The 71,657-nt window shown below is 43.6% G+C and overlaps 3 protein-coding genes and 1 pseudogene across 4 annotated transcripts; all 4 read left to right on the plus strand.

Moving 5' to 3' along the window:
• The first annotated feature begins 19,201 nt into the window (after nucleotides 1-19,201).
• Nucleotides 19,202-55,724, plus strand: LOC125931579 (melanoma-associated antigen B1-like). Of its 2 annotated transcripts, none has more exons than XM_049643646.1 (2): nucleotides 19,202-19,276; nucleotides 54,100-55,724. In XM_049643646.1, exon 2 carries the CDS (start codon nucleotides 54,145-54,147, stop codon nucleotides 55,171-55,173), a length of 1,029 nt encoding a protein of 342 aa, XP_049499603.1. In that variant the 5' UTR covers nucleotides 19,202-19,276; nucleotides 54,100-54,144; the 3' UTR covers nucleotides 55,174-55,724. The 2 variants fall into 2 exon arrangements, with proteins under 2 accessions (XP_049499603.1, XP_049499602.1); XM_049643645.1 differs by lacking the exon at nucleotides 19,202-19,276 and adding an exon at nucleotides 50,810-50,895.
• LOC125931578 (melanoma-associated antigen B2-like) lies at nucleotides 19,204-23,126 on the plus strand. The gene is made up of 2 exons (XM_049643644.1): nucleotides 19,204-19,276; nucleotides 21,156-23,126. Exon 2 carries the CDS (start codon nucleotides 21,217-21,219, stop codon nucleotides 22,249-22,251), a length of 1,035 nt encoding a protein of 344 aa, XP_049499601.1. The 5' UTR covers nucleotides 19,204-19,276; nucleotides 21,156-21,216; the 3' UTR covers nucleotides 22,252-23,126.
• Nucleotides 32,754-37,439, plus strand: MAGEB3 (MAGE family member B3). Its single transcript, XM_049643643.1, has 3 exons — nucleotides 32,754-32,985; nucleotides 35,034-35,111; nucleotides 35,623-37,439. Exon 3 carries the CDS (start codon nucleotides 35,652-35,654, stop codon nucleotides 36,726-36,728), a length of 1,077 nt encoding a protein of 358 aa, XP_049499600.1. The 5' UTR covers nucleotides 32,754-32,985; nucleotides 35,034-35,111; nucleotides 35,623-35,651; the 3' UTR covers nucleotides 36,729-37,439.
• LOC125931251 (melanoma-associated antigen B1-like) lies at nucleotides 44,827-45,991 on the plus strand (annotated as a pseudogene).
• Nucleotides 55,725-71,657: the final 15,933 nt, after the last annotated feature.

The raw sequence follows: 71,657 nt of genomic DNA on the forward strand, positions 1-71,657 counted from the left end.
GCTTTCTGGGCAAAAGCTTGTCTGACTTCGTCAATCCTTCTTTGCAGAAGAACTTCGAAATGTTCAAAAGAAACAGTGGTCTAACTTACCTAAGAAGTTACATTTGATCATCCCACTGGTGAAAGTGACCTGCTGTGAGTGTATTCCAATCTGCTAGGGTATCTCCCATAGAAGAGAGTTCAAAGTTGGTGGTGGTGGTGGTAGTAGTAGTAGTAGTAGTAGTAGTAGTAGTAGTAATAGACCCAAAAGTTGTACTGAGACTAAGTTATTTCAGAACAACTACTGTTCCCACAGGGGTTTGAAATACAATTAATACCTCTCTTCTAAGTATCTACTAAGCATATATTGAAGTGTGTATCTCATAAGCTGTAAAACGGCCGGTTGCTTTTTGCTAGTAGAAATATAATCGTACAAATGGAGGAGAATTACTCAGTGATAATATTCTCTATTGGCTTTTTGAGTAGAAACATAACATGTAATGTGTTTTACTAAAAGGGGCCTAAGAGATAATTTAGTCATGTCCTCATTTTGTAAAGAAGGAAGTGGTCTTCTGAGAGATTGTGGTATCTTTTCATGGTGACACAGCTGAGCTGGGAGAAGTGCAGCTGGGTCTCAGGACTCCTGGCTCCTACTGTATTCTTCTCCCTTTAAGAGTCACGGCAGTGAATTTGCGGGCTATTTCCTAAATTGGGGGTCCTTAACACTGGGATCTTTGGAAGGGATTCCTAGATCTTCTTGTAATTTCAGGTAAATTTCAGTGTGCATGTTCCCTCTGGGGGGGGGGGGGAGCATAGTTCTCAAAAGATTCAGAATAGCCCATACACCTTCTGCCCCAAAAAACGAGGTGTAAAAACTTCTAAACTAAATAAATACTTGTTTTCTCTTAATATAAAAATCATAGATAAATGTTTCAGTGGTGTGTCCTCCTTATTATTTCTCACACCTCTCCACACGGGAGATTAGTCTAGTTTCAGTTCTAGTTCACCCATCCATGGAGAAGGCAAAGTGCCATGGAGTGAAAAAAAAAAAAAATGATTGCATGCACCTTGAGCCTACATAATCGTTCTGTTAAGACATCTTCTTTTTTACATTTTTCCTATATATGTGGTGTCCATTTCCCTACCACTTATCCCACTGACCTCCCCCCTCCCCCCTTCCAACTTCTTCCTGAACTGTCAAAAGTCTAACTTATCAGTGTACCATGTCACAGTAAGGCAACTCTCTTAGGCGACTAAAGACCTCTTGGAAAAAAGAGTAAAGGGTTTTTTTGTTGTTGTTTGCTAGTTTTATTTCTCCATCTAATTTCCTTTGTTATATATTGTTCATTCTTATAGCATGGTTGCCTTTTTCCCCCCATAATTGTCTTTTCTCAGCTAGTATAACACTCTTCTACCTTCAGCTGGCTCTTTCGTCTCTCTCTTTTCCCACCTGTTAATTCCAGATATCCCAACATCTTGAGTTCTCAACCTTCTTCATATACATAATACATTATATACATTCTCTCAGGGGTTCATCCATTCTGAAAATTTACATGTGTTCTCTCTACCAAGGAATCCCAAATCTGCCTTTCCTGCCCCCTTTCCTAATATCTTATTTCCACCCAGTCAGATTTAAGCCCAGCTTATTAGATACTCTTCCATTAAATACGGACCATCTCCGTATATCCCCAAAGGCGTTGAATCTTCCGTCTGTGTTCTCTGTGTCTGACAGCAGCGCCAACTTTTCAGTCTCCAAATTTAAACATTCAGACTGTTTGCTGGCCTCCCATTCTTTTTCAGTGACAGCACCCAAGAACTGTTTGTTTTTTCTCACTGTATATCATTTACTTCCATTTGTCTCTTTAATAAACAAAGGGTTTTTATGGGGCACTTCGGTGGCTCAGTCGGTTGCATTGTCCGACTCTTGATTTCAGCTCAGGTCATGATCTCACGGTCACGACACTGAACGCTGCTTCAGTCTCTGCGCTGGGTGTGGAGCCTGCTTGGGGTTCTCTCTCTTTCTCCCTCTCCCCCTCTCAAAAAACAAAAACTAAAATAAACAAATGATTTTTGAGAGTCAACTAGGTGCCAGATGATTTTCTTGATGCCATGGGGGAAACAAGATGAATGAGACTCTGGTTTATCCCTCTAAGAAGTTGCTTTCTAACAGGGAGTGTGAAGAATATTTACAAATCGCCATGATGCGAGGCCTCGCTAGCGTTGGCAGTGGCCGTCCCTGGCTTCAGTATGCCTCAACTAAGCCTTTCCGTCAGTGGCCCTTGCCCAAATCCATACCCATGTATGGGGTTTATTTCAGATTTTTGCATTCTACATACCTTACTTTATTTTTATTTTTGACTCATGGTCCTTTCAAATTACATCATTTGATTTTTTTCTCTCTTCTGGGCCGGTGGTGTAGAAGGATATGACTCCGCAATCCTCCTGTTGATCCAGTGGAGTTTTTTGTGAACCGTGCCCTTTGACAGTCAGCATCAACCAGAGGAGAGCCTGGACATGGGCTTCCCTACTTGAGAAGCTGATTTTAATTAACTGGAGCTCCTTTTCTCCATCCCTCTTTGCCTCTGAAAAGCTGAGATCCTTTACTGCCTTAGCTTTGGCTGTGCTTCTCTCCCTGGGGAAGGTCTCTGTCTTTTCAACTTAGGCCGAGTTTGACCTTCTAGGCCTCATAAGGTACCTAAGTCACTTCTGAGTATCCTTCTCTTCCCACCTGAAACACTTTGGTATGCTACACACTGCGATAAAGTACTCCATACGCCCACATTAACAAAAGGGACATGACGGTGCAACGAACAAAAAACTGGGCCCCGTGTTAGGTAGTCCAGCGCAAGGAGGAAAACTGCCGAAACCGTAGCACCCATGCCCATGATTACTTGTTCTTTCAACATCCATAGTCTACTTCACGTATCGTAATTGAGTGCTCGGCTTGCCCAAATTCCTGTACTCCTGTCATGAATGTTTTATACGGCATCCCATCCTGTGTGTTAACTGCTGTGTCATGCAATTGAATGGAGAGAGGACAAGGAATCACTCATGCCTAGTTTTTGAGCTTTTGCCAATTCCAGGTCTCAGGCAAAAGGCTGCCAAACCAAGAACCTATTCTTAAAACCAGGCATATTTGTCTGTATTTCTTCTGCCATTAAGTAATCCACGAAAGCATCATTTTCACAATCTTTTTTTTAAACAAGAAATCCATTTTATTCAACTCCTCTAATATCTTGTGAGAAAACGGTCATTGAAACATGATTCTGTTTATTTTAGGCTAAGACTTTACAGATCATTTAAAAATATACAACAAGGGGCACCTGGGTGGCTTAGTCGGTTAGGCATCTGACTTCAGCTCAGGGCATGATCTCAATGGTTCGTGGGTTCCAGCCCCGCGTCGGGTTCTGTGCTGACAGCTCAGAGCCTGGAGCCCGCTTCAGATTCTGTGCCTCCCCTTCCCTCTTCCCCTCCCCAGCTTGTGCTCTGTCTCTCTCTCTCTCTCTCGCTCTCTCTCTTTCAAAAATAAACATTAAAAAAATTTTTTTTAATGAAAATATACAACAAACGAGAAGTAATAGCCACATTCTTGGTTGGATCTTGTTTTTAACCTGAAAGGTTATCAAGTTGACTAATGAAACAAAGGTGGTAAATATAATTATCTACCTTTGAAAGCACTCCTGGTCTGTGTGTTACTGATTTGCGATTTTATATTTTATATTCTGGGAAACCTTACCTTTTAGTTTTCTGTTTGGAAAACAGAATTTCACCATTCCTTCAAATATTTCTCTGACTGTTGTAGGGGCTTGATGTGGAGTTTAGGTCACTGAGAAGAATTATAAGGGTATAGTGACATCTACAGGTAGCATGTATATTGTTAAAAAGGATGTGATTATGATCAGCTGAGGAATGGACTGTTCTAACAAGCCTCTCTGCTTTACATTCATTCAAATATACCTTGCCTATGGTAATCAACAGCAGAGATTAGACCAGTCACGCTGGAAGGGCTGAGTTAAGAGATCTTGCTAAAATTAAAATTCCTGTAATAACGAGCTTTGCTTTTTTACCTTGTTTCTTATACATAGATTATCTTCATTTTTGAAATGTGAATAGCAGTTTGATTGGCATTTCATTTCGAAAAGCTGTGTAAGGCATACATATATACCTGGTAAAAGCAGTCACTGAAACCTCATGGAAATCACAGATAAAGAATATGCCAATTAAAAACTCACAAATTCATTTTTGGCTCTCGATGAGAAAGAGCCAAAATACAACCATTCTATTCCAGTAGTAACCAGTAGTAATAACTTAGGTTAGCAGTATGTCAGGAGGTATTCCTACATTCTCTTAATGACAGGACTGGAAAGAACAGAAGTGTGTGTTGGGGGTTGGGGTTGAATGATTCAACTATAATCAAATCAGGCTCATGAGCATCAGTTATTTTCCTGTCTGGGTAAAAAGAACAAATCAGGGAAAGGAAAATAAAGTTTAAGCTCCTTGTGGGGTGAGAATGTTAAAACTTTTGTATTTCTCATGGTGGCTAGATATACACAGTGAATGACTGACCAATTAGAAAAAAATTAAAAAGATGTAAATTTGCTTTACAGAACTCTTTAATATCTATGGATTTAGTAGAAAAGAATGAGAAGTTTCAGCATAATTGGGATTTAGCAGTCAAGCTGCTAAGACATATTTATCAGTATCCAGTTTGTGCAAAGTGTTACACAGACCTACTTAAAAGTGGAAAAATCCAGCTGCTTAATTAATTCTTTCTACTCCTTCATGTCTTCCTTTCCCTGTATGTTTCTGCTTCCAGTATTAACATCAAAGAGAGATACCTTAAGAAGGTATCTTTTCCCCAACAATTTCAAGTGATTTTCCATTTCTGTGCCGTTGTTTTGTAATGTAGAATATCTTTTCTTTGTCTGATACATAAGTCCTACCCAGCCCAAGTGTCCTGTCCTCTAAGTCTTTCCTGGGTGAGTCAAATAGAGTTTTTCTTCCTTTTTGAATTCTCACAACACTCTCTTATGTCACCTGTCATCTTTTACCTTCTTGATATTAAAAATATTTAGGGGCGCCTGGGTGGCTTAGTTGGTTGGGCATCCAACTTTGGCCCAGGTCATGATCTCACAGTTCGTGGGTTTAAGCCCCGCGTCGGGGTCTGTGCTGACAGCTCAGAGCCTGGAGCCTGCTTCAGATTCTGTATCTCCCTCTCTCTGCCCCTCCCGCGCTCATGCTCTGTCTTTCTGTCTCTCTATCAGAAATAAACATTAAAAAACTATGTAGCTATATTAGCTCTCCTGAAGTATCTGAGGGCAGAGAGAATTCTGGAAAATTTTATTTATGTGCCCTGTATACTTTGGGTGCTCAGTAAATGCTTGTTGAATGAAGTCAAAGATTCACCCCATGGAAATTGAACAACAGTTCAAGAATTAGAGAATAAGATTTACAAAGATGAGTTCTCAAGGTCATTAGTTCTTGTTTTAAGGAGTCCATTTTATTTCTAAAGACCTGCTCTTTTGACATAAATTAAAATGGTAAACACAGTGTAGGATTTCACCTGTGTGCATATCTGAGAAGGAGGAATAGGGTTAAACAGATAGGGATGATTGCAGAAAGAGGGAAGCAGTGGAAAAATCTGAATTCCCTCCTTTGGGCATGGGGAAAATGTATGAATTTCCAGTGATCCCTGCCAAGATTACCTGGCTAGAGCAATTTTGCTAATAGCCCAATCAGGGAGGCTGGCTCCTAGCTGAGACACCTCATCAGCAAGAGCCTGGAGGATGTTCTGCTACATGGGGGCCTGTACTGTCCAGGGAACAGCATATTAGAGAGGCTCCTCGGAGACCTATGAAGAATTCTATGTGTGTCCCATGAAAAGATGAGTAATTTGGGCACTGCCACACAGATTGCCTCTTAAGCCTGTCGATACTACAGAAGCAAGAATAGCCTCAGAGAGGTTAAGCTTCAGAGAGAGAGGAAAGCATTGTCTCACAGCCAGACCCTGCCCGCACCATCCAGCTCAGATCCAGCAGTCAGGACTGCCACTCAAACCTGACCTGAGGATAAGGAAAAAAAGATGAAGTTTAAAACAAGTTTGAAATCAATGCTTTAATTTGAACTAAATTTTAATAGCCAAAAGTAGCCACAAAGCTATGGAATCTTCAGAAGATCATATTGCAGTACTGGAAAGGGAAATACAACAATGCATGAGAGAAGACAGTAATGGGAAACACTGTAGTCACTTTATCTTTCGATACCAGCAAACTAGGACTTCTCCATAAACCAAGTTACATTACTCAACAAAGGATTGGCGCTGTCTCCTAGGGCTGCCATAACAAAATACCAAAGACTGGGTGGGTTAAAGACCAGAAATTGATTTCCTTACACTTGTAGAGGCTAGAAAGTCCAAGATCAAGGTTCTAGTAGGGTTCAGTTTCTGCTGAGAGATGTTAGGACTTTCTGAGTCCCCACATGGTGAAGAGAAAGAGGGAAAGGGAGAGGGCAAGGGGGAAGGAAAAAACGGATCTTTGGTATTTCTTCCTCTTTTATAAGGACACCAGTTCTGTCAGATGAGAGTTCCACCCTTATGACCTCATTTGACCTTAATTACCTTTCTCGAGGATTTATCTCCAGTATAGTCACCTGGGGGTTAGGATTTCAACATATGAATGTTAGGCACAGTTCAGCTCATAGTTAGGACCCGTTGACATGTGGCACACCCGTTTCAAGATATGACAGGATGGAGAAAAGCAGGCTAGAAAATAACTTTCTGTTCTGTGCCAAGGTCAGAGCACTGCAATTTCAAATGGAAGCAAGAACTCTGAGGCCTTCATTAGGTCTTGATTATGAGCAGAAGCCCACAACTAGAACCAGAATAGCAGAAAACTTTACATTGAAACTGATGAATTGCTGCAGGCTCAGTGTCGACAAGCTTGAGAGTTCAAAACTCCCAGGGGGCCCAATGTTAGGAGCACCCCCACCCCAATCCTTTCCTGTGTTTTGCCTTCAGGAGCCCCATCAAGTTGTCAGTATAAAGATCAGAGAAAAATCCCTTCATACTTTAGGGAGAGGAAGGGGGGAAGTAACACTTTAGAAACACCCGCAGAGTCCTCTGTTCTCCTTAAGTAGACCTTTCCTCAAGGGGAATTACTTTACGAGAGCACTGTCAACTAGAGTTTTACCAAAGCCTAAGTGACATGGGGGAAGAGTACTCAACCCAGCTCTCTCTAGCCTTCCATATGGTGGAAGGGAAATACCCGCTTAGGCTCACTGAAAGACTAAGAACTCAGGGTTCCTGGGTGGCTTACCGACTTCGGCTCAGGTCACTATCTCATGGTTCATGGGTTCGAGCCCCACATCAGGCTTTATGCTGTCAGCGCAGGGCCCGCTTTGGATTCTGTTTCCCTCTCCCTGTGCCCCTCCCCCACCCACACTCTCTCAAAAATAAACATTAAAAAACAAGACTAAGACCTAGCCGTAGAACTATAGAATGCTCCCCCTCCCCCACACCTTACCACCACGTCAGTAGGGCTCATGTATAATAAAGGAGATAACAGTTAAAAGAACTGGATGCCCTCAGACCCTATTTAAGAAGTTGCTAGGAAAACTCAAAGGCAATAGGGGGAGAAAAAACAAGGACACTAAAGGAAATTACAGCCTCTGACACCGCAATTACAGCAAGCAGTAAACATAGTCTAAGTACCAGGCAGATAAACCTAAAACTCTCACTATCTCAGTTCCTTTTATCTGGTATATCATGTTTGGCTTTCAGCAAAAAGACTGTAAGGCATTCTAAAAGGCAAAGAAGCACAATCTGAATGGACAAAGTAGCATCAGAATTAGAGTCATATATAACAAAGATTGTGTAATTATCAGACTGGGAATTTAAAATAATTATGATTAATATTCTGAGGACTATCATAGAAAAAGTGAACAACATGCAAGAAAACATAGGTAATATAAGCAGGGGGATGTAAACTCTAAGAAAGAATTAAAAGAAAATTCTAGAAATCAGAAACACGGACAGAAATGAAAAATGTCTTTCACGGATTTATTTGTAGACTATACCCAGCCAAGGAAAGAAGCAATGAGCTTGAGGATATATCAGTAGAAACTTCCAAGACTGAAATACGAAGAGAAAAAAAGGATGAAAAAGACTGAACAGAGTATTCAAGAACGCTGGGACAATTACAGAAGGTGTAACATATATGTAATATCGCAGTCAGAAGTAGAGGAAGGAGAGGAATAGAAGTATGTGAAGCTTTAATGGCTGACAGTTTTCCAGAATTAAACACAGACACCAAACCATAGGTCCAGAAAGCTCAGAGCAGAAGCAGGATAAATATATTTTAAAAAAATCAACATGTAGGCATATCCAAACTGCATAAAATTCAAAAACAGAGAAAATCCCGAAGTAAGCCAGTGGAAGAAACTGCCTTCCCTGTAGAGGAACAAGGACAAGAATTAAGTTGTACTTCTCTTCAGAAACCATACAAGCAAAAACAGAATGAAATGAAATATTTAAAGTAATGAAAAAACCAACCACTATCCTAGAATTCCATATCTAGCAAAACTCCTTCAAAAGTAAAGGAGAAAAAAGACTTTCTCGGACAAACAAAAGTTGAGGAACTTTTCACCAGTTGACCTACTTGCAAGAAATGTTAGAAGTTCTTCAGACAGGAGGTAAATGATGGAGGTCAGAAACACACAAAGAAAGTGTTAGAGAAGGAATTAATACAAGTAAAATAGAGCCTTTTATTTTTCTTATTCTTAATTGATCTAGCATAATTTGTTCAAAATAATAATAGCAACAGTGTTTCCAATGAATGTAGTTTATAAGTGAAATGAATGATAGCTATGTAATAAGGGGTGGAAGAAGGAGTTGGGAATACTCTGTTGTAAGTTACATGCACTACCTGTGAAACCATATAATATTATTTGAATGTGGACTTAGATTTGTTGTAAATGTATATTTCAAACTTGAGGACGACTGCTAAAAAGGTTTTCTTTTTAAAGGTATAATTGATAAGCTAAGATAGCAGAGAAAATGGAGTCATGTAAAACAGTCAGAACCAGAGAAGACAGAAAAAGAGTGGAAGACAAAAACAGACACAAAAAAACCAGGGCAATGAATAGACAACAGTTACAAATACAGTAGATATTATTAATCCAGATATGTCAGTAATCACTTTCAATGTGAATGCTCCAAATAGACTAATTAAAAGAGACTTTAAGAGTGAATAAAAACAAGGCCAAACTAGATGCCTGCAAGAAACCCACATTAAACATAAAGACAGATGAATTTAATGTAAAAGGACAGAGAAAGATACATCTGGCAGGCACTCATCAAAAGAAGGGTGGAGTAGCTGTAGTAATTTTAGGCAAAGCAGCCTCATAGCAAGGAAGATGATCACTGACAAAGAGGTGCATTACATAATGATAAAAGGGTTGATTTTCTAATAAAACATGACAATCTTTAATGTGTACTTAATAAAAGAGCATCAAAATACATGAGACAGAAAGTGATAAATGCAGGGAAAAATAGATAAATCTCCTGTTATAACTGGAGACTTCAACACCTATCAGTGGTTGACAGATCCAGCAGGCAGAAAATCAGTAAGGACTTAGTTGAACTGAATAGTACCATCAATCAACTGGATCTAATTGACATTTATAGAACACTTGGTCCAACAGTGATAGAATATGCATTCCTCTCCAGCTCACATGAAACATTCACCAAGGTAGATCACATTCTGGGCCATAAAACACACTTTAACAAGTATGAAAGAATAGACACCATAAAAGTATGCTCTCAGACCACAATGGATTTAAAATAGAAATCAGTAATTGATAGCTGGGAAATCATAAGATATTTAGAGATTAAACAATACAATTCTAAATTACACATAAAGAACTCAAGAAAAATGAAAAATATGTTTAAATGAAAAAGAAAATCTGTCAAAATTAATGGGATGTGGCAAACCCACTGTTAGAGGGAAATTTGTAGCATTGAATGCATGTATTAGAAGATTGATCTAAAATCAATAATGTATATTCCACCTTAGGAAAACTAGAAAAAGGAGGACACATTAAATTCAAGGTGAGCAAGAAAAAAATACAGAATTAAAAGCAAAAAATCATTGACATTGGAAAAAAGGAGGGGTGCCTGGGTGAGCCAGTCAGTTACGTGTGTAACTTTGGCCCAGATCATGATCTCACAGCTTGTGAGTTCAAGCCCCACGTCGGGCTCTGTGCTGACAGTTCAGAGCCTGGAGCCTGCTTTGGATTCTGTGTCTCCCTCTCTCTCTGCCCCTCCCCTGTTCACACTCTGTCCCTCTCTTCTTCAAAAATAAATAAACATTAAAAAAAATTTTAATTATAAAAAAGGAAATCAATAGCAAAAAGTCAATGAAAACAAAACTTGGCACTTTGAAAATCTCAAAACTAAGTTGATAACTTAGATGAAATGGACCAATTCTTTGAAAGGCATATCTTCTAAAACCCATACAGGGAGAAATAATCTGAATAAGCCCATAACTGTTAAAGAAATTGAAACCAGTAATTCATAACTTTTTAAAGCAGAAAGCACCAGGCCCAAGTGGTTTCATTAGTGAATTTTACCAAGAATCTAAGGAACAAATCACACTAATTCTCTCCAATCTGTTCCAAAAAGTAGAAGTCAAATAGAAACCTCCTAACTCATTCTCGGAGGCCAGCATTACTCTAATACCCAAACAGGCAAAGAAATTACAAGAAAGAAAAACTACCAACCAATATGTCTCAGGATGATAGATGTGAAAATTCTCAGCAAAATATTTGCAAATCAAATCCAACAATGTATACAAAGGATTATATACCCCAACCAAATGTGATTTATTTCAGGGATGCAAGGTGTAGTTCCACCTATGACAATCAATTAATACAACCCCTTATATCAACAGGCTAAAGAAGAAAATAATAATATGATCATATCAATAGATATAGATATACATAAATATATATTATATATTATATTATATATCATATAATTATATATTGTATATTATATATAAATATATTTAATACATATAAATATATATCTCTATATATAAATATATATAGATATATATAAAATATATAGATATAGATATAGATATTCAGATAACTCTGAATATTCTGGATATTAAAGAAGAAGAATATATGGTCCTCCTCTTGGAAATTCATTTGACAGAGAAGAAAAATGCTTATTGAACAGTTAATCAACACCTGAAATGTGACCTTTATACAAGCTGTAGACCGACTTTCAACTGTAAGGCTACTTTCAGTTGTAAATCTAAGGCTATGAAGAATTCTAAGTATAGAAATGAAAAGAAGTTAATAAATACATGGAGAAGTCTTAAAAGGGAATGGAAAAAGAAAATTATATGTGACCTAAACTCTGTTTTTATTCTTACCTACAAAAAAAAAAAATTCAAAATACTAATGGTGCCTTAGCAAGGTCTCAAGTAACATTTTGAGCTGTTCTTATTTTATCCGTCCTGATACATTCTGGACAGTTTGAGGCCTATATTTGAATAGATGTCCACAGCCAGCTAAGAAAAATGCTCGTTACTGAAGGAATGACTCAGCAGTTGAAAATGATCAGCAAACATTTTCATAGAAGTTCGAAGGTATCGATGGACTTCAATTAGTATTTTTGTATTTAAATAGAAAACACTTTTTTTTATTTTCTGAAAAAGCCTTATTTTCCAAGAGTTTAACACTTTGTAATGAAGTGCTAGCAAGACATCAGTGTGGGTAAGAATGTGGTTCCAAATTTGGCTTCTCATCAGAATCACTGAGGCTTCTTTTTTTAAAAGCTGCATTACAACGTTCCTCTTGATTCTGGGGGGGGGGGGGGGGGGGTGCAGCGGGCCTGGAAATCTGTATTCTTCCTAAAGTCCCCAAGTGATTTTTCTTACCACGGGGAATGGAGCCCACTGCTTTTGAAGAACTCACGAGTTCTTTTGTCCATTGCTCTCCCTCAGCGAAAATAGACACAATTTACTACATGCATTCACTTTTCCCCTGCGTCATTTGTGGGCCTCTCTGCGGCATTATTGTGTACTCCAGATACATGAATGGACTCTGAATTTAACACGGATCTCCCCTGATTTAAATAGAGCTCTTTTAAGTTCACCAGCACTTAGTTATTAACTTATACTGTAATAGCTTTTGTACCTTTTGTTGACTGATGTTGTTCTGGATTTTAAGTACTTAGTGGTTTTTGTCATTAAAGAAAGATGGTCTTGGGGCACCTGTGTGGCTCAGTCGGTTGAGTGTCTGACTCTTGATTTCAGCTCAGGTCATGATCCCAGCACTGTGAGATGGGGCCCCATGTTGGGCTCCCTGCTGAGCATGGAGCCGGCTTAAGATTAATTTTCTCTCTCTCTGTCTCTGTCTCTCTGTGTCTCTGTCTCTCGCTACCCCACTCATGCACTCTGTTTCTCTCTCTCTCTCTCTCTCTCTCTCTCTCAACCTCAACAAAAGCAAAAGGAGATGGTCTTGATCACTCTTAGTGTGGAGTCCATTTTATTCTCCCCATAGTATACCTGTGTCATCTTCAGTCAGGAACTGGAAGCCAGGGAAATCTTAGTTCTACCGATGTGGACTTGGAAACACATTTGAGATAATTGAAGAACTTCAGGCCCCATCTCTCTGTCACAGACACTTGATCTAGACCTCTAGCTTTCAGTCACAAGTACCACATCAAATCCAACTCATTAAAGAAATACATAACATACGTAGGCCACCTGGTGATTGAATGTTTAGTAGACTGAAGTTTGGGGGAAAGTGTCATTCTCTGTTAGGTGTTGTCTGTCAATCACTGACAAGGCCTAAAGTTCACATCCTGATGGTGGATCTTTGTCTCCCTTTATTCCTGCTCTCTGAATATCCTATGCAGTTTTTAAGCTGTTTTCTCCCTGGGGTTCTTTTTTAAAGGAAAAATCATTGTCAACAGCGTAAGCAAAGCCCTGCGGTAATCAAAGCAGTATAGAGTCACTGGAGGAAGAAAAGTAGGGAGGAATCATTTAAAAAGCAGCATTCTTTTCTTGGGGCTGAGCTTCTTTACCCATCTGCAAACTGAAAAGAACTAACTGGGTGGTAGGATTCTGCCATTGTTCGCTAGGTGGTTGGGGTATGCCAAGCTGAGATTTGTTTTTCAGATCCTTCCACAGTTGCCTAAGAACAAGTAAGAAAATAGTTTGATAGCAGCAGATGTCCCCGAGTAGTGGAGATGATATTGTTATTGTTGTTTTCCCCCACGCCTTTGCTATTTTCCTACCTCTTGACGATGACCCTTTTAAAGATTACACGTTAATACTTTTAAATAGGCTTTCATAATAAAATGGACAAACCAGTTAGAAGGAACATAAGAGTGATTCTCTAAAACAAAACTGGCACTTCGAAAGTCTGGTAGTCTGGTTAAACCCACTTCAGCATTGATGAAGATGTTTTTATTTTGTTCTGGGTTTCTTGCTCTACAATAAAAGAGTGGTATGTGGTAGCACAGAATTATAAAACCTGAAGTCATCTTTCACTAGTGCTGGCTCCTCGAAGGGCATGTTTTCAACTGAAAAGATTTTTCGTAAAGCCCCACAGCCCTGCTCCAATTCCCTGATAAAGAATTTTATAATATAAAATCATACACCTGTCCACATATAGAGGGAAATACGTAAACACTAAAGTCTCATTGAAGAGCTGTTGCTAAAATATATGCCGGAGGCACAGGTTTTAGACATGGTTATATCTAATATCTTTATTAATTAGCCTGTATGTGACTAAACAGTACATTAATGACACTCATGAGTTTTGTTCCACTGGGAGTTGAAGGCACTAATGAATACTAAAATTACCCAGGAGATGCGATAAATATAGCTCTAAATATGTTACTCATATGCTATTTTTCGAATGTCACTTATCTTGAGCCACCACCTTGTGTCTCTTTTTTTTTTGAACATGCTTGAAATACAGGATTTAAGAAATTAACTAGGTCACATCAGTACACTTCGAATTACCTGTGTCCATTAAGTCCAAATCCCAAGATAAGGGCCGAATTTGTTTTCCATTTTTGCCTAGGAAATTGCTTTAGTTTGAAAATGTATTTGAACTGTAAAGAGGAAAGTGGATGTGTGTTTTGGGAGTACGCATCTAGACTTCTGCAGGCATCTCTGGGTCATTGCTCTGACCCCGTCTCCATTCCTTGCCTTGGTCTTTCTCAGATACATCTACCATATATGTCCTCTAAGGAGTGTGGCTTGCTCTGGTTTCAGAGCTAATCAGTATCAGAGTAGCGGAAAGAATATCAATAACCTCAGTCCCAGCATCCAGAGAGGCCCAGAATTACGTCTCTCGAAGGATGCGGTATCCAGTACCACTTGGATGCACTGTAGACGCTTGCGTAGCTTTCCACATTCCCACATTCCTATTCTGCTCACGCTGTGTAAAGCCACTTCATAAGATGGGATTTTCCCTTGTGGTTTCCAGACATTCCCATTCACCGCTGAGGCTGAACGTGTACCCTGTACTTAGGCCCGTTTTTGATGAGATCCCTTACAGGTGGCCGGCTCTAGCCGATTTCCCTCCTTGGAGGCTTGGGGGCCGGGGAAATGTGCATCCACTCTCCTTTTAGTAGCCCTAATACAGTATCGTTGCCTGGGAAACTGAGGGTGACCTATATTTAACGCAAACCTTAGACTGTGTCTGTCAGTGGTCAGGCATCTCAAGCAAGCTGTGAATGTGGTTAACTCTAGGTCCTGTTAACTCTAAGTTAAAATTCGGAAAAGTACCCGAAGAGCTCATATTTTGTGTCACTTACTGAGAGATGGCCGTGTGCTTTAGATATCATCCTTATAGGCACTAAAGCAGATTATTTTATTTTGAAAATGTCCCTGGCCTATATTCTTGCCCTACCCAAGGGCCGCTGCACTTTGACCAAAAACATCCAATAAAATAAGCTGAGGGTCTGCCAGGAGCATGATAGACAGCATCTCCAAAATATTCTTTGTTGAAATCTTGAGGTTCAATGTGAGGGAAAAAATGGTAGGAGGGCACATTTTCCACAGTCAAATATATTAAGAAAACTCATTATGCTATATTATCCCCCTTGGAGTTTCTCAGTACATACTGGTATATTGAGGGCTCTGGGAAGTCTTGCAGTGAAGACAAAACCAGAAACTAAAACCTACTCAACTTTGTAAAAGCCAGCTTACTCTAAAATGATTTCACTTTTTTTTTAGTGGCACCTAATATTACCTCACACGTCCTATTTTTGGCAGTGCCGATGGAAACACTCCTGCAGCACTGACCGGGAGGTATATTTGATTCCCTGGAACAGTGTCTCAGCAAGATGCGCAGGTGCAGGTGTGGTCTGCTGTTCCACCCTTCATTACTGTCACCGCCTCGGCAACAGGTCCCTTGCAGGCCCTCGAACTTGATTTTCTCTGAGTACAGTGATTTCGCAGAGGACCTCCCATATGAGTGGAGAAGAATAATATAACTCCAGAAGACAGGGACCTCAGGGTCCTGTCCCACCCATGCTGTGAGACCCGGGAGGTTCAGGCAGAATTGCAAAGGACCTTTATTTCCCCCTCAAGTAGTTTTGCCAGGTGTGTGTGTGTGTGCGCACGTGTGCGTGTGTATAAACAGTCCTATATTACTTTGTCTTGTGTTATTTTCTCCTCAGGGGACTCATGGAGGTGAGGTCCTTTGTCTGAAAGAAGTGATCCCAGTTTGGCAGAGGGAGGAAGTCCAGACTCTGCTAGGAGTCAAGGTAAGGAATCAGAATGAGTGGTGAGGAGACCACCCACTGCAGGAGGGAGGGGTCTTGCCATCAACTCTAGGAGGTCTCACGCAAGGACAGTGATGTGAGATGTCCCCTCGCTTCCCCATAAGGGTCTCAGAGAGGGCAAAGGCCTTGGTGTGAAGGGAGATGGCCGCAGGCAAGGACAGCCAGTGTCCTAGGAGTTGCCAGGAGTCGTGGTGAAGGCCCTGAGTGAGGCCTAGAATGGCGAACTGCCCTTAAAGTTACTTTGGGGTTGTGGGGAAACCAGAGAGAAATCCCCCAGAGAGGGGATGCAATGTGTCGTGTGCTCTTCTGTGACTGCGGGTAAAAGCAGTGTCCAAATTCTCTGTTTTAACCACATTGTCTCTGGGCAGTTTCTGAGACATAAAGGTGATTCTGTCGAGGTGAGATGTTAAGAAGCCACTAGGCACTCTTTGTACCTGGCCTGGATTGTCAGAGCCCACTCCATAAAAAGGGCATTCGGGGTGCCTGTGTGGCTCAGTCGGTTAAGCGCACGATTTCATCTTGGGTCACAATTTCACGGTTCTTGAGTTCGAACCGGTTCATCGTTCTTGAGCTCCTTGCTGTCAGCACAGGGCCCACTTCAGATCCTCTGTCTCCCTCTCTCTGTTTCTGTCTCCCTCTCTCTGTCTCACTGCCTCTCCCCCACTCATGCTCTCCCTTTCTGTCAAAAATAAATAAACATGAAAAAATATTTTTAGGGATGCCTGGGTGGGTCAGTAGGCTAAGTGTCTGACTTCGGCTCAGGTTGTGATCTTGCAGTCCATGAGTTCGAGCCCCACATCGGGCTCTGTGCAGACGGCTCAGAGCCTGGAGCCTGCTTTGGGTTCTGTGTCTCCCTCTGTCTCTGCTCCTCCTCCGCCCTCACTCTGTCTGTGTGTCTGTCTGTCTCCTTCTCTTTCTCTCAAAAATAAATAAAAACTGACAAAAAAAATTTAAGGCATTCAAATTAACTTATAGTGAGTTCTAGGTTTTTAGTGCAGGTTAAATTAATGAAAACAAGGGTGGTTTAGATGGAAGGGCCCCTGGGAGGGCAGAAAGTTATTGATCCTTGACGCACATTTTTGGAGCTTTGTGTTGCATCTAACTGGGGAACTATACCTTATACCTGTGTTGAATGATTTATCGTGTAATAGGGAAATATTACTTAGTTTTCCTTGCTAATCAACATTTTGGCTGATTTGATTTTATTTGTTCTAGAATGGTACATATTTGCTGACAGCTGCTGGATTAAAAAAAAAAATCCCAGCAGGGTGGGGTGGTATTATTAGGGTTCAAATTAATCATACTAATAAATACCATGTAGAATTGTCAGTAGGCCATGCACTGTGCCAGGCACTTCACACATACGAACTACAGTCCACCATCCTGTAAGACAGAGCTTATCCAACCCACTTCACAGATTCAGAGTCTGATGCTCTCCAAGGTTAGTCATGTGCCTGGATTCGCGCAGCTGTTAAGGGACAGGGTTGAAACTAGACCTCTAGTCTGGACTAGTCTAGAGTCCACACTGTTCTACTTCTACCCTGAGGTCCACCTTGTGTCTCTTAATTCGGTTTGCCCCTTTCTTCTTAAAAATGTATCTCAGGTGGCCAGAAGAAGGACTCTGTGCTCATACCACCCGGTTGGAATACATTCCCAGAGTAGTATGAATACCCAAGTAAATGAGAGGCATGAATAAAGAAAAGAATACATAGTGACAGGGGCGCCTGGGTGGCTCAGTCGGTTGAGTGTCCGACTTCGGCTCAGGTCATGATCTCACGGTCCGTGAGTTCCAGCCCCGCGTCGGGCTCTGTGCTGACGGCTCAGAGCCTGGAGCCTGTTTCAGATTCTGTGTCTCCCTCTCTCTCTGCCCCTCCCCCATTCATGCTCTGTCTCTCTCTGTCTCAAAAATAAATAAACGTTAAAAAAAATTAAAAAAAAAAATAGTGACAGCATGATCATCTATACATGAAGTTTCAGATGGCCTTAAAAGATGAGGGGCTTTCAAAGTCATCCTGGACAGCCCCTTCCCTGGAGAGTATAAATCTATATGAACAGGATGTACATGAGACTCAATCTTGCTGATGAAGAGAAGGAAAATAACAGCATATTTCACCCCTCACAGACCATCGCCTTCCTGGGACTGCTGTCACTCCCAGGACATGAACTGAGGTTTGCAGAGCGGAAACTGCTCACGGGCTGGCAAGGATGTGCCATTTCCCGGAAAGCCTTTAACCGAAGATGCCGGGGCCAAGAGGAATAGCCCGAGGTTAGAGGGCCTGAGAGACCAATACCCCAGAACGTGGGGGATCACAGTAGGCTGCCACCTGCTCTCAGACGTAGAGGCCTCAGACAGAGCTGGCAGGCTGAGCATACCCCTCACTTACTCTTCAGGCCACTCAAGGACTTAAGAATTTTGGCCCAAGACAGACAGTCCCAGGTCAGTAGAAGGAGGAGTCCCGGCCTATGGCAGGTACGGACATGAGGACCCCAAATGAGGAATGATGGAAGGACTCAGCCAGAACAGTGGGCTTCCATGAAGCCTGGGTTAGGTCCTCAACTGTAGGAAATCCAGAACAGCATGTCTGGATGTGGCTTATTCTGACTTCCACGCCAGAGGTCCCCAGGAGGTGAATACTTGGACTTCATGGGAGCAGCCTCAGTGCAACAAGGAGTTCCAAGACCGGTCAGGTGTCAGGGTGAGGACTCTGAATCAGAATGAGGGACTCACTCACCCCAGAACAGAATATCCCCACAAATGCCCCCAGTGCTGTCCTGGGATGCCCAGGACAGAATTGTGAGGTGGAAGAACCCCCTCATTCTCCCTGGAGTGTCTCATACAGGTGAGGATCTTGGGCTAGCGGGGACAGCCCTAGATGTGCAGAGAGAGAAAACCCAGGCCTTAGGAGTCATGGTAAGGACCCTGACTATTAGGCAGGGATCCTCCTACCAGCAGAGGCTGTCAAACAGATCTCCACCCTATTCTTAGCCCCGGGAGGCCCCAGAAGAGCTATCAGTTCTTCGTCAGCCCCAGTTTGGCCACAGGAGGAGTCCTGGCCTTGATTGAAGATGAGGACCCTGCGTCAGCTGATGAGGGAAAAACTCCCTTAGAAAAAGCTTCCCAGGGCCCTGTTCGTGCTTCCAGGCTTGTGCAGCCCAGGAAGGGGTAGCCACGCGCCGCGGGACCAGAGATTCCCCTCTGGCAAGTCAGGAGAGTGGAGCTTTGGAGGCCGGCAGGGGGCGGAGCCCCAGGCCCTGACGCACGTGGGGAGGACCCTGGGCCAGGACGCGCGGGGACCACCGAGTTCTCGGCGGCGGGGTCCTAGAGCGCCCCACCCCTGCTTTCGGCCCTCGGAGACCCCGGGCGGCCGCCGCCGAGGGCCGGATGCGGCTGCGCCGACTTCTTTTCGGGCCCGGACCTCAAGGCGCAGGGTGCGCGGCGTTTGTTCGGCGGCGGCGGGATTCCCGGGACCGGGCTGAAAGTGAGGTGAGGACGCCGAGTGGGACCCGAGGAGACGACTCCCCGCGCCCCCGTGACAGAGGGGACCCCTCCCCGCCATGGGCCCGTTTGGCCCCGGCTCCGGGCGGTCCCGGCGGAATGTGAGGCGGAATTCGGCCTAGAAGTTCTCAGAGACCAGGCCTCCGTCTCGGGAGTAGTCCCGATACTACCGAGGGAGGCGGTCCTAACTAGATTCAAGATGAGGGCCCCGAGTGCTAACGAGCGGACCTTGACCCAATAGAGGGGGCTACTCTGGGAAGCACCCCTGCACTCAGCTCTAGGAGGCTCCATGCCGGGTAGACAGATGCCGAGGGAGCTACGTTCTTCTCTAGCAGCTAAGGGGATTCAGGGTTATACCGACAGCTCGCATACTCAGCCTAGGAGGCCCGGGGCAGAGCTGGCAAGCTGAGGTACCCCCTCATTTTCTCTCGAGGTGGTGATCTCAGGGAAGTGACGGCCTGTATCTAATGGCATAGGCCCCATTCAGCGAAAGGATCCCAGTCCCTAAACAGGAATCAACGTTGTGATACTGAGTGATGATGGGGGAATCCCTCCAGGAAAGAAGGGGGCCGCATGAAGCCCAAACCTTGTTTTCACATTTGGGAAACTTGGGCATGGTGACATGATACATTACACTCACTTCTTCCCAGAACATCTCAGGGAAGTGAAGAACCAGGTTGAAGGGGGCAGCCTCAGGCCAGCAGAGGGAGGATATGGGGTCATGCCACGTGTCATGGTTCATGAGTTGGAGTCCTGCGTGCATCTCTGCACTCATGGCCCAGAGCCTGCTTGGATTCTTTCTCTCTGCCCCTCCCCCCTCCTTCTTCCTCACTCTTGCAAAAGCAATAAATAAAGTCCTGCCTAGTATTATCTCTGGGAGACCTCCAAGGTAGATGCCATATGAAGTGCTCATCAGTTTCCACTCCATGGTAACAGGAAAGTGAGAGTCTTGGTCCAAGGGGAGTGGTTCTAGATCAGCAGAGGCAGAAATCTTAGACCCTGTTGTGAGCCAGATTTAGACCTTGAGTTGGGATCCTATGGAGGACCACCTGCCATAGGACATCAACCTGCCTGCAGTAGCTTTTACTCTTGAGAGACCACGTTTGGTCAGTTAAGGTTGTCTTCGCTTCTTTCTCTTGGAACTTATGCCCTTAATATGAGGACTCTAGGGATCATCCAATCCTGAATAGAGGGGACATCAAAGCATCCATCTTAACCCTTTGATTTTAGCCCAAGAAGCCTCAGGGGAGAGCCTTCAGGTTGAGCATCCCCTGACTTCTTTATATCAGGTCTAAAGGAGGTGATATTCTTAGTCTGAAGGTTAAACCAAAGTTAACAAGGGAGAGTGGTTCTGAGCCTTTTAAGGAACCAAAGTGAAGACCTTAAATGAGGCTGAGGATCCCAGTGAACTCAGGACAGAACGGACCCTGCTGAGCTCTCAGCACTGGGCAGGGAAGTAGACTGAGGTGCCCCTTCACTTCCTTCTCCTGGGTCCCTGGGGGCTTTGTGATGTGAAATAACAGGTAGCAGAGGGAAGGGTGCCCCATCTCTGCCAAGACTTGATATGATAACACTAAAGATAAATGGAGAGGGCCCAACATGCCAGAACACAGAGGCCTCTACTGCAAACATCTGCTCTCACCTCAGTAAACCCGAGGCAGGGCTAGTAGGATGCAAATAAGACTCACTGTGAGGATTCTGTGGTTCTCTGTAAGATTCTTAGGGGATAGGATGACCAAGAGAACAGGAGCCTTTGTCGGGTCCTAGAGCAGTATCCTCAAGTATCCTGCCGAGGCCACCTTTGATAAATCCAAAGTGGAATCTACCTGTTGAAGGTGATAACATCATCTTATTCTCGCTTCTGCAGTTGCCCATATCACCTGTCCACTGGCTCACACCCTTGCCTGCTATCTCTGAGCCCAGCCATTATGCCTCGTGGTCAGAAGAGTAAGCTCCGTGCTCGTGAGAAACGCCGCCTTAACAGAGCCGAGACCCAAGGTCTTAAGAGTGCTCAGGCAACTACAGCAGAGGAAGAAGAGGCTACTCCTTCCTCCTCTCCTGTTCTTGGGGGTGCTTCCTCAAGCTCCCCTATTGCTGGCACTTCCCAGGAGCCTCAAAAAGCCCCAGCCACCACCAAGGCTGCTGCACGTGGTTCACGGCGAAGATCTAAGGCAGGTGCCAAGAGCCAGGTTGAGGAAAGTAAAAATTCCTCTCTGGCCTCAACTTCCACCGGGAAAGCTCAAAACGATCCTCTAACCAGGAAGGTGGGGATGTTGGTACAGTTTCTGCTGTATAAGTATAAATTGAAGGAGCCCATTAAGAAGATAGACATGATGAAGATCGTCCACAAAAGGAACAGGGAGCAGTTCGCTGAGATCCTCAGGAGAGCCACTGAGCGCATGGATCTGGTCTTTGGCCTCAAATTAAAGGAAGTCAAGCCTGGCAGTAACTCCTACACCCTCACCAGCAACCTAGACCTCACCGACGATGGCACTATGGATAATCTCTGGGGCTTTCCGAAGAATGGGCTTCTCATGCCTCTCCTGGGTGTCATCTTCTTGAATGGCAACTGCACCTCTGAGGAGCAGATCTGGGAATTCCTGAATATTTTGGGCGTCTATGATGGAAGGAGGCACTTCATCTTCGGGGAGCCCAGGAAGCTCATCACCCAAGATTTGGTGCAGGAAAAGTACCTGGAGTACCGCCAGGTGCCTGACAGCAATCCTCCACGCTATCAGTTCCTTTGGGGCCCCAGAGCCCATGCTGAAACCAGCAAGATGAAAGTCCTTGAGTTTTTGGCCAAGGTCCACAATACCGTCCCCAGTGCCTTCCTGCCCCATTATGAAGAGGCTCTGCGAGATGAGGAAGAGAGAGCCCAAGCCAGAGCTGCAACCAAGCATGCCTCTACTGCCAAGGCCACTGCATGTTCCCAGGCCACATCTGGCCACTCTTCTCCTCCCTAGAGAGGGCTGAGTCAGATTCTTCGCTTTGTCATGGGAAGGCCTGTTAAGTAGTGTTTGTCATGGGTGCAAATAATTTGTTGATTACCTTTTTTTAAATATATTCTTCAGGCACTGTTCCTTTCAATAGAAAGTTTATGTAGATTCAGAATATAAGTTTTTGGATGACACAGATCACACATTTATTGCTGTTTATCAGTTTTAGGTGTAAGAGTTTATTTTTTTGAAATATAGATCAGAAATTGTTAAATCACTTTTTGATCCAGAGCAAGATAAGATGGCTTTAAGATAGGATATCCTTGGAAATGTGAAAGAATTCCACACTAAAATACGTAGGATGAGAAGATAGATAGATAGATAGATAGATAGATAGATAACTAGATACATAGAAACCTAGATTCGTAGATAGATGGATAGGTACATAGGTATACAGATACATAGATTACATAGATACGCAGATAGGTACATTGATATAGTAACAATTGGTTAATTCTTTGTTTGCCTTACTCTATTCTTTTTCTAAATTTAAAAGACATATACCTGCATTTGTTTATGTTTGTTAAGAATGTTTGATAATATATGATCGTAATGAATCAAACCTCTTTATACATGTCTCTTATTTTACACAAACATTGAGCATCTGCTCTTGGGAAGTCTTCATCCTTGTACTGGGGGTGTTTAGTCAAAGAAGACCCAGCCCCTGCCCCTGCAATTATAGATTATAGGAGCAGCTGTCACTATGGAAGAAGGTGAGATAGTAGTACTCCATAAAGAACAAGGGAAGGGGTACCTGCGTGGCTCAGTCAGTTAAGCATTTGACTTCGGCTCAGGTCATGATCTTGCGGTTCGTGGGTTCGATCCCCACATTGGTCTCTGTGCTCACAGCTCAGAGCCTGGAGCCTGCTTTGGATTTCTGTGTCTCCCTCTCTCTCTGCCCCTCCCCCACTGGCTCTCTCTCTATCTCACGTGCTCGCTTGCTCTCTCTCAAAAATAAACATTTAAAAAAAAAGAACAAGTGAAAATCTTGGTAAAGAGGGGGCCGAGAGAACATACTACTTAGTTTTCATTCCTAAGCAGAATTTTGGCTGATGGGGAGGTTTTTCTTGGCCAGAGCACTGCATATTTTCTGACATGTCTTAGATGTAAAATGAAACAAAACAAAATTCAGCTGCACAGATGGTAATGTCTAAGGTCAAGATAATCATAGTAATACCTGCCATTCCCAAATGTCTCCGTATAGATGCTTTCTGTACATTATACCGTCCTAAAAGATAGGGTTTATCAAACTTACTTCACAGGGGAAGCCTGAGGCTCATAGAATTAGAGTTTGGCAGGGTGCCAAAAGGCATAGGGCTAGTAAATGACAAGGCTGGGCCTAGGCTCCTGGTCAGAATTACTACAGAGGCTACATTGTTTTACTCCTCGCACCCTGAGACACACCCTGTGTTTATTTCAGTTTTCTTTTCAGTACTTCAAAATTCGTCTCAGGTGCTAAAAAAGAATGGCCTTGTGTCCAAACTGCTGGACTGGAATATATAGCCAGAGCAAAAAGAATGCCAGAATAGTTGAGAGGGATAAATAAATAAAGGACACTATTAGGTGACAGTATGATTACATTTGCAATGCTAAATAATCTCAAAAGATCAGTGGCTCTCAAAATTAGCCTGGACAATCTCTTACCGGTAGAAAGGAAATCTAGCAGAACAGAAGTTACATGAGAATCTTCATCAGGCTGATAAACAGAAGGAATAGATCAATGTGTGTTTTCCCCTGACACCCCATCACCTGTCCTGGGACTCCTGCCTTGTGCTAGCGCTTGCCCATTTCACATCACTCCCAGGACAGAGTCGCATTCTCTGTGAGGATTGTAAAGCAGCAACTGCTCCAGGGTTTGCAGAGATGTGCAGTTTCCCAGGAAGCCTTAAATCCAAGAGACAGAAACCGAGGCAAGGGCCCCATGTAGGAGGACTGGGGAGACCACTGCCCCAGAATACAGGGAATGCCAGGGACTTCGGTCCCATCTGTTCTTGAACATACAAGGTCTCAGACACAGTTGTTAGACTGAGCATACCCTCCCTTATTCTGCAGGCTTTTCACTGGCGTAAAAACCTTGGTCTGAGACCCAAGTTCTCCTATCACTAGAGAAGGGGTATTGGTCTCTCATAGATGTAATGGAGATAAACCTGAATGAGGGTAGTGGAAGGACCTAGCCAGAACAGTAGGATCCCATAAAATCCTGTCCCACTGTCAGCTCTGTGAGACCAGAAGAGTCGTGGCTGCTTGTGGCTAACATTGATTTTTCAACTCCGGTCCCAGAAAGTTGAGACCTTTGTCTGATGGCTGTATCTTCAAATTAGCAGAGAGGGTGGGGTTCCAGGAAGGATACAGGGTCAGAGTGAAGATGCTGTGTGGGGACATGGGGGTCACCCCACCCACATCTGACAGGGCTGCACCTAACCCCTTCTCTGCTGCTAGCCTAGGAGGTACAGGCGAGAGCTGCCACGCTCACGTGCCCCCTACCTCCGCCTTCTGCCTGGAGGGAATCAAGGAAACGAGGGCCTTGGTTTTATAGGCTGGCTATTAAGTGGAATCCCAGCCGTGAGGGTGTCAAGGTGAGAGAACTCCGTATGAGGAATGGGGCAACCAACTACTCCATACCAGGTATATTATGACATACGAGAACAATAATAGTATTAAAATCAATGTGGAGCATGAATAAGGGGAAAAAAGATGATTTTTGCAGGCAATAGGATCATCTGCATATGTGATTTCAGATAACCTTAAAAGATCAGGGACTCAAAAAATCATTTGACTCAGGATCTTCCCTACAAAAAACAAATCTATGAGAACAGTGGTTACATGAGACCTTAAGCCTGTACAGGAAAGAGAAGGACAAGGACCCATTCTTTGCAAGGTTTGGAGTAGGGAAACTGCTCGAGAGTTTTCCGGGATGTGGCGTTTCCCAAGAAGCCCTTATTGGAAGTGACAAGGGCCTTTGGGAGGATACCCATGAGTCAGGACTGGGGAAAGGGGAAAGCAGCGTTCCAGAGTGTCGGCTGTTCCAGAGGGACCAGCCCCTGCCTTCTCTCAGGCCTAGAAGGCCCCAGGCAGAGCTGGCAGACCAAGAATCTCCTCACTTTTTCATCACACTTGTCAAGGATTTGAGACTTTAGTCTGAGGAAGACTATCTCAGGTCAGTAGAGAGAGTTGTCAGATACAAATGTGAGTTTTCTTAAAAGGAGCGAAGGAAGCATCTACCCGGAACACTGGTGCTCATAGAGTCCAGTTCCTGCCAGCAGCTCTTGGAGGTCCTTAATTCCATAGCATGATGAAGTATAAAGAGGCTTTGAGCGGCACCTGGGTGTCTGACTCTTCGTTTCAGCTCAGGTCATGATCCCACGGCTCGTGGGATTGAGACCCACGTCCAGCTCTGTGCTGACTGTGTGGAGTCTTCTTGGGATCCGATGTCTACGTTTCTGTCTGCCCCTCCTATGCATGCTCTTGGACATTCCCTCTTTCTCTCTGTCTCTGTCTCTGTCTCTGTCTCTCACACAAAGAAAGCAAGAAAGGGAAGGAAAAGAAAAGAAAGGGAAGGAGGGAGGGAGGGAGGGAGGAAGGAAGGAAGGAAGGAAGGAAGGAAGGAAGGAAAGAGGCTTTGAGAGGTGAGAAGAAGAGAACCTGCTGCCGTGGCCAAGGTGTGTGCCAGGGCCGTGAACCGGCAGTGCCTCCCACATATAGTGAAGTCTGGGGCGGGGAGATTGGTCATCTTGTGATGGAAATGAGAGGTCAGCATTTTAAGTAGTGAAGCACCTAAGTGGACGTGGAGGGGACACATTATAAGTCTTCTTTTTGTCCTTGCTTTGCTTGAGTGGGAGATTTATCTGTTTTTATCCTGGGGGTTCTTTTTGGCACTTTTAAAATACTGTTCCTTGTAATAGAAGGTTTATTTGATTTCAGTATCTGTGTTTATGAATAATATGTATCACACACATGTTGCTGTTGATCAGTAGAAGTATAAACGTTTTGGTATTTTATACAACAAATTAAAAAATCCTTGCCGCTCTTCTCTTGGTCCAGAGCAAGATAACTTGTCACATGAGCAGGGGTTGTCTTGCAAATGTGAATGAACCCTGTGGTAGAATTGTTGGGATCAAGAGATAAAAGAAAAGGTTTTGTCTGAGTGGCATCAGCAACATAGCAGAATCAGAATTTCCAGCCCTTATTCGCCCACAGAAGCACAGAACTGACAATAACATAAGTAATAAAATACCTTTATGAAAGGTCCAGAATCTAATTAATAAGTTGCAATACTATATGTGAGCATAAAACTGAGATCAGCTGCTCTTGAAATGGATAAGAAAAGTAATTAGACTTTACTGGCATCAGCCTCTCCCTCAAGTTGACACAATTTAGCCCTAAGAGAGATTGTGACTCCTCTCTGTGTTACGGGTAGGGGAGATTAGGGTGAAAATCCCATGTACCCAAAAAACTATTAAAGCTAATACATGTATTCAATTGCAGGATGTAAAGTCAACACACAAAAATCAGTTGTGTTTCTACACACTAACAAGAAACTATTGGAAAATAATTAAGAAAATTCTATTTAAAATAGTTGGGACGCCTGGGTGACTCAGTTGGTTGACTGGCCAGACTCCTGATTTTGGCTCAGGTTATGATCCCAGGGTTGTGGGATCAAGCCCTGCGGTGAGCTCCTTGCAGTGTGGATCCTATTTGAGATTCCCTCTCCTTCCCTCTCCCTCCCTCCCTCCCTCCCTCTCTCCCTCACTCACACACACACTCTCTAAAAATAAAAAAATAAATAAAAGTGTCAAAAATAAAATAGGAATAAATTTAACCAAGGAGGGGAAAGATCTATACACTGAAAACAGTGAGAGATTGATGGAAGAAATTGAAGAATAATAAATAAAAGGAAAAATATCCAATGTTCACTGATTGAAAGAATTAATATTTTTAAAAATATTCTTACTAGTCAAAATGATCTACAGATTCAGTGCAATACCTATCATAATTCCAATGGAAGTTTTCACAGAAATAGAAAAAAAGCCTGGAAATTCATCTGAAACCACAAGAAGCCCTGAATACTAAAGTAATGTTGAGAAAGAGGAACAGAGATGGAGGCATCACACTTCTTGAGTTTGAAATATATTGCAAAACCATATTCACCATAACGGTGTTATACTAGTATAAAAAACGGACACACAGACCAATGGAACAAAATAGAGCCCAGAAATAAACCCATGCATAAATTGTCAAGTGATCTTTGACAAGTCCACCAAAAAATACACGATCGGGAAAGGATAGTCTCTTCAGTAAATGGTGTTGGAAAAACTGAATATCCACATGCAAAAGAATTAAATTAGATGTTACTTACACTCAAAAATTAGTGAAAAATGGATTAAAGACTTAAAAATGAGATTGAAAGCCATAAAACTCCTAGAAAAAAAAAGCATAGGGGAAAAGCTCCTTGACCTTCATCTTGGCAAAGATTTTTTTGAATATGACAACAGAAACATAGGCAAGAAAAGTAAAAATGGTGAGCAAGTGGAACTACATCAAACTGAAAGGCATCTATACAGCAGTGGAAAAATGAAAAGGCAGTCTGTGGAGAGGGAGAAAGTATTAGCAAACCATGTATCTAAGGGACTAATATCCACATTATATAAGGAATTCATACAACTCAATAGCAAACAAATAACTGAATTTTAAAAATGAGTAAAGAACTTGAATATTTTTCTGAAGAAGACACACAAATGGCCAATAGGTATATGAAAGGTGCTCAACACCATTAATCCCCAGGGAAATGCAAATCAAAACCACGATATCACTTCATACTTGTTAGGATGGCTACTATTAAAAAGACAAAAAATAACAAGTGTTGGTGAGAGTAAGGAGAAAAGGGAGCCCTTGTGCTGTTGGTGGGAATGTAAATTGGTAGAGCCATTATGGAGAAACTGTTTGGAGTTTCCTTAGAAAAGTAAAATTAGAACTGCATGATTCAGCGATCCCACTTGTGAGTGTATACCCAAAGGAAATGAAACCAGTATCTTAAAGAGATACTTGCACTCCTATGTTCATTACACCATTATTCACAATATCAAAGATACGGAAACAACGCAAATGTCCATCAGTAGATAAAAGGATAAAGAAAATGTGGTGTACACATACAATGGAATATTATTTAGCCTTAAAAATGAAGGAAGTCCTATTACATGGGACAACATGGATGAATCTGGGGAACATTATTCTAAATGAAATAAATCAGTCACAGAAGGATAAATACTGCATGATTCTATTTGTATGAGTTATCCAAAATAGTCAAACACATAGAAACACAGAGTAGAATGGTGGTGGCCAGGGGTTGGGGAATAGGGAAAATAAGAAGTTGTTGAAGTGGTATAGTTTCAGTTGTGCAAGATGAATAGGTTCCAGAGAGAGATCTGCTGTAAAGCATTGTGCCTATATGTAACAATGCTTTATTGTTTGTACACTTACAGATATCATATATTTTCACTCATATGTGGATCTTGCTAAACTTTACAGAAGATCATGGGGGAAGGGGGAAAAAATAGTTAGAGGGAGGGAGGCAAACCATAAGAGACTCCTAAATACAGAGAACAAACTGAGGGTTGATGGGGGATGGGGGAGGGGCAAAGTGGGTGATGGGCAGGGAGGAGGGGCACTTATTGGGATGAGCACTGGGTGCTGTATGTAAGCCAATTTGGCAATAGATTATATTTAAAAGATTTTTTAAAAATTGTTAAGAGAGTAGTTCTCATATTGTGTTCGTAGCACACCAATTAAATTGTGTGTTGTCTTTCTGTCTCCCCAAGTAGAGAGTAAGCTGATTAAGTACAAGTATTTGGGAAAGACCTTGCTTTTACACCCTTGATGGGAATGTAAATTGGTGTAGCCATTATGGAGCAGTATGGTGGTTCCTCAAAAAATTAAAAATAGAGGTATCAAATGATCCAGCAATTCTATTTCTGTGTATATATCAAAAGGAATTAAAATCAGGATCTTGAAGAGCTATTTGCAGTTCATTGTAGCATTATTCATAATAGCCAAGACATGGATGCAACCTAAATGTTCATTGATGAATGAATGGATACAGAAAATATGGTATATACGTACAATGAGATATTATTCAACCTGAAAAAGAAGGAAACCTTGCCATTTGCAACAACAGAGATGAACCTGAAAGACATTATGTTAAGTGGAATAAGCCAGACACAAAAGGACAGATACATGTTATATAAGGAATCTAAAATAGTCAAACTGATAGAAGCAGAATAGTATGGTGGTTGCCAGATGCTGGGAGGAGAGGTATTGGAGAGGTGTTGGTCAAAGTGTACACGGTTTGAGTTCTATAAGGCGAATAAGTCCTAGAAATGTATAGCAGAGAGCCTATAGTTAACAATGTCATAGTGGATATTTAAAAAGCTGCTGAGAGGGTAAATGTTATGTTAATTGTTATTGTACTCCTAAAAAATAATAAAGAGGACAGGAGAAGACTATTGGAGGTCACGGATATGTTTATGGCATAGATTGTTATGGTAGTTTGCAGGTGTGTACTTATCTCCAAGCTTGTATACATTACATGTGTACAGCTTTTGGTATGTCAATCATACCTCACTATAGTAGTTTTTGAAGAAGCAGATGTTTTGTCTTATTTGGAGTTGTAGTCTCAGCGCAGTGTCTAGTATACAGTAGGCAATTTGTAAATATTTAATCAATAAGAGAAAAAATATAAATAAGAAAAAGATTGTCAATTCTTGGTTTGCCTAATTCCTTCTACTGTTTCTTTTTATAAAAGTAAAATTATATACCTGGATTTCTTTAGATTATTCAAGTATTTAAAAGAGAAATTAAATGTTGACGAGCTCACTCTCTTGTTTATTTCCAGTCATTAATTGAGAATGAGCTCTTTAGAAGCCTTCAGGTTATTACTGGGGATGCTTTTATTTGTTTTTGTTTTTAAATGTTTGTGTCTTTTTGAGAGAGAGAGAGAGAGAAAGTGTAGGGGAGGGGCAGAGAGGGAGACAGAGAATCCAAAGCGGTCTCTGCACTGATAGCAGAAAGCCTGATGCAGGGCTCAAACTCATGAGCTGTGAAATCGTGACCTGAGCTGAAGTTGGACACTTAACTGACTGAGCCATCCGTGTGCCCCCTGGGGATGCTTTTAAAACAAACCCTCAAAACAGCAACAATAAGTTCTGTCCCCTGCCCATTGAATTTTAGAGTCTGGATGCTGCTATCATGTAAAAAGAGATGGTGATATATTCACTGTGACATAAAGAACAAGTAAAAAAAGGGGGGGAGGGGGTTGAAGAGGGAAGGTGGTTTGAGTTGTACGCAGTCAGGTGTCAAAGTTCTTGGGCCAGGCAGTGTGGAGCCTTAGGAAACTGCAAACCCTTCAGTGAGGGATAACTTTAAGTAGGATTGCCTCGTGGGCTAGATGACGCTGTGGGAGTGGTGAGCAGGGGCCAGATCCTCAGATGGAGGGCCTCGGAGATGAAAGACTAAGCCTGCGATGGAAATTTGTCCTTAACATGGCCTTTGGGATTGTGGCTAAACCAAAGAAAATCTCCAGGTGGTGTAGGAATGAAAGGTGTCTGTGCTCTTGCCCAGGGCAGCTGAACACGATGCACAGACTAGATGGTCTATGTACAACATCACCAGGGAGTTTCTGAGCAATAAGGATTATACTTCTTTGAGGTGGAGTGTTCAGAACCCACTGGACTGCACTTTTCACTCTGGGTTGGGGGAGCCACAGACCACTCTATTAAAAGGGTCTCTTTTACTCAGTTACTTCATCTTGCATGTAATATGGCAAATTCTAGGCAAGGTCTAGATTTTTGCTGATGGTTAAATGAGTGAAAATAATGGTGATTTAGATTGAAGGGTAGCTGGAAGTTAGGGAAAATATTGGTCATTGACAAAAATTTTGAGAACTTTGAGTTGTATCCAACGGGGAAAGACTCTCCCACAAACACACTGTATATTATAACTTTGAATGAGGATACATTACATAACTAGCGTTGCTAAGCAGCATTTTGGTTGTGAGTTCTTTGTGTAGAGTTTGGTAATGCGCTCAAGTTCACAGGGCTACTAAGTGACAGGGCTGGGACTAGACTCCTGGTCTGAATTCATCTAGAACACATGCTGATCATTCCACTCTTCTCTGCCTAAAGCAAACCGTTATGTTCCGTAATACTCCAAAATGTCTCTCAGGGGGTAAAAATAAGGATTCTGTGTCCAAAGAACTGGATTGGAATACATAACCAAAGCAGTTAAGAATACCACAGTAAATCAAAGGCATGAACAAAGAGGAGAAGCAGAAAATGTCCAGGGACAGTGTGATTATCTACATATGCATTGTCAAATGACCTCAAGATTGTGGAATCACAAAACCATCCTGGACGGCTCCTTCCCATTAGGAAGTAAATCATTTAAAACAAATCACATAAGAGGCTCACTCTGACTACTGTGAAGAGGGATAGATCAGTGTCATTTTTCTTTGACACCCCATCTCTGTCCTGAATCCCCTGCCTTATGTTGCAGTTTCCCCATTTAACATGAAGTCAGGCACTGGAACCTGCAAAGTTTGCATTAGGGACACTGCTCAAGTTTGCATGGATGTGGAGTTTCCCAGGAATCCTTTAGTTATACAGGACCCCCATTAATGAAGATTGGGGAGATAACCACCCTACTTTATAGGGGGTTCTTCAGAGACCTGCCAAACCAGCTGTGAGGCCTAGAATGCCCAGGCAGGGCAATCAGGGTGGACATTCTTCTTTCACTCCTCATATTTCTTAGCAAGGTCAAAGTCTTAGCCTAAGAAAGGGGCCACACTTCAGTAGAGGGAGGCTCCTGGGTTGTATCGATAGATATCAAGTTGAGGACCCTAGATGATGAATGTAGAGACCACTGACTCCAGAGCAGTGGTATTCCACAGAGACTCAAATCTGCTGTATGCCTCTCAGGACCCAAACATCCTTGGCCTAGTGTGGCTCACTCTTCCACCTGGGAGGTCTCAAGAAGGAGCAGTCCTTGATCTGAGCAGAGTAACCTCATGTCAGGGAAGATGGAGTCACACGATTGAACAGGAGCAATGTCAGGTCCCTGAGTGAGCAAAGAGGAAGGACATCACTAGACCCACAAATGAGAGAGCTTTACAAACCCCTGCACCCATCTTAACCATGGAGAGGCCTCAGGTGGAGCTATGAGCCTGAGAAGCCTCATTTCTGCCTGGTGAGTCTCAGGAGGAGAGCCTTGTCTAACAGGGTGCAGGCCCCAGTTCTGCAGAGGGAGACGTCTTGGCCGTAACCGGAGTGAGGGAGGTTCACAGAGTCCTGCCCTCTTTTCAAGCCTATGGGGCCCCAGGCAGAGGTAGTCGGAAACGGGGCATCCTGACTCCTCGCCAGGGACTCGGAAAGGTGAGGGTTCGCTTTGGGGGCTGGCAGACTTGGGTCAGTAGGGGGAGGAATAAACACCAAGGTGAGGACACTGAATGACAACCTAAAGACCACTGACTTCAGAACACTGCGATCGGATGGAACCATGTCCTTGCTGTCAGCCCTCAGAACCCCACGTGGCCATGGCCGGATATGATGTATCTGAACTTCCGCTTTGGAACCGCGGACCTCGCCCAGTGTTCGCAGCATTTATTCTGCCAAGGAACGGAAGATTACTTCCCAGGAGTTCTTTGAAGTCAAGGTGAGGACCTGAATGTAAAATGAAGGGACCACACCACCCCCCCCCCCCCCCCCCCCCGCTTCCTGTAACAAAGGTGGCGCCACAAAGTACTGCCCCTGGGGTCTGAAATGGAATGTCCTGACAGGACCGTTAGGCCGAGTTTTGTCTGGAAAGTCTCAGGGAGGAAGGCTTCGGTCTAAGATAGTAGCCCTGGTTCTGATGATCAAGGAAACCTAGGCCCTAAGTAGAGTCAAGAGGAGGGTCCTGAGTAGCTAATGAGGGGATCTTTTCCCGGTAGAGATGGCGATAGAAACCGGTACGCCTGCTTTGGTTCTGGGAGGCTCCAGGCAGGGGCAGTTTTATTTGGTAGGCTCTGACTACCGCCGCCCCGCCCACTACTCCCGCCATCCCCCACCCCTAACCGCGAGCGCGCGCATGCGGACACACACACTCCTCTCTCTCTCTCTCTCTCTCTCTCTCTCTCTCTCTCTCTCTCTCGGCTCCAAGAAGTAAAGGCTAAAGCCAAATAAATTTGGATTTTGGTTACTGAATTTAGTAGAGGGAGGAGTCCCAGGCCCTGATATCAAAGTGAAGACCCTGAGTCAGGACGTAGGGATCACCGACTCCAGAACACTGGGATCCCATGGAGCCCTTTTCCTGCTTTTAGCCCTTGGGGACCCTGAACGGTTGTGGCCAGTTCCGACTCATCCTTCTGTCCTCTCCAGAGTTTCCAGGAAGTGAGGTCATTTGTGGGGGAGTGGGAGTGGGGGTGGTGAGGCCACTGGCCAGCTGAGGGTGGAGTCCCAGTACTGGCCTGGAGCCAAGGTGAGGACCTTGAGTGGGGACTGAGGGGACCACCCTGACCCATAACACAGGGTGCTCTCCTAGGTCCCGCTGCTGCCCTTGGCCCTGGGAGGCCTGGCAGACCTATCAGACTTTCTGCCTGGAAACTCTCAGATAAGGAGGGCCTTCATCTAAGGGAGTAAGTAGCCTGGGTCCTGCAGATGCAGGAGGCCTAGGCCCTAAGTGCCGTGAAGGTGAAGCCCTGGAGTGCTAATGAGGGGACCTCTCCCCATTTAGGGAAAGCAGCATCCCTATAGCTTGTTTCTGGAAGGCTCTTGGTAAGGGTAATCCTATATGGAGGTCCCTGAATTTCCCCCCTAGGGGCACAGGGAATTGAGGGATTTTCTGTAAGGCAGGAGGCCTAAGTCCTACCAGCATATTGGCGGCCAGCGGCCTAAATCCAACCTGTAGTTAAGGTCAGAGACCTAAGGGAGGGCTAAAGGGAACACCAACTCTAAAAAGGGGGTCTCACAAATTCTGGCCCTTCTCTGATAAAAAAGAATGTAATCTGGCCATTTGCAACGACATGGATGGAACTAGAGAGTATTATGCTAAGTGAAATGAGTCAGAGAAAGACAAATATCATGTGATTTCACTCATGTGGAATTTAAGATACAAAACAGATGAAAGTAAGAGAAAGGAAGCGAAAATATAAAAACATGGAGACAAACCATAAGAGACTCTTAAATACAGAGAACAAACTGAGGGTTGCTGGAGGGGAAGTGGGTGGGGCGAATGGCTAAATGGGTGATGGAATTAAGGAGGGCACTTGCTGGGGTGAGCACTGGGTATTGTATGTAACTGATGAATCACTAAATTATATTCCTGAAATTATTATTACACTATATGGTAACTAACTTGGATGTACATTTAATAAAACAAAATAAAATAAATAAAATGAAATGAAATAAAAATTCTGGCCCTTCCCTCAGCCCTGGGGAAACCCTGAATATTTGTTAGGCTGAGGAACCCGCCCCCCCCCCCCCCGCCTCATTTCTGTCTGGAGAGTCCCAGAGAGGTGAGCATGTTGGACTTATTGGCCTCAGTTCTGCAGAGGGAGGAGACCCAGGGCTCCACAGGAGTCAGAGTGAGGAATAAAGAGTGATGGTTCCACTTAACCCCCCCAAAAAAGAGACAATAGAGAGCCCCCCTTGCTTGTAGCACTGAGGAGCCCAGGTGTGGAAGTCAAATGTATGTGAACCCAACTTTATTTCTTATGTCATCAGGTTGGTGAGAGCCTTTGTTTGAGGGGAGAAACATCAGATCAGCAGAAGAAGGTGTCCCAGGCCCTACCTAGAGCCAAGGTGAGGAAAGTGAATGCGGACTGAGGACCCCAATGACCCCAGAGCAGATTCCCTCAGAACTGTCAGCAGTGGGTCACAGTAGTGGGCTGAGATGCCCCTTTAGTTCCCCTTGAGGGGTCTCAAGACGATGAGGACCTGGGTTTGAGATGTCAATTTAGAGCAGCACCGAGGAGGGGGGCCCGGCCCTGCCCAAAGCCGTTATCACGGTCCTGAATGTGAACTGGGAGGATCCCCATTCTCCAGACCAGAGGAGATTCCGCAAGGACTCGGCCTACCCGGCACCGCTCTCAGCCCCAGTAAGCACCAAGCAGGGCTGGCAGGCTGCAGCCTGAGGCTCACTTTAATTACTTCCATGTGGTTCTCAGAGGACAGGTTGGTTGTAACAGAAGCCCTGTGGTTGGTTTCCTAGGGCAGTGCCCTCACAGAACCTGAGAGGCAGCCTTGGTTAAAGCCAAGGTGGTCTCTCCCGGCTGAAGGTGCTCCTTCTCATCCTCTCTTCTCTCATGCCCAGATCACCTGCTGTCCCTGACCACAGTCATCATGCCTCGGGCACAGAAGAGTAAGCTCTGCACCGGTGAGAAGCGCCACCAAGCCCAAGGTGGGACCCAGCCTCAGAGGGGTGTTCAGGCCCCCGCGGCCACGGAACAAGCATTCCCTTCCTCGGCCTCTCCTCCCTTTGAAGTTCTTACTCAGAGAAATCCTGCTGCCAGGTCACGTAGCGCTCCCAAGAGGTCTCAGAGGGCCCTGTCCGCCACCACAAAGTCTGCAGGTGTTTCTCACACAAGATCATACAAAGGAGCCGACTGCCAAGTCGAGAAAAAGCAAAGTTCCGTCCAGTCCCCACTCTCCATTGTGCAGTCTCAGGGGGACCCTGTAAGCAAAACAGCGAGTGTTTTGGTACAGTTCCTGTTGCACATGAGCAGAATGAAAAGGCCCATTATGAAAGCTGATATGCTGAAGTTCATCAATAAAAAGCATAAACATCGCTTCGTTGAGATCCTCAAAAGAGCCTCTTTCAGCTTGGAAGTGGTTTTTGGTGTTGACTTAAAAGAAGTCGATCCTACCAAGCATTCCTATGTCCTTGTCAGCAAAATGAACCTCCCCAACAACGGGACTATAAACCGTGGCTGGGGTTTTCCCAAGACCGGCCTCCTGATGAATCTCCTGGGCGTGATCTTCCTGAAGGGCAACTGTGCCGCCGAAGAGAAGATCTGGGAGTTCCTGAATAAAATGAGAGTCTATGCGGGGAAGAGGCACTTCATCTACGGGGAGCCCAAGAAGCTCATCACCCAAGATTTGGTGAAGCTCAAGTACCTGGAGTACCGGCAGGTGCCCAACAGCGACCCTCCACGCTATGAGTTCCTGTGGGGCCCCAGAGCCCACGCCGAGACCAACAAGATGAGAGTGCTCGAGTTTTGGGCCAAGATTAACCAAACGGTCCCAAGCGCCTTCCACCCTTGGTATGAAGAGGCTTTGAGAGATGAGCAAGGAAGAGCCGAAGCCACAGTCACACTCCAGGCTGAGACCGATGCTCCGGCCAGTGCATGTTCCGGGGCATGTCCAGCAGCTCTTCCCACACCTAGTGAGGTCGAGCCCGATCCTTCACGTTGTGACTGAAGAGAGCAGTCAGTGTTCTAAGTAGTGGAGGCCTGGGTGTGACTGAGGGAACAGCACGTAATCCTTGGTGCTCCTGTTCTGTATGGGTAATTTGGAGATTTATCAGCAGTTTGAGTTTTTGCTACTTTTCAAATGTTGCTATTTTGAAATGAAATCTTACCTAGCCTTATAGTGTAAATTTATGGATTATTTTGGCCTCACTTGTTATCAGTTTAAAAGTGAGAGTGTTGCTGTTTCATAAAACAAACTGGGAAATTGCCCATCTTATTTAGTGTTCTGGTACAAAGTAGCATGGCATTGAAATATGCATTTCCTTGAAAATGGAGAAGGACTTAAGCAGTGAAATATATGGAGTCAAGAAGTGGAGGAGAAGAGTAAGATGGTCTGTATTTGGTTTCCTAATTCCTTTCACTCTGTATTTTGTAACATTCTAAATAACAGCATGTGTTTGACTAATGGAAGAATGTAGCATCACATTTTAATGAATTAGACTCACTGCTCACAGGCTCGTTTATTCCCCAAACATTGATGGAGCGTACGCTCTTAGAAGGCTTCATGTTAGCCCTGGGAGAGCTGACAGAAAGATCAAGACACTGACCATGAAATCACAGAGGCGAGAAGCATCTGTCATATAAGGAAGAATGGTGATCTGCACTCTCAGACCAGAAGGACACATGACAAGACAGGAGAAAACAGGAGAGAGGTGGTTCCAGATGAGAGGAGTTAAGTGTCAGTGCCTGAAGCAGGGCAGTGCTGGGTCTTCAGAGACTGCAGTTCCCTCAGGGGGAGGTAATTCTAAGTTAGCTGCATGGGGGGCTCCAGGAGGCTGTGATCAGAGGGAGCTGGGCCCAGACCCTCCCGTGGCGGGCTTCAGAATTGAAAGACTAAGCCCAGAATGGCAAACTGCCCTTAACACTTACTTTGGGATTGTGCAGAAAGCAGAAGGAAATCACCCCAAGCAGGGATCAAGTGCGTCCTGTGCTCTTCTGCCAGTGCAGGTGAACGCAGTGTGCAGATTGGAGGTTTTATTTACAACATGTCCACAGAGTTTCTGCGAAATAAGAGCATGCTCTCTTGTCATGGGTGCCCAGAATCCCCTGGACTGGCACGCGTTGCCCTGGGTTGGGGGAGCCAAAGCACACGCCACTAAAGCATCATCCACATTAGGTCACCTTGTATGGCGTTTGGTAAACTCCAGGCAAGGTCTAGATTTTTGTTGGCGGGTGAAAGAATGAAAGCCAGGGTGGTTTAGGAAGAAGGGTGGCTGAGGGGCGCCTGGGTGGCTCAGTCCGTTAAGCGTCCAACTCTTGGTTTCGGCTCAGGTCATGGTCTCACAGTTTTGTGGGTTCAAGCCCCGCGACGCGCTTTGCACTGACAGTGCAGAGCCTGCTTGGGATTCTCTCACTCTCGCTCGCTCTCTGCCCCTTCCCCACTTGCACGGTCTCTGTCTCTAAATAAATAAGTAAATAAATAAATAATCAAACAAACAAATGGCAGCTGAGAGGAAGGTAAGTTTTGGGGCCTTGAAACACATTCTAGGAGCTCTGTGTTGCATCTACGAAGGAAGTCTACCTTATGCCAACATTGAATGACATACTTTAATGGGAGAGATACTACTTAGTGTTCCTTGCCAAGCACAATTTTGTATGATAGAGTTGTTTTTGTTCTGGAGCACTGAATGGTTTCTGACATCCCCTGAATTAAAAATGATTTAATTGAGATCATTGTAATGGGTTGAAACTCCAGGGGACCAATTAATCCTAGTAAGAACTGGCATCCTTTAAAGCTCAACACAGGCCACACAATGTGCCATGCACTTTACATGCATTATGGACATCCTACCAGTCCCCAAACAGAGCTCATCAAACCCATTTCACAGGTGAAAAGACAGCCTCACAGAGTCTGGTATCACTCCCAATTTCACGTGGCTGCTAAGTGACAGGGTTGGAACTAGACCCTTGGCCTGAATTAGTCTTCTGCCCACACTTCCACTGCTCTGCACCTGAGGCTGATGTCGTGGTCCTTAACTCCCCTTTTTTCTCACTACTACAGAAAGTATCTCGGGTACTAAAAAGGACTCCTTTTGCCCAAGACACTGGAGTGGAATACATAACCATAGCAATTACCATATCAAAATAATTGAGAAGTGTGAATAAGGGAGAGAAAGAGATAATATTCAGTGACAATAGGATCATCTATATATTCAAAGTCAGCCTCGAAGATCAGGAGCTCACAAAATCATTTTGGACGACCCGTCCCATAAAGAAAGTTACATTCATTCAAACAGAACTTACATAAATACATAAAACGCTAAGTGTGATTGCTCAAGAAGTGGATTAAAGTATTTTTTTTTCTTTGACAGCACATCTGTTCTGGGGTCTCTGCCTTGTGCTATCGCTTCCTACCTCGCATCACTCCTGGGACACGGACCCAATCTCTGAACGATTTGCTATAGGGAAATAGTCCAGAGTTTGCAGGGATGTGACCTTTCACAGGAAGCCTTGCATCAAGAAACAGGAGCCGTACGTGAGGGGATGCTCCTGCTAGGCCAAGCGTGAGCATCCCCTCACTTAGTCCTCAGGGTTCCCAAGGACAGGTGAGTCCTGCCGTAGGAGGGTGGCCTCAGGTCACTAGAGTCGCTGACACGTATGAGATTGAGGACCCTGAATGAGGAATGACACAAGCACCCACCCAGAACAGTGTGGCCCATAGATGCCTGTCCCCTGCTGTCAGCCCTCAGGGTCCCCGAACAGCCTTGGAAGGACGTGGCTGAAACTGGTTTCCACGTAACAGGCCGAGAAGGTGAAGAGCTCGGCCTGAGCTTGGTTGACTCCGGTCAGGAGAGGTAGGATTCCCAAGGTGTGCCAGGAGGAAGGCCAGTATCCTGAAGAGGTCAGGGACCACTGTGTATCAGTGGAGACCTCACAGAATCCTTCCTACTGTCGTGAGAGATCCAGGCATAATTGTCAGTCAGAGATGGCTTCCTATCCTTCTCAGGGCTAATAGAAAAGTTGGGAGGTCCCAGGTCAGCAGAGAGAGGAGTCTTGGGACATCACATAAGGCAGATTTAGGACACTGACTTCGAAACCTGAGTGGGGGCACCATATCATAGGTGCCTGCCATAGCCGTCACCTGCGGGACACCATGGCACATGTGGCCAAATAAGGTATTATAAGCCTTCCTCTGAGGAAATGCCCTCAGATCAGGAAAGAGAGGAACCTCGGGCCCTGCCAGGAGTCAGGTCAAGGAAACTGAGTGAGAACGGATGGACCACCCATCCCTGAAAATGGGAAAACAAACCGGGTGGCCCTGCCCTCGCACTCCAGACTTAAATCCCCAGGGCAGGGTGTGAACCTGAGCGCCCCCAACATCACTTATTTTTCAAACAGCGACCTCATTTTCTAGAGCAATTTTACATTCACAGCAAAACTGAGCAGAAAGTACAGAGAACTCCCAGGTACCCTCTTCCTGACGCACACAGCCTCCCCTACTTTCCGCGTCCTGCCCCAGAGTGCTACCTGTGGCGCAACCTGTGAACTCGCACCACCACGTCATTAGCTCGGCAAAGCCCATAGTTACATCAGGCTTTAGTCTTGCTGTTGTACGTTCTGTCCCGATCGTCCCTCCCTCCCCCACCCATAACCCTTGGCAACCACTGATCTTATTACTTTTCCAGCAGTTTTGCCTTTTCCAGAATGTTCTACAGTTGGAATCATGCTGCATGTAGCCTTTTCAGATTGGCTTCTTTCACCGAGTACTACGCATCTAAAGTTTTTCCCTGTCTTTCTGTGGCTTGATTAGCTCATTTCTTTTCACACCGAACAATACGGACATACCTCAGTGATACGCGGGTTTGGTTCCAGACCACAGCAATAGAGTGAGTATCACAATAAAGTGAGTCAAATGAATGTTCTGGTTTCCCGGTGCATATGAAGGTTATGTTTATACTCTACCGTAGTCTGTTAAGTGTGCTATAGTATTATGTGTAAACAAAAAACAACATGCATACGTTAATTTTAAAATGCTTCATTGCTAAAAAAGTGTTAGCCATCGTCTGAGCTTTCAGAAAATCATCTCTTTGCTGGTGGAGGGCCTTGCCTTGATGTTGAGGGCTGCCGACTGATCAAGGTGGTGGTTACTGAAGGTTGGGGTGGCTGCGGCAATTTCTTAAAATAGGGCAATACTGAAGTTCGCCACCTTGATCGACTCTTCCTCACACAGATAATTTCTCCATAGCATGTGATGCTGTTTGATAGTTTTTTTTACCCACCCCAGAACTTCTTTCACGTTGGAGTCAATCGTCTCAAACTCTGCTGCTGATTTATCAGCTAGGTTTATGTAATATTCTAAATCCTTTGTTGTCATTTCAACAATCTTTCAAGCGTTTTCACCAAGAATAGTTTTTAGCTCAAGAAACTACTTTTTTTTTTTTTTTTTTTTTTTTTTTTTTTTTTTTTTTTTTGCTCATCCATTGGAAGCAACTTCTCATCCATTAAACTCCTCATCTCTTTTATTATGAGATTGCATCAGTGCAGTCCCATCTTTAGGCTCCAATCATAATTCTAGTTCTCTTGCTAATTCCAGTTCTCTCCACTCATTTGGTAAATGAGCTTTGGCTTCAACTTTAAGTCTCCAACTGCATTAACCCCTAACAAGAGAGTCAGCCTGTCCTTTGAAGCTTTGAAGCTGGGCATTGACTTCTCCTATCTAGTTATGAAAGCCCTACGTGGCATCTTCTTGCAGCATCAAGCTGTTTTATTTACACTGAAAATACAGTTTAGTGCAGCCACCTTCACGAATGCTCTTAGCTAGATCTTCTGGGTAACGTGCCGCAGCTTGTCCATCAGCACGTGCTGCTTCACCTCGTGTGCTCATGTTACGGGAAGAACTTTCTCCTTAAACCTCATGAACCAACCTCTGCCGGCTTCACACTTTGCTTTCGTGGCTGCCTCACCTCTCTCAGCCTTCACAGAATTGAGAGAGCCTAAAGCTCTGGATTAGGCTTTGGCTTAAAAGAATGTCAGGGCTGGTTTTGATCTTCTATCCAGACCACTCGAACTTTCTCCATATCCACAAGAAGGCTGTTGTGCTTTCTTATCATTTGTGTGCTCACTGGAATAGCACTTTGAATTTCTTTCAAGAACTTTTACTTTGCATTCACAACCTAGATAACTTCAGTGCAAGAGGCCTAGCTTTTGGCTTTCTCGACTTTGGACACGCCTTCCTCACTAAGCTTAATTAATCATTTCTAGCGTTTGATTTCTAGCGTTTGATTTCTAGCGTTTGATCTCACTTGAATGTTGAGAGGCCAGAGTAGGGTTGGTTATTAATTGGCCAAATTTCAACATCTTTGTGCCTTAGGCAATAAGGAGGCCTGAGGAGAGGGAAACGTATGGGGAATGGCCGGTCAGTGGAGCAATCAGTTATCAACTAAATTCACCCTCATATATGGGTGTGATTTGTGGCGCCCCAAAACAATTGCAAGAGTGACATCACTGATCACAGATCACGGTAACAAATAACAATGAAAAAGTTTGAGATACTGCAAGTTTTACCAAAATGTGGCACAGAGATAACAAAGTGAGCACATGCTTTTGGAAAAATGGTGCCAAGAGAATTGCTCGGTACAGGCTTGCCACAAACCTTCAATTTAATAAATGCAATATGTGCAAAGTGCAGTAAAGTGAAGCACAATAAAACAAGGTATGCTTGTATTCCATTGTTGGGATGTACCACAGTTTATCCATTTATCTGCTGAAAGACGTCTTGGTTGCTTTCAAGTTTTGGCAACTATGAATAATGCTGCTATAAACATCCATGTGCAGGTTTTGTTTTTGGTTTTTTTTGAGGATGTAAGCTTTCAACTCATTTGGGTAAATACCAAGAAGCATGATTGCTAGGTGGTGTAGTATGTTTAGTTGTTGTTTTATTTAGAGGAACACTCTTGAGGTATGATAGACAAAAAGCTGTGCAAATTTAATGTGTACCAATTGATGAATTTGCAGATAAGTACGTACTCATGAAAGCGCCTCCACAATTTGTTATAAAAATATCCATCACCTACAAAGGTTTCCTCCCACCTTATTTATTTATGTATTCTAAGAACAGTCCTTACAAGATATATCCTCTTAGCTAAATTTTAAGTGTACAATGCAGTATTGTTAACTATAGGCTCTATGCTGTCCAGTAGATCTCTAGGATTTATGTATCTTCTATAACTGAAACTTTGTAACCTTTGATTAATATTTCCCCATTTCACCCTTCTCCCAGACCCTGGCAAGCACCATTCCACTCTCTGCTTCTGTCAGTCTATTTTAGATTCCTCATATAAGTGGTATCTGTCCTTTTGTGTCATCCTTATTTCATTTAGCATAATGCCCTCCAGGTTCATCTATACCGTTGCAACTGGCAAGGTTTCCTCCTTTCTAAGGGTGAATGATATTTCTTTGTATGTATGTTTCATATTTTCTTTATCCATTTGTCCATCAATAGACATTTAGACTGTTTCTATATCCTAGCTGTTGTGAGTAACACTGCAATGAACATAGGAGTGCAGATATATCTTCAAAATCCTCATTTCAGTCCCTTTGGATATATGACCAGAAGTAGGATTGCTGAATCATATGGTAGTTCTATTTTTAATTTTTTTGGTGAACCTCCATACTGTTTTCCAAGTGGCTGTACCAATTTACATTCCCACCAACAGTGTAGATACGTTTGGTGCAGTAAGAAATTTCCAAACCGTCTTGCAGAGTGGCTGTGCCATTTTGCATCCCCACCAACAGTGAATGAGAGTTCTTCTTGCTCCATATCCTCACCAGCATTTGCTGTTGTCAGTGCTTTGAATTTTGGCCACTCTCAAAGACATGCAGTGGCAATTCATTTCTATTTTTTCAAGTTTATTTATTTTGAGAGAGAGAGAGAGAAAGCGATTGTGCAAACAGGGTAAGAGGAGAGAGTGAGGGAGAGAGAGAGAATCCCAAGCAAGCTCGGCACTGTCAGAGCAGAGCTGGATGTGGGGCTCAAAGTCATGAACCCATGAGATCATGACCTGAGCTGAAATCAAGAGTCAGACGTTTAACCAACTCAGACACTGAGGCGCCCCTCATTTTTATTTTAATGTGCCACTTTCTAATGACAGATGATGCTAATCATGTTTTCATATGATTATTTGCCATCTACATATCTTCCTTGATGAGGTATCTGTTCATATATTTTGCCCGTTTTTTGATTGGGTTGTTGGTTTTCTTCTTGAGTTTTAAGTGTTCTTTGTTTATTTTGGATAACAGCATTCATCGGTATTTTTTTTGTAAACATTTTCTCCCAGTATGTGGCTCATCTTCTTGTTCTCGTGATGTTTTTTTGCAGGGCAAAAGCTTTAATTATACTGAAGGCTAGCTTATCAATTATTTCTTTCATGGATTCCCATCACTTTTTATATCAGATCTAGAGATTCTTGGTCTGAAGGTCCAGTGGCCAATCATCGGAAGGTGGGGTGGGGGAGGAGTCCACAGCCCTGTGTGGTGTCCAAATGAGGACCCTGAGTGGATATTTAGGACCTAGCAAGCCCAATACAAAGAGGTTCCCACAGAGCTATAAGCACTGAGTGCCTCCTGGTAAGGGTGGTTAACTAAGGTGCCTTTCTCACTTATTTTTTTTTTTATGAGTCCCAGGGAACCTTGAGGTATCAATTGCAGTGTAATTGAGAGGAGGGTTTTGCAGCTTTACCGAAAGTCATCATGATAATTTTGAAGGTAAACATAGAGGATCCCTTGCCATGTTGGAACATGTGGCCCCACTGCCAGCCATGCTGTCACACTAGTCAGTAAAAGGGCTGACAGGCTATAGCCTAAGGCTCACTCTGTCTCCAGTAGGTTCTCAGAGACAGGCTGACTAGGAGAACAATAGCCTCATAAGTTAGACAGTGTCCTCAATAAAACCTGCAGAAGTGGCTTTGTTTAACACCAAGGTGGAATATCCCTGCTGAAGGTGCATCTCATTGTCCCTCCTCCAGGGGCCCACAGTACTTACTGTTCTGCCTGCTGTTGATGACCACAGAGTCATCATTCCTCAGTATCAGAAGAGGAGGTTCATCAACATGAGAAATGCCACCAGGCCTGAGGATCTCAAGGGGGCTCAGGCCACCACAACAGAAAAGGGACCCCTTCTCCTCTCCTGTTTTGGGGATGCTCCCTCAGATTTTCTTATTGCTGGCATTCCTAGGAGCCTCAGAGAACTCTATCCACCAGCATTACTTCTGCAGTCATTTCATGCACGAGGTCTGAACAAGGTGTCAAGAGCCAAGATGAGAAAGTTCAAACTGCTCTGAAGCCCCATTCTCCACTGAGAACTCACGGAAATATTCCCTAACCAGGAAGGTGAGCATGTTGATGCACTTTCTACTGGGGAAGCATGCAGGGAGGGAGCCCATGATGCAGGCAGCACTGCTGAAGGTTGTGAACAAAAAGTATAAGGGGCACTTCCCTGGGATCCTCAAGAGGACCTCTGAGCACTTGGAGCTGGTCTTTGGCCTCGAATTGAAGGAAGTCAAACCCAGTGGCCACTCCTACACCCTTTCCAGCCAACTAGACCTCACCAACGATGGCAGTGTGAACACTGGCTGAGGCTTTCCTAAGAATGGGCTTCTCATGCCTCTCCTGGGTGTCATCTTCTTGAATGGCAGGTATGACAATGAGGAGGACATCTGGAGATTCCTAAATGTCTTTGAGAATCTGTGTTGAGATGAAGCATTTAATCTTTGGAGAGCCCAGGGAGCTCATCACAGAAAATTGAGAGCAGGAAAGGTACCTGGAGTACAGACAGGTGCCCAACAGTGATCCTCCACGCTATAAATTCCTGTCGGGCCCAAGAACCCACGCTGAACCCAGCAAGATGAAAGTGCTGGAGTTTTAAGCAGTCGACATATTCAATGCAGTCCACATCAGATTAACACCAGCATTCTTCACAGAGCTAGAACAAAGAATCTTAAAATTTGTATGGAACCAGAAAAGACCCCGAATAGCCAAAGCAATCTTGAAAAAGAAAACTAAAGCAGGAGGCATCACATCCCAGACTTCAAGCTATACTATAAATCTGTAATCATCAAGACACTATGGTACTGGCACAAAAACAGACACTCAGATCAATGGAACAGAATAGAGAGCCCAGAAATGGACCCACAAATGTTTGGCCAACTAATCTTTGACAAAGGAGGAAATCCAATGGAAAAAAGACAGCCTCTTCAGCAGATGGTGCTGGGAAAACTGGACAGCGACATGCAGAAGAATGAACTTAGACCACATTCTTAACATCATACACAAAACTAAACTCACAATGGATGAAAGACCTAAATGTAGGGCAGGAAGCCATCAAAATCCGAGAGGAGAAAATAGGCAACAACCTCTTTGACCTCAGCCACAGCAAAGTGTTACTTGACATGTCTCCAGAGACAAGGAAACAAAAGCAGAAATGAACTATCAGGAGGGACCTCATTAAGATAAAAGCCTTCTGCACAGCGAAGGAAACAATCAGCAAAACTAAAAGGCAACCGACGGAATGGGACAGGATATTTGCAAATGACATATCAGATGAAGGGTTAGTATCCAAAATCTGTAAAGAACTTTTCAAACTCCACACCCAAAAAACAAAAATCCAGTGAATAAATGGGCAAAAAGACATGACTAGACACTTTTCCAAAGAAGACATCCAGGTGGCTAACAGACACATGAGAAAATGCTCAACATCACCCATCATCAGGCAAATACAAATCAAAACCACAATGAGATACCACCTCACAGCTGTCAGAATGGCTAAAATGAACAACCCACAAAACAACAGATGTTGGCGAGGGTGCGGCAAAAGAGGAACACTTTTGCACTGCTGGTGGGAATACAAACTGATGCAGCCACTCTGGAAACAGTATGGAGGTTTCTCAGAAACTTAGAACTACCATACAACCCAGCAATTGTGCTACTAGGTATTAATCCAAAGGATACAAAAATGCCGATTCGAAGGGGCGTGTGCACCCTAATGTTTGTAGTAGCACTACGAACAATAGCTCAAGTATGGAAAGAGCCCAAATGTCTATCGACTGATGAATGGATAAAAAAGATGTGGTATGTATATACAATGGAATATTACTCGGTAGTCAAAATCTTGCCATTTGCAACAAGTGGATGGTTCGAACTAGAGAGTATTATGCTAAGCAAAATAAGTCAGAACAAATATATGATTTCACTTATATGGGGAATTTAAGATACAAAATGGATGAACATACAGGAAGGGAAGCAAAAATAATATAAAAACAGAGAGGGAGACAAACCATAAGAGACTATTAAATACAGAGAACAAATTGAGGGTTGCCAGAGGGGTGTTGAGTCGGGGGATGGGCTAAATGGGTGATGGGCATTAAGGAGGACACATTGGGATGACCACTGGGTGTTACGTGTAAGTGATGAATCACTAAATTCTATTCCTGAAATTATTATTACACTATATGTTAACTACCTTGGATAAATTAAAGAAATAAAAAAGGAAAGTAAAAACAAAAAAGTGTTGGCATTTTTGCCAACATCACGGCCTTCCCATGCCATTAGGAAGAGGCTGCGAGATGAGGAAGAGAGAGTCCAAGCCGCAGCCAGGGCGGCCTCCACTGCCAAGGCCAGTGCACGTTCCCGGGCCATGTCCAGTAGCTACTCTCCTCCCTAGGGATGGCTGAGGCAGAGTATTCGTGGTTAAGGAAAGCAGTTGATCTTGTAACTAGCGGAGGGCCCTGGTGCGGCTCATGAGAACACAGTGTAATACATTTGTGTTTTTGTACATTTTGTTTAAATTGGAGATTTAGCTTTTTCTTCCTAGTTTCAAATGTCTTTCCTTTCAATTAAAGTTTTATTTAGCTTCAGAATCCAAGTTTGTGAATGACATGGATCATACATTTATTGGAGTTTATCAGGTTGAAAAATAAGAATTTGGGTATTTTGTAAAACAAATTGAAACCCTTGAAACATTTCTTGTCACACAGAACTAGGTGCTGTGATGTTGGAGTATGGATTTTTTTGTGAAAAAGGAAACTACTCCACAGTAAAGTCTGTGTGATCATGAGATCCAGAAAAAAAAAAAAAAAAAAAAAAGTGAAATGTAGTCGCTTCTTGGTTTGTTTTCTTCCTTTTAGTCTTTATAAAATTGAAGTATATGTACCTGGATTTGCTTAGCTTAGTCAAAGTGAAATTAAATCATAACAAATTTGACTTGCACACTTGCTCTTTAATTGCTCAAATGTTAATTTAGCACCTGCTCTTTGGAAGGCTCCTGGCTAGTACCGGGGATGATAAGAAAAATAGACCCAACCCGTGCCTCTAAAACTGTGGAGTCTAAGAGCAGCTCTCATAGAAAGTAGGTGGTGAGTTATTTCCTAAGATGGAAAGGACTAGTAAAAATAAAGGGTAGAAAGGAGGGAGGGGCTCCAGATGAAGAGTACTAGTGTAAAATGCCCTGAGCCAAGGCAGCTTTGGACTTTGGGCAGCTAAAAGCCCTATGATGGGAAGTAATTTGAAGTTATAGCTGTACGGTGGGCTAAATGCGGCTGTGTAACTGGGGAACAGGAGCCAGGTGATGGGGCTCCAAGTGGAGAGATTTAAGTCTGGAATGGAAAACCCTTTAGCAGTTCCTTTGGGATTGTGAGTAAACCAGAGGGGATCTCCACCCCAGGCAGGGATGGAATGTGTCGGTGCTTCTGACCCCAGTGCAGGTGAATAGAGCACAAACCAGGCGTTTTATGTAAATCATCTTCAGGGAGTTTCTGAGACATAAGGGTGGTGCTCTTTTGAGGTTGGAAACTCAGAAGCCAATGGGAGGGCACTCTTTGCTGTAAGTTGGGGAGTCAGAGCCCATTTTATTAAAAGCACTCAAATTCAGTGTTTTTGGTTTTGTTTTGTTTTTATTTTGCTTCTAATTCTGCAAACTTGAAGGGAGGTATGGATTTTAAGTGATGGTGAAATTCATGAAGATCGGGGTGGCTGGGTAAATGGGCAGCTGAGAGGAAGGAATTAGTCTTTGAATCCAATTCTAGAAATTTGAGTTGCATTCAACTAGAAAAGATTCCCCCACATATGAAATATGATTTATTGGGGGGGGGGGATTTACTTAAAGTGTCTTTAGAAGCAGCATTTTGAACCGATTTAGTGTTTCATGTCCTAAAAGGCATATATTCTCTGATATCTCCTAGACTAAAACAAATATTCCATCAGGGTGGGGGTGGTATCCTCTGGGGTCAAAATAATCCGAATCATTGTAATAACAGGCATTGTGTAAAGTCTCAATGCATTCCGGGCATCTTTCCAGGTACTCTGCATACATTAACCATGTTCCACCAGCCTGTGAGACAGGATTTAACAAACCCACTTCACAGACGCAGGGCCTGAGGCTCACAGAACTTCGTGATGCACCTGATTCACAGAGCTAATAAGTGATGGAGCTAGGACTAGACCCTTGGTCTGAATTTGTCCAGAGCTCACACTTTTCCGCTTCTCCCAGCCTGAGGCTGGCCCTGGATCACTGACTTCACTTTCTTCAACTCCAAAATGTTTCTCAAGTGAGGAAAAGAAAAACGCTGTGACCAAAATACTGGATTGGAATACATAACCAGAGCAATAAGAATATCAAAATAAATAAGAGATATGAATAAAGGAGAGAGACAGTGGCAATATGATCATCTACCTGTGAAAAATCAGATATCCTCAAAAGATCAGGGGCTCACAAGATCATCTGGTTCCATCCTTCTCTGTAAAAAGTAAATCTTTTAGAGCCACCCTAAGTGTGGTTGGGGAAGAGAAGGAATATATCATCGGTGGTTTTTTTGTTTCTTTCCTCAGCATACACCTGTCCTGGGCTCCCTGATGTATGCTGCACTTTCCTTATCTTGCAGCACTCTTGGGACCCAGGCTCATGTTCTGCAAGATTTGCAATAGAGAAACTAGTCAAGTGTTTACAGATACATGTCGTTTCCCAGGAAGCCTTTAATTAAGAGACAGGCAAAGATGAGAACCCCCATGAATGAGTACTGAAGAAACAGCTCTCCCAACATATTGGGGTCATCCAAAGACTTAAAGATGGTGAGTTGAGCTCAGTGGAAAGAATCCCAGTCTCTGAAAGATACTATGAGGACCATGAATGAGAAATGATGAGAGACCCCAGCCAGAAGTGGTTAGCATCGCATCCCTACTGTCTGTTCTTGGAGGCACTGAAGGACCATGCTCAGGCCAGGATCACCCTCACTTCCAACTTGGAATTCTCAGGAAAGGAGGACCTTGATGTAACATGAGCAGCTACAGGAAAGCAGAGAGTGAAGTTACCTGGATGGGTCTTCCATCAAGGTGAGGACCCAAATGTGGACTAAGAGCAGCACCCACCGCACAAACAGAGGCCCCAAACATCTCCTCTGATGCCGACCCTGGGAAGCCCCGGGCAGAGAGGTCAGTCTGATTTCAGCCTCGAAGGTCTCAGGGAGGTGAGGGCTTCCGTTTAATGGAAGATGCCTCGCTGTTGCAGAGAGAGGGACCTGGACCGTAACAAGAATTCATGTGAACACCATGAGTGTTCTGAGGGGACCCCCAAAGCAGAGGGGGCTAAATAGAGTCCCGCGCCTTTCTTAGCACTGGGGAACCCAGAAGAGCTCCCAACTGAGGAGTCGCCTCATTCTACCTCGTGAGTCTCAGGGAAGGAATAGCCTTGTCTCACAGGTCGTAAGTGGAGTCAGGGTGTGGCCCTTGAATGCAAGTGAATCTCTCCCGAAAGAAGGAGGCGCGTAGAGCGCCGCGCTTCTCGCCAGGCTTGTGCAGCCCAGGAAGGGGTAGCCACGCGCCGCGGGACCAGAGATTCCCCTCTGGCAAGTCAGGAGAGAGGAGCTTTGGAGGCCGGCAGGGGGCGGAGCCCCAGGCCCTGACGCACGTGGGGAGGACCCTGGGCCAGGACGCGCGGGGACCACCGAGTTCTCGGCGGCGGGGTCCTAGAGCGCCCCACCCCTGCTTTCGGCCCTCGGAGACCCCGGGCGGCCGCCGCCGAGGGCCGGATGCGGCTGCGCCGACTTCCTTTCGGGCCCGGACCTCAAGGCGCAGGGCGTGCGGCGTTTGTTCGGCGGCGGCGGGATTCCCGGGACCGGGCTGAAAGTGAGGTGAGGACGCCGAGTGGGACCCGAGGAGACGACTCCCCGCGCCCCCGTGACAGAGGGGACCCCTCCCCGCCTTGGGCCCGTTTGGCCCCGGCTCTGGGCGGTCCCGGTGGAACGTGAGGCCTAGCAGTCCCGTAGCCTTGGTCCTCTTAGCCACCGGGACGGCCTCAGGGACGGGAGGGCCTTTGTCTAAAGGGAACGACTTCTTTAGGCAAAGGGGGTGGTCTGGGACCTCGCAGGGGACAAGGCGGGACCCTTGGAACTCATGAGGGTACGCCCCTCCGGGTGACTGCGCAGACCCCCACTCCTGCTGGCAGTTTTGGAATGCCCTAGAGTAGCTCGGCTGAGAGAACCCCCCGGTTTTGCCTAGGGGGTGGCTCAGGGAGGGAAAGGCCTTCCCTAAGGAAGGCGGCCCGGTTGGCGGAGGGAGGAGGCTTGGCCCTAAAAGGAGTGAGGGTGGGACTGCCCGTACGAACGAGGGGACCTGTCCTCAAAACACGGAACCGCGGGCGCGCCTGCATGCCTCAGTTGGGTGAGCGGCTGACGCTTGATTTCTGTTCAGGTCACGATCTCATGGCTGGTGAGTTCGAGCCCCGCATCCGGCTCCGCAGCTGACAGCGTGGAGCCCGCTGGGGATTCTCTCCCTCCCTCTCTTTCTGCCCCTCCCCAGCTCCCGCGCTCTGTTTCTGTGGCTCAAAAATAAATATTTTTTTAAAAAATAGGGAAATGCACAGAACTGCACCCCCACTCTCAGATATGGAAGTGTCCAGATAAGGCACCCAGATGTGCAGCACACTAACTTTTCTTCTAGCTACTCACGGACGTGAGGCCTTTGCTTTGAGGCTTGTAGACTCACATAGAGGGAGGAATCCCAAAAGACTCCATCTTTTACTGGTATATTTATTGTTTTTGTTGTTATTGTTAGTGCCCTTGTGATGTCATTTGTACTTTTTAAATGTTTGCTTCCTGGTGAGCCGGTTACACAAAGGCACAGTCTCCTCTGAAGCATGTCTCAGGCGTGAGCCATAGTTTAAGGGTTGGCTGCCCAGTTTAGCAGAGGAAGAGGAGTCCCGTGTCATGCCGTATGTCAGGGTACAAATCCTGTAGAAATGAGACAACTACCCCAGAACAGAGGAGGCCACAGAAATTCCACCTGTGCAGTCAGCCTCAGGAAGCCGGGTTTAGACCTCTCTGGCTGAAGTACCCCCTCATTTCCTTTAAGGAAACGTTTGGTCTAATTGGAGAGGCCCCATTCAGCAAAGGAAGGAGACCTGGTTCCTAATAGGAGTCAAGGTAGTGACACTGATTACAGATGAGCGGACCGTTCCCAGAAAAAGGTGAACCACATAGAGCCTTCTCAGACCTGGGAGACTCAGACATAGTGACATGATAAGTGTCACTCACTTCTTCCAGGGAATCTCAGGAAAGTGAGGAATCTTATTGGTGGGGGAAGCATCAAGTCAGTGTATAGAAGATTTTCAGGTACTGCCAGGACCCAAGGAAAAGACCTAAGAATTGAGGGGACCACCTACACCACAGCATTGAGGGCAACAGAATCCCTTCCTGTCAGCCTTGGAAGTCCACACACAGCTGTAGCTAGATCAGGAAACTTTACTTCTGTCTAGGGGGTCTCAGGGAGGCAGGGGCCTTAGAATGATGGGATAGTCCTTAAGCCAAGACACAAAAGATTTCCAGGTCCTTCCTGAGGTGAGGATGAAGGCACTGATGGATGACTGAGATGAGCACCCACCCAAAGCTCTGGGGCCCACGAAGTTCTGCCCCCTTCCAGCCCTCGGAAACCTCAGGTAGAGGTAGCCAGATGCGTCAGCCCTCGCTTCCACATCATAAGCCTCAGGGAGATAAGGGCCTTGGTCCAGACCTAGAAGACCCAGGTGGGCTGAGGGAGGAACCTAGATCCTGTGTCCAAATTAAGACTAAAGAGGTCAGTGATGTCAGAAGGGCGAAGTCCGTGGAATCTAACTCCTGCTACCAATCCAGGGAGTCCATGGATAGGGTGACTGGAAGTGGCTCACTGTTTCTTTCATCCTGGGGTTTTCAGGATGGCGAGAATCTTAATACCACCTGAGGGAGCTCAGGTCAACAAAGGGAGGATCTCCAGGTTTCACCAGGACTCACGGAGAGGGCCTTGAGGACTGTGTGCAACTCCGCCCCATACCAGCAGGGTGCCCCTCCCCCCCCCCCCCCCCCAGTGATCTCTCTCCTTCTCGTCAGTCCCAGGAGTCTCCAGGAATAGTTGTTCATTAGAGGTGCCCATCAGGTCCCACTCAGAGATAACAGGGGAGTGAGAAGATTGATCTGATGGGTCAGTAGCAGGAAGAATCCCAGGCCATCTTTTGAGTAAAAAGTGAGGACTACACATAATAGGGCCTCAGCCCACCTGCTATAGCTTTCAGCCTCTAGAGACTATGGGCACCGTGGCCAAATACGGCCACCCCTCACTTCTACCACTGGGTCTCAGTGAGTTGTGGACTTTATTATGAGGAGAATTCCTCAGGTCATGAGAGGGAGAGTCCCAGATCCTCCCAAGAGGCAAAGTGAGGACCATGAACAACAGCTGAAGCTACCACCACCACTGCCCTCCACCGAGTAGGGGGAACAGAATCTTTCCAAGTCCCCATGCTCAGCCCCTGAAGGCCCAAAGCTTCATTATTAGGCTGAGACTCCTCCTCATTTCTTTGCATCAAGTCTAAGGGAGGTGAGATCCTGTGTTGAGGGTGCAACACCTGTCAATAGAAGGGAGGGTCCCAAACTCTAGGCGTAGAAAAGATGAGGACTGAGTGAGGACTGAGGACCAACAAGTCCCGCACCGAGAGGGCCCCACAGTGCTGTCAGCACTTCTCAGTTCCTGCTTGTGGGTCCCAGGGAGCTTCGACATGTCAATTTTATGGAAGCACAGGAAAGAGGTCCCGGGCCCTACCAAGAGTTGATGTGATAATCATAGATTATCCTTGAACACAGAGAAGGTACATGCTACCAGTCCCACTTGTCACCTCAGTGAGCCACAGGCGGGGCTGGCAAGCTGGAACCTGGGGCTCACTTAATCTGGCTTCCTCCACTGGGTTCACAGGGGACAGGCTGACCGAGTGCAAGAGCCCTGGGGGGGTCCCAGAGCCGTGCCTCTCAGAAAACCTGCAGAGGTGGTCTCTCCCTGCTGAGGGGCTCACACTCTCATCTTCCCTGCTCCAGGTGTCGGTAGCTCCTGCCCACACTGCCTGCTGTCCCTGACCAGCCATGCCGCGGGGCCATAAGAGTAAGCTCCGTGCCCGCGAGAAACGCCGCCAGGCCCGAAGTGGATCGCAGGGTCTCGCGGGTGCTCAGGCTGCCGCAACAGAGGGTGAAGAGTCCACCTCCTCTCCTGTTTCTGGGGCTGCTCCCCTGAGCTCCCCTGCTGCTGGCACTTCCCAGGAGCCTCAAAAAGGCCAAGCCACCACCAAGCCTGCTGGGCGTGTTTCACGGCGAAGATCTAAGGCAGGTGCCAAGAGCCAGGTTAAGGAAAGTAAAAATTCGTCCCAGGCCTCAACTTCTGCTGAGAAAGCTCAAAACGATCCTCTAACCAGGAAGGTGGGGATGCTGATGGAATTCCTGCTAGAGAAGCATAACATGAAAGAGCCCATTATGAGGGCAAGTATGCTGAAGATTGTCACCAGAAGGTTTAAGGAGCACTTCCCTGAGATCCTCAAGAGAGCTTCTGAGCACTTGGAGCTGGTGTTTGGCCTCGAGTTAAAGGAAGTCAAGCCCAACGGTCTCGCCTACACCCTCGTCAGCATCCTAGATACCACCGATGACGGCAGTGTGAGCATTGGCTCTGGCTTACCTAAGAGCGGGCTGCTCATTCCTCTCTTGGGTGTCATCTTCTTGAGTGGCAATCAAGCCTCTGAAGAAGACGTCTGGGAATTCCTGAATATCTTGGGCGTCTATGATGGAAGGAAGCATTCAATCTTCGGGGATCCCAGGAAGCTCATCACCCAAGATTTGGTGCAGGAAAAGTACCTGGAGTACCGCCAGGTGCCCGACAGCAATCCTCCACGCTATGAGTTCCTGTGGGGCCAGAGAGCCCATGCTGAAACCAGCAAGATGAAGATCCTCGAGTTTTTGGCCAAGGTCCACGACACCGTCCCCAGTGCCTTCCCGTACCATTATGCAGAGGCTCTGCGAGATGAGGAAGAGAGAGCCCGAGTCCAAGCCGCAGCCGGCGCAGCCTCTACTGCCAAAGCTAGTGCTCGTTCCCGGGCCGCATCTGGCCGCTCTGCTCCTCCTTAGAGAGGGCTGAGGCAGATTCTTCGCTTTGTGTTTGATGAGGTCTGCCAACCTTTTAAGTAGTGAGAGGTTAAGGTGGGGTTGGAGAGACCATAATATATCTTCTTTGTTTTCCTGTTGTGCATTGAGTAGCTTACAAATGTTCCTTTAAAAAGAATGTTTCAGAAGAATCTAATAAGATTCAGAATCCAAGTTTATAAATGACATGGATCGCATATTGCCGTTTATCAGGTTTAAGAGTAAGGTTTAAGAATAAGATTTAAGAGTAAGAGTTTTGGTATTGTGTAATGTAGCTTGAAAATCCTTGTGTCTTCTTCGAGTTCCAGAACAAGATAATATGGCTTTGGAATGGGGATTTTTTTCAGAAATAGGAAAGAACCAGCAAAAATATAGCTCTAGTTTTAAAATAGAAACAAAGTAAAATGTAGTTACATCTTGGTTTGTCTTATTTTTGTCTGTCTCTTTGTGAAATTTAAGGATATATACCTCAATGTCCTTAATTTATTGAAGAGTTCGGAGAAAATTAAAGAATAATAAATTACGTTCCTCACTCAGTGCCCAGTTTATTCTCACCATTAATTGAGTGTCTGCTCTTTGGAAGGTTATATATTAGTAGCGATGATGCTGATGATAAAGAAGACCCTGCACCTGGCATAGATTTTTAACGGCAGCTACTATATAAGGAAGATGGTGTGATGAATTCTAATACGTAAAAGACAAGTTAAAAAAAAAAACAATGAGGAAGGGGGTCAGGTGAAAGTACTAAAGTGTAAATTCTCTGAGCCAGGACACTTTGGGGTCTGGGGCTTTGGAGATTCCTTGCCGCAAAGTAATTTTAAGTGAGCTGCTTGCTGGGCTAGGTGGGGCTGTGATTGTCGTGAGCAGGGGCCAGACCTTCGGATGGGAGGCCTCAGGGTTGACAGACAACTCTGGAGTGAGACACTGTCCTTAACAGTTACTTTGAGATTGTAGGTAAACCACAGAGCATCACCAACTGGGGAAGGACTAGAAGGTGGTTGGTGCTTTTGTGCAGGTGCGGGTAAGTTTGGTGCGCACAGTGTTTTATGAACGTTGTCTTTGGGAATTTCTCAGAGATAAGGGCGATATTCCCTTAGCAGGATGCCAAGAAGCGCTGTGCTGGCACTCTTTGACCTGGGGGAACCAGACCCTACTCTGCTAAAGAGGTTATGTTGAATGTAACTTGACAAAATGTCAAAATAGGACTAGATTTTGGTGGTGGTGAGGCAAATGAAAATAGCATTGTTTTTGTTGGGAGGGCAGTTGGGAGGGAGGGGAATTCTTGGTGCTTGACAAATTATACAAGCTTTGGGTTGAATCCCGGTGAAATCCCTGCATCCAAATTAAAGAACATACTCTATAATGGGGAAATTTCACTTAGTGTTACTTGCTAAGCAGCAGTTAGGCCGACGTGGTTTTCTTTGTCCTAGAGTACTACAGTCTCTGAAATCTCCTGAACAAAAACAAAAAAATTCCCAGAGATGAGGGAAGTTTCTTCTGGTGTGAAAACAAGCATAATAATAACTACCATTTATTAAAGACCCAGTATTTGCCAGTCACTGTGCGAGATACTTCACATACATTACATATGTTCTAGCACTCCTGCAGGACGGGGTTTATCCAACACTTGGCAGATGAAGAACTTGAAATATTCCCAAGTTCATATGGCTGGTGAAGTGACAGAACCAGGAATAGAGCTCAGTCTGATTGCTCTGGAGCCCACAATGTGCCACTCCTCCCAGCCTGAGGCCTACCTGTTCCTTGATTACCTTCTCTTGCTATGCCATGATGTCTCTCAGGCAATGAAAGAAGGACCCTGTGGCCAAAAGAAGAAAGATAAAAATGAGAATCGGGCACAATTTGGGGATTGTCCCTGGGGTTCATGTCCCTAGGATCTCCTGGCCCCTTGCCCCAGGGTCCCCCGACAGCTGGCTCTGCCCTGGTCTCAGCACAAATGTCCAGTCCCGGCACTTTCCTGCATGACGGCTCCCTCCCCTGGGGCTTCCCCAGGGGGCCCTCATGTCCATACCTGGGCCTGACCTTCAGGCCAGCTCTCTCCTGGGTCCTCCCCTGGAGGCTGCACCCTGCTCCTGGGGGAACAGACAGCTCTCAGGCTTCACCCTCCCCTGATTTAGAGCATTCCAACTCCCTGCAACTCCCATCCCACACCCTGGCCCCCCCTCTGACAGCAACTGCCCTTCTGTGTAATTCTGACAGGTCTAGACACCTCCTCATCTCCCCTGGGTGCCTCCACCTCACTCTAAAAGGTTTGTTGCCAAATCAGCTGGTAAGTACACTCTGATTTGACATCGAATCTCCAGGGCCTTTGTTTGTAACTCTGAGGCTGGAGAAGACTTTTTTGGAAACAACTTGATATTTGCAGTAGAATTTTAATGAAGTGTCTTATTTGAATGTGGTCATTGAATCTGTACACTGATGAGTGAACTTAACTACGTGGTCAAGAACCAAAGCCTCCTGCCTAAGTGGTAGATGAGGAAGGACCCAGGAAACCACTGTGTAAGTAAATGTCTGCTGAGGCTCAATTCCCAAAAACTCATCTTGGCAGACATGCTAAGTTTCAATAAAAAGGAAAAAGGATTCACTGTTCTTCCAGTGAATCTTGTCTGTATCTGTCCCAGGGAAAATGTTGTTTTCACACTGTACTTAATGGCACCTGTTCACATCAGGTGGTGGGTAGCCATGATTTTGACCACGCACCTAAAAAAGTAGGGGAAAATTCTCAGCCTACTGAGATTATACAGGTTATTGCAAATGGCCATGCAGGAAGGTGCTGTTGAGGGACAAGGGGTAAGCCCTCCCTGCTGAGATTTACAGGACCCTTTTGAAAATTAGATGGTAATTCTATATTTGAAAACATCAGTTACATTTTACGCAAGAGAAGAATAATTGATGAATTTCAAGGTAAATTTGGCCTTCTCAGAAACTCCTCCAACTTCCTCAAGAAGGTTGAGGGTACTTGGGTGGGTCAGTCGGTTGAGCATCCAACTCTTGATTTCAGTTCATGTCATGATCTCATGGTTTGTTGAGTCGAGCCCCACATCTGGCTCTGTGCTGACATTGGCAAAGCCTGCTAGGGATTATCTCCCTCCCTCTCCCTCTGCCCCTCCCCTCCTCAAAACAATAAACATTTTTGAAAAAGGGAAGAAGGTTGTTGTTATAACCAATTGCAACAGTTGCTCCTGATTGAGTACCTACAATGCAGAAGCCATCAATTGCCATCCCACTCATAGTTGGGAGGGTCATGTGACTAACCCCTACCACTGACCTATGAGCAGAAGCATGTTTATCACCTCCAGGCCAAAGCACATTAGAGCCAGTATGCCACCTCCAGGCTCTCTCTTCCATTCAGCAGCAATCATGGGGAGCCCGTGTTGACATGTGGAGCCACGTGATGGATACAGCCTGGATCTCTGGGTCGCCTCATAGCAGTGAGTCTCTTGCCAACCCCCATCAGGTAGTATGTACGCAAGAAATAAGTGCTGATTGCATTAAGCCATTCAGCTTTCAGGTTTCCTCTATTGCATCAGTTAGCAATAACTTCATCTGAGTCATGTGCAACTGGTATTTCTGTTGTTAGCCTCATTTAAACATTTTAATGGCAAAGCTAATAGTAGTTTATATATTCTTGTTATAAAAAATTCTAACACAGGTCAGAGTCTCCCCCCCATAACATTCCCCCAAAATTCAACCCCCTTTTCAAAAGTAACCACAATGAACAGTCTGATGTGTGTCATTTTAAAACTGATTTGAGGCTTTTTCATACATAGGTGTGCCATAAGAAGATAGTGTTTTTAGGCATACATAGGCAACAGTGTGCATATTGTTCTGTAACTTGCCCTTCTAACTTAATGAAGTGAACGCAGGATCTTTCCATGACAGCTCATATGAGATCTGTCTCACTTTTTATAACTGCCATCACCATTAGAAAAAGTCCCAACCATCCCTCTCTCTGGTTCTGGCAACTTACAGCATGAAGCAGAGCCACCTCAACCAGCCTATAGGTCCCTGAGAACTCAGGGCCTCTGTGTTAAGATGCTGAGTTTTGCGGCTATTCATCAGGCACAAGGCGTTTACTAATATGTACGTTAAGGATTAGCAATGGTTACAAGCAATTCAGATTTGAATTTTTCATCTTTGTATTCCACAGGTAGCACATAGGACTCTTAAAAATATTTTAGGGGAGCCTGGGTGGTTCAGTTGGTTGGGCATCTGACTTCAGCTTAGGTCATGATCTCATAATCCATGGGTTCAAGCTCTGCGTCGGGCTCTGTGCTGACAGCTCAGAGCCTGGAGCCTGCTTCAGATTCTGTGTCTCCCTCTCTCTCTGCCCCTCACCTTTTCACGCTCTCTCTCTCTCTCTCTCTCTCTCTCTCTCTCTCAAAAATGAATAAACATTGGGGTGCCTGGGTGGCTCAGTCGGTTAAGCGTCCGACTTCAGCTCAGGTCACGATCTCACGGTCCTCGAGTTCGAGCCCCGCATCGGGCTCTGGGCTGATGGCTCAGAGCCTGGAGCCTGCTTCCGATTCTGTGTCTCCCTCTCTCTCTGTCCCTCCCCCATTCATGCTCTGTCTCTCTATGTCTCAAAAATAAATAAACGTTTAAAAAAAATTTTTTTTTTAAATGAATAAACATTAAAAAAAAAAGGTTAAGAAAAGCTTTAAAAGGCATGAGAAATGCCAATTATAGATATTAGGGAAACCTTTAAAATGGGAAAAATAATTTATAAAGGAAGAAGTAAATGATCTATAATAATTTCACCTATAAAATACAAAAAATGTATTTTGAACTCATAAACTGTTCTCTCTCAAGATGGCAGATTAACAGAAAATTTGTTTCAGAGGATAAATTCCTGATGGTTCATGGCTTTCTACTTAGTTCATGGGGCATATTTATCTCACACTATCTAGAAAGACAACACGCAGTACTTAGGAGCATGGGATTCTGGAGCTAGACATTTGGTGTTTGAATCCCAGCTCTACCATTTATTAGCGGTGTGATCTTGGATAAATTACTTAGCCCCTCTGTGCCTCTTTTCTCATCTGTAAAATTGGGTACCTAACTATGAAATGATATTGAGGATTAAACATAAGGCATTCATAGCAGAGCCCACAAATTCATAAGCATTATATATGCATTAACTATTATTTTATTATCAAAGCTTTTTGCTGAATTTTGATCTTGTGTGTTAACTAACTTCTAATACAGTAAAAATATGAACCCTATAGATAACAACAAACCAAAGTGTAGAGAGGCACCTGGGTGGCTCAGTTGGTTAAGTGTCCAACTCTTGGTTTCGGCTCATGTCATGATCTTAGGGTTTGTGGGTTCAAGCCCCACGTCAGGCTCCGGACTGTCAGCATGGAGCCTCCTTGGGATTCTCTCTCTCTCTCTCTCTCTCTCTCTCTCTCTCTCTCAAAACAAATAAACTTACAAAAAAAAGTAGAAATATAACCTCTGAGAGCTGTCATGTCTGTAGTCCCTAAAACACTATAGGAGAATTCTCATTAATATTAAGTTGATAAAAAATTATTTTATAATGTTTAAATACTAGCCACGGTTATCAGAAAAATGTATTAACCTTAGTACTTCATTCCTCATTTATATAGGATAAATGAGGTGCTTTATTTTCTGTCATTAGTAAATAGCTACTTAAAGAAGAACTGAGGAACTTGGCTTTGACCACATCTTGGACTAAGACTTAAGGAGAGTTTGGTATCCAAGGATACCTCTTTTTTTTTCAGCCCAATCTTGCTTTAATCTAGTCTTTTTTTTTTTCTTTTTTAATTCACATCCAAGTTAGTTAGCATATAGTGCTATAATGATTTCAGGAATAGATTCCACTGATTCATCCCCCCTGTATAACACCCAGTGCTCATCCCAACAAGTGTGTTCCCTAATGCCCCTTACCCATTTAGCCCATCCCTGCACCCACAACCCCTCCAGCAACCCTCAGTTTGTTCTTTGTATTTGAGAGTCTCATGTTTTGTCCTCCTTCTTTTTCTATTATTTTTGTTTCCCTTCCCTTATGTTCATCTGTTTTGTATCTTAAAGTCCTCCTATGAGTGAAGTCATATCATTTTTGTCTTTCTCTGACTGGCTCATTTCACTTAGCATAATACCCTCTAGTTCCATCTACGTCGTTGCAAATGAAAGATTTCGTTCTTTTTGATTGCAGAGTAATATTCCATTGTATAGGTATACCACATCTTCTTTATTCATCCATCGATGGACATTTGGGCTCTTTGCATACTTTGGCTATTGTCAATAGCACTGCTATAAACATTGGGGTGCATGTGCCCCTTTGAAACGGCACACCTGTATCTCTTGGATTAATACCTGGTAGTGCAATTGCTGGGTCAGAGGGTACTTCTATTTTTAATTTTTTGAGGAACCTCCATACTGTTTTCCAGAGTGGCTGCATCAGTTTGCATTCCCACCAGCAGTGCAAAAGAGATCCTCTTTCTCTGCATCCTCACCAACATCTGTTGTTGCCTGAGTTGTTTATTTTAGCTATTATGATGGCTGTGAGGTGGTATCTCATTGTGCTTTTAATTTGTATTTTCCTGATGGTGAGTGATACTGAGCATTTTTTCATGTGTCAGTTAGCCATCTGCACATCTTCTTTGGAGACGTGTCTATTCGTGTCTTTTGCCCATTTCTTCACTGGATTATTTGTTTTTTGGGTCTTGAGTTTGATAGGTTCTTTATAGATTTTGGATACTAACCCTTTATCTGATATGTCATTTGCAAATATCTTCTCTCATTCTGTCGATTGCCTTTTAGTTTTGTTGATTGTTTCTTTTGCTATGCAGAAGCTCTTTATTTTTTGATGAGGTCCCAGTAGCTCATTTCTGCTTTTGTTTTTCTTGCCTCTGGAGATGTGTTGAGGAAGAAGTTGCTGTGGCTGATGTCAAAGGCTGAGGCCTGCTTTCTCCTCTAGGATTTTGATGGCTTCCTGTCTTATATTTTGGTTTTGAGTTAATTTTTGTGTATGGTGTAAGAAAGTCGTCGAGGTTCATTTTTCTGCATGTTGCTGTCCAGTTTTCCCAGCACCATTTGTTGAAGAGACTGTCTTTATTGCATTGGATATTCTTTCCTGCTTTATCAAAGATTAGTTGGCCATATGTTTGTAGGTCCATTTCTAGGTTCTCTATTCTGTTCCATTGATCTAAATGTCTGTTTTTGTGTCAGTACCATACTGTCTTGATGATGACAGCTTTGTAATACAGCTTGAAGTCTGGTCTGGAATTGTGATGCCTACAGCTCTGATTTTCTTTTTCAGGATTTCTTTGGATATTCAGGGTCTTTTCTGGTTCTGTACTAATTTTAGGATTGTTTGTTCTAGCTCTGTGAAGAATGCTGGTGTTATTTTGATGGGGATTGCATTGAATCTGTAGATTGCTTTCTGTAGTGTTGACATTTTAACAATATTTTTTCTTCCAATCCATGAGCACGGAATATTTTTCCATTTTTTTGTGTCTTCTTCAGTTTCTTTCATAAGCTTTCTCTTGTTTTCAGTATTTAGAGTTTTCACCTCTTTGGTTAGGTTTATTCCTAGATATTTTATGGGTTTTGGTGCAGCTGTAAATGGGATCGATTCCTGGATTTCTCTTCCTGTTGTTTCATCATTGGTGTATAGGAATGCAACTGATTTCTGTGCATTGATTTTATATCCTGCGACTTTGCTGAATTTATGAATCAGTTCTAGCAATTTTATGGTGGAATCTTTTGGGTATTCTATATAGAGTATCGTGTCGTCTTCAAAGAGTGAAAGTTTGACTTCCTCCTTGCCGATTTGGATGCCTTTTATTTCCAAGGATACCTCTTAATGTGTCTTTTACAAATCTGAGAAGTTTCTGGTGATCCCATCTGAGAGTAATATGAAAGAAGAACTGGAATACATTGGAAATCCTACATACTCAGAGCATTGTTTTCATGCATATTATATGTATATGTAATATATATATTATGTAATATATATGTAGTATATATATTATGTAATATATATGTAGTATACTATATATATGTAATATATATATACTATATATATATCTATATATATACTAGATATATATATATATATCTATATATATAGTGTGTATATATATATATATATATATATATATATATATATATATTAGAGAGAGCAAGGGAAGGGCAAAGGGAAAAGGAGAGAGAGAATCTTAAGCAGTTTCCATGCTCAGCATGGAGCCCAACATGGAGCTCGATCTCACGACTGAGATCATGACCTAAGACAAAATCAGAGTCAGTTGCTTAACCAGTGAGCCACCCAGGCACCCCCATGCATAGTGTATATTTTTAAGTGATTTTTAACCTTATCAGCTGGAACATTTTGTGTCATGATTATCAGCCTCATAAGATATTTCATTTTTATTTATACAAATATTTGGAATCTTTGATTAGATGTGTGCATTTGGGTCAGGTGGACTTCTTTTATTTTGCATCAATGCACTTCTGGAATTTCCTTTTTCCAATTCTCCTGGAATTTCTCCAATTTTCTGGCATTCTCCTTTTTCTAATAAAAAGCATAAATACCTGGCACAGCTTCCTGCTTGACTCTATTATTGTGCCTTATGTAATTAATGTAAGTCATATTTATGTCATGGAATAATACATATTTCTTGTCTAGCCACATTGCAGGTTAAATAGGCTGTGGGATCTGGCCTGAGAAACTAATCACCCTTTGTTATTTCTTTCCAGTCGGGAAAGAGCAGCCAGAATTCTGAACAATTAACGTAAGAACTAAATATATAGGATAAAAGTTGTTTATAAATTGAGATCTCTTGTACTAAGGGGAAAACATTAAGACCACTATTCTTGCAAAACATAAATGGAGAAGTCAGGCAAAGACAATTCAATCAGCATTTATGTCATTATCTCAATATTTCAAGCCAGACTACAAGTATAATATACTGTGATGTGTGTTTGTATTGTGATATCAGTTTCCAATTATGGTATCTATTGGCTTTATTAATCTGACGAACACATTTCTTAGCTAAAGCCGAAAGACACTGCAGAATCTCTGTCAGACTATTATAACTCACATCCTCTAAAGTGTTTGATCTTGCTGGCTCAATAATTCTACATCTGGAAATCTAAGGAAAGGTCTCTTTTCTGGAGCTCTGATGCATAAGACGCTGTTGTGACCGTTCTCTCCTTTGCCAAATATGCTACTGCCTTGGCTTTTGTATTAGTCACAATAAGCTATGTTAGAGGGTCAAAGTAATACTGAAAGTTCAGTGTTTTCCCACAACAAAGGTGTATTTCCCGAGGTTGCTACACGTTCAGTGGGTATGAGGGAGGAAAGCATATTAATGGTTTGTCCTGGCGCTTGTCTCTTCATTGAGGCAGGGAAGAGTGGCCAGAAAGTTGCTAAAGGGCTTTTCTCTGATTCAGGCAAACCTATTATTTCCTTTCCCATTCCATTGGCTGAAACTAGGCATATGTCCTTGGTTAGCCTCAAAAGGTCTGAAAAATGGGGCTTTCTGGGTGCCTAAGAAAGAAAAATACGGAATTGGATTTGGTGAGCATAGCATTGTCTGCTAGAGTTTTCAAGACACTACCCTGTCCTTGTTCCTTCTACCTCTCAGACTTTTTTTCTCCATGTGTTCAGTGGACTTCTCCTTCTCCACATCACTACTTACACATTGGTGTTCCTCGCGTTACCATTTTGAGTTCACTATTTCTTGTCTCCCCAATACTATCCACAGGTAATTCCATTTACTATGGCAGTTCTAACTACCAACTATGTGATGCTAACTTCCAGATCTATTATCCCAAGCTCTGACCTGCACACAAAGCCTTTAATACAGATCTACTATGATTGGTTCAGAGAGATCTCATTTTCAATGTGAAAAAAAATATAAACTCATTATTTTCTCCCAAAACTCTTTTGTCCTCTTCCTATATTCTTTGTCCCAGGTACTGGCAGCACCATATTTCCCGAGTCTAGATTCCTCCCTATCATTCCCACCTCTTAATTTTATATGCCAACTTGGGGGACGCCTGGGTGGCTCAGTCGGTTAAGCGTCCGACTTCAGCTCAGGTCATGATCTCGCGGTCCGTGAGTTTGAGCCCCACGACGGGCTCTGGGCTGATGGCTCAGAGCCTGGAGCCTGCTTCCGATTCTGTGTCTCCCTCTCTCTCTGCCCCTCCCCCGTTCATGCTCTGTCTCTCTCTGTCTCAAAAATAAATAAACGTTCAAAAAAAATTTATATGCCAACTTGGCTAGACTGTGGTTCCCAGCTGTTTGGCCAAACATCATTCTAGATGTCACTGTGAAGGTATTTTTTTAGATATGACTAATATTTAAATCAGTAGGCTTTGAGTAAAGCAGATTACTATTCATAGTGTGGGTGGGCCTCACCTAATCAGTTGAAGGCCCCAAGAGCAAAGACTGATGTTTCCCAAGCTTCAAGACTGCAACACAGAAACACTTTCCGAATTTCCAGACTGCCTGCCCTGCTCTACGAATTTCAGACTCAAGACTGTAACATCTGAGCTTCTAGGCTACTGGCTTGCCCTATGGATTTCTGATTTGCCAGGAACAGAAATATATATATATAAATATAATTTGTATATTTTATATATATATATAAAATGTATACATTTATATATATATAATTTATATATATAATTATATATAGATTTTATATAATTTATATATATTATAAAAATAAATATATATATATATATATTTACTGACTTGCCCTACTGTATGTATCTCTCTTATTGGTTCTGTTTCTTGGAGAACCCTGACTAATACCCCACCATACACACTATATACACTTCAAACCCATTATGTCAAAAAGAACTTATGGGGGCTCTCCCCCAAACCAGAGGCCTTCAGTAGATGTGCCTACTATCTACCCGGTTGCTGATGTCAGAAACCTAGGCATCATTCTCTTCCTCATTACCCTCCCAAACTATAATCAAGAATCTAGGCCTGTTGATTCTACTGTTAAATATTAGTTACAGTCTTCTAAAGTCTCTTCAGCTTCACTAAACTTCCTCACCCTCATCTGTCTTTGATTTCTTCGTCTGCCTTCTCACTACTGATTTCCCTGCATCTGCTTTTTATGCAACCTTTACAATTCTTTCTTCCTCAAGCTTTAATACCTGCATTACAGCACCACTCCTGTGATGCAATTTTGGGCTTCATTTGCATGAATTGTGAGTGGTGGTGTGGATGATCCTTGAGATAGTTTCCAATTATCCCATTCATGTTTTGTGCCCTAGCACTCTGTATTATTGAGGACATGATAGGAATCTTCAGAATTCCAGAAATCTACTTCAAGAATCCTGAAATCTGGAAGTAGATTGAATGTCTGGAGGATTTGGTTAGAAAAGGAAAGAAAGCATCGGCATCATTTCTTGGTCTTTCACAGCCAGGTGGCAGTGTTGCTTCTTGGAAGATAGTCCTCAGAGGTTTCTAGGTTTGGAACTGGGTTTAGGGCTTGAACCTTGGCATTTATTTCGTTATTCGGGTGGATCCAATCTACCTGCAACTTAACTCTCCCCAGTCATGTCACTGGAGCAGCAACACAAGCTTGATTCCTTACTTCTTTCAAGTATCTTTATTTTTTTTAGCACCCCTCTGATTCCCTGGATGAAAAATATTTGTCTAAAAGAAAGATGATATGAAGAAGAATTAAAATACAGTTCCCAGTTGTCCTTCCTACAGAAAGACTCATTGTCAGCCAAACAATTATAGTGCCGTTGCAACAGATTTTTGAAAACGATTTGAAACTTATAGCAAAAGAACATGTAAAGCGGTCCAGTTCAATCCATGTGGCTGCAGGGTAATTAGTTGAAATCTAGATTAATCAGAAACTTGCTAGGCAGCAGGGTGATTTGACTAACAGCCTGGAAAGGTACAAAATAACTGGGTAATGAAGTGGATCCGACTATAATGTGCAAGATTGCTCCTGGGATTGTACTGAAATCCATTATTCAGACAGATGCTGTATCTTGTGGACAAGAGATCTTTAAAACTGGAAATACTGGATTTTCCCCCATCTTATGCTGCTTCACACCCCCCATGGACCAAGGATTGCAGGGAAGCTTTAGAGAGGGAAATATTTTAGTAAATTATTTCTAGGTCCTATCTGACATGTCCTCGAAGGTGGAGGATGTGTTCTGTGTTTCTCTAGGGCTCTGTCACACATCATCTTATCTGACCCTAATAAAAAAGAAACCCTATTATTCCAAGGAGGAATTATAGTTACCACTCCCATTTTTTCATTGGTGATGAACTTGAAGCTCCAAGATATACATAAAGAATGTAGTTTGAATGTAGTTACCCACAGCACGTTTACGTTTCTTTCATCAGTGATGCCTATGGGAGTTGCCAGGTACCCATAGCCAGGCTGCGGCTGAAAAATCCTCTCTGATTTTTCTCAGGCAGAGGGGAAAACTACCCGCACACATTATTGGAGAAATCATCAGCTTCACAGGTGACATGAGCACATTTTTGTCCAGGTGAAGTTTTCCGAGATAAATAAGTGCAAACAGCATCCCCTGCTTATTAAAAATGAGAAGTTTCACCCTAACAAGAAGAGTTAGCCTTAGGCATGAGGAAAATCGGTATCTGCCTGTGCGGCAACATTCAGGAAGCATCTGAACAGCTTCTCACTCTGTCCTGCTACAAATCCAAATAAATCCCTCTGCCTATTCTTGCCATTCTCCCGGGTGGGGGAGCCTACAGAGGTATGCAATGAAGCACCTATAGTGCAGTGTGGGCGTGCTGGACCAAATCAATGTGTGGGATGTTGGCAAAAGGACAGGTAAAGAGGCAGAAAGCAAATTTCTAGGCTGTGAGGCTCGAAACATAAGCAGAGTCTAGTTCAACTTCCCTGTGTGAAATTCACAAGTAGACCACAATCAACAAGACCAACAATAATAAAATCAGTTCCTTAGGAATCGCAAGGCTCTATGATGGGTAATAGGAAGGATAGAAATAAACACTTTATCCTAACCTCAGGGGGGTTTCAGTTTACCCTGGGAGAAATACACGTGTGCAAATACAACCACACCTAACTGTCCAAGGCAGTACACCGCACTTGTGAAATGACTGATCTCAGAGCGAAGGGCTTGCACCTGGTGCCAAAAGAGAATTCTTTATTCCTTTGTTTCCCCTATGCTTATATTGCACTTTTGGGGCTTGTGGGAATTTTTCTGCAGTTAGAATTTAATATTGCAGAAGAGGATAGATGAACGATGAAAGGTGTCATTTATTTCTTAAAACCAAAGCAAAGATATAAAAATAGTCTGACTCCCCTCTCGTTTCTCCATTCCTAACTAAAAACCGTGTCAATCAGCAAGAATTGATTGAATGCCAGCTGTGGGTGAGATGCCCTATATTTGTGAAGCATTTAAGTAAGGACAAAAGCACATGCATGTTTACATTTTCCGTGCATCCTCATAATTTCTCTGCACAGGTTAGTGGGGCAGAGATTTCTCTGGCACTTGTGGTTGAGAGCTCTGAACACACTGTCAAAGTCAAAGACCCACCCGACCACACTGATACAGTCAGTGGGTTGTTCTGCCATTAAAGGCCCTTGCCCCAGTAGTGGTGGAAACATGAGTCATACCTATGACAAGAAAGGAAGTTAGAGGGAGACCATAAAATTAAAAGGTATGTGGCTATTAATCAGAAGATTCTGATTTGTGCCCTGATGCTGATTACACCAAGCGAATCTAAGGCAAGTTCCTTGACTTCTTGGAACCCTATGTTTTCATCCATAAAACTAGGCAATAGCTTGTTTCAAACGGTTGTTCAGAAGTTCACATCAAATGTACGTAGACAGGCTTTAGAAAGAGTAAAGTTCTATATAAATATGTAGCATTGAAAGGGAAGAAAGAATGAAAAAGTATGAAGGGAAATGTTAGATGAGATTGTAATAATAACAATAAACATGCATTGATTGCTTACTGTTTCCAAGAGCTGTCATCAGTAATATGTATATATCAGTTTATATATTTTAGAAATTTTATACTTTATATATATAAAAGCATATATTTTATGTATAAAATATATTTATGATATATAATATACAAATATATACAATTCTGGTTAGTCTCCATAAGAACTTCTCAAGTAGGCCTTATTATTCCATTTTACAGATGGAGAAAACTGAGGTTTAAAGAGATTTAATCAGTTGTCCAAGTTTACATACTAGTAAATAGGAGGGCCTGTATTCACACTAAGACATTTTTACTTGCAATTCTCCATGCTTTCTTTTTTTTTAATTTTATTTTTTATTTTTTAAAATTTACATCCAATTTAGTTAGCATATAGTGCCACAATGATTTCAGGAGTAGATTCCTTACTGCCCCTTACCCATTTAGCCCATCCCCCCTCCCACAACACCTCCAGTAACCCTCAGTTTGTTCTCCATATTTATCTCCATGCTTTCTTCTGCTTATGTGCTTCCTTTTAAAACATACTGTAATTATTAGATCCTATTTAATTCTATTTTCAGTTTTCTGGGGAACCTCTGTACTGATTTCCACAGTGCCACCCTAGCTTGCATTCCCACCAAAGGTGTATCTATGAGGGTTCCTTGTTCTCCACATCCTCACCAACACTTGTTATTTCTTGTTTTTGGTTTTTGCCATTCTGACAGGCAAGAGGTGATAACTCGTCGTGGTTTTGATTTGCATTTCCCTGATGGTAAGTGATGTTGAGCATTTTTTCATGTGTTGGCCATCTGTGTGTTTCCTTTGGATAAATGTCTGTTCAGGTCCTCTACCCATTTTTAATTGGATTATTTGGGGGGGGGGTGTTTTTGCTGTTGGCTTCTATAATTTATTTATATAATTTGGATATTAACCCCTTATCTGATGTATTTTCCAAATACTTTCTCCCATTCAGTAGGCTGTCTTTTTGTTTTGTTGATGGTTTCCTTCACCATGCAAAAGCTTTTTAGCTTGGTGTAGTCTCAGTAGTTTAATTTTGCTTTTGCTTCCCTTACCTGAGCAGACATATCTAGAAAAAATGTTTCTACAGCTAATGTCAGAGGAATTGCTACCAATTTTTTCTTCTAGGACTTTTGTGGTTTCAGGTATCACATTTAGGTCTATAATCCGTTTTGAGTTTATTTTTGTGTGTGGTGTGAAAGAGTGGTCCAGTTTCATTCTTTTGCATGTAACTGTCCAGTTTTCCCAACACCATTTATTGAAGAGACTGTCTTTTCCTCCATTGTATATTTTTTCCTCATCTGTAATTGATTAACTAACCATATTAGTGTAGGTTTATTTTGGGGCTCTCTATTCTCTTCCATTGATCTATGTGTCTGTTTTGGGGCCAGTGCCATATTGTTTTGATGACTACAGCTTTGTAGTTTATCTTGAAATCTGTAATTGTGATACCTCCAGCTTCGTTTTGTTCTTTTTCACAATTACTTTGGCTATTCAGTACATCTGAAGCTAATATAACACTGTATGTTAATTGTTATATATATATATATATATATATTGGGGGGAATATATTGGGGGAAACTAGAAGTCATGGGCACTCAGAAAACCTACACTCCAATTCTAGCTCTATCAGGAAACCACTTACCTATTTATAACTTACTTTTAGTCACCAAGATGTTCTGTTTTGAGGTCAGCAAATTGAGAAAGTTGATCTAGATAATTTCTAGGGTCTTTTCTAGCTCTTGAGTGACTGACGTGTCTCATTTTGCCTGGGATTGCCCCAGTTTTAACACTGAAAGTCCCATGTCCCAGGATATCCCTCAGTCCTGGGGTTTCTGTTAACATTCTATGATTCCATGTTAGGAGAAAGCTTTGTGTAAGAGGTGAAGGATGAGCTAAACCCTGCAGTATTTAAATAGGCAGAAAATAAAGAATTCTCATCAAAATAGATGGACCCCAGCAACATGCAGAGGTAGTGATTAGCAAGCTACATAGACAAAACGACATAAGAGATGACAGGGAAAACAAAGACAGCATAGGGCCATGTTAGGGGGAATTAAACACTGAAATTTGGACTCCATGTGAATCTCAATGCAGAGTCTTTATAGATCTAAGGATTCTTTGTAAGAACAATGATGATAGCAAATATTTGTTGACTGCTTACTATATACCAGGCACTATGCTAAGCCCTTAATATGTATTATCACTTCTACTTCTCCCTGTAGGCTTACCCAGCAGTACACTTATTACTTCCACTTTAATGATAAAAAAGTAAGGATGATACAGTTTAGGGGAACTGCTGAAGGTGACCCAGCTAGCATGTAGCTGGGCTAGGATTTGGACTCTGTCCATTTCAGGTCAAGCCCTTAACATTGACACTCCACTCTCCCTCAATACCTGTACTTCCCTATTATGTGTGCTCAAATGATACCTCGCTTCCTCCTCACTGTATTTAATTCTAAAAGGGGGACTTAATTTTTAGCAACTTATATTATTCTTTGAGCCAA

This window comes from Panthera uncia, chromosome X, assembly GCF_023721935.1.
Source record: "Panthera uncia isolate 11264 chromosome X, Puncia_PCG_1.0, whole genome shotgun sequence".
Classification (NCBI taxonomy): domain Eukaryota; kingdom Metazoa; phylum Chordata; class Mammalia; order Carnivora; family Felidae; genus Panthera; species Panthera uncia.

What these genes read in the sequence shown, in the direction of transcription:
- LOC125931578 (XM_049643644.1), top strand. Translation starts at nt 21,217, where the DNA reads ATGCCTCGTGGTCAGAAGAGTAAGCTCCGTGCTCGTGAGAAACGCCGC.
- MAGEB3 (XM_049643643.1), top strand. Translation starts at nt 35,652, where the DNA reads ATGCCTCGGGCACAGAAGAGTAAGCTCTGCACCGGTGAGAAGCGCCAC.
- LOC125931579 (XM_049643646.1), top strand. Translation starts at nt 54,145, where the DNA reads ATGCCGCGGGGCCATAAGAGTAAGCTCCGTGCCCGCGAGAAACGCCGC.